General features: G+C 41.9%; 1 protein-coding gene and 2 long non-coding RNA genes across 3 annotated transcripts in view; 2 read left to right on the top strand and 1 right to left on the bottom strand.

The window, feature by feature from the left end:
- Window positions 1-46,236: 46,236 nt before the first annotated feature.
- LOC143261982 (uncharacterized) lies at window positions 46,237-51,614 on the top strand. The gene is made up of 6 exons (XM_076528008.1): window positions 46,237-46,936; window positions 47,113-47,875; window positions 48,392-48,633; window positions 49,356-49,889; window positions 50,144-50,212; window positions 51,424-51,614. Exons 1-6 carry the CDS (start codon window positions 46,237-46,239, stop codon window positions 51,612-51,614), a joined length of 2,499 nt encoding a protein of 832 aa, XP_076384123.1.
- A 5,414-nt stretch (window positions 51,615-57,028) lies between these two features.
- LOC143261988 (uncharacterized) lies at window positions 57,029-58,706 on the top strand. Its single transcript, XR_013035968.1, has 2 exons — window positions 57,029-57,420; window positions 57,868-58,706. It is a non-coding gene; the product is annotated as an uncharacterized LOC143261988 (long non-coding RNA).
- Window positions 58,707-66,750: 8,044 nt separating this feature from the next.
- Window positions 66,751-72,089, bottom strand: part of LOC143261989 (uncharacterized) — a 14,316-nt gene continuing 8,977 nt past the window's right edge. The window contains exon 2 of the long non-coding RNA XR_013035969.1: window positions 66,751-72,089. This exon is cut by the window's right edge and continues 3,624 nt beyond it. This is a non-coding gene — a long non-coding RNA (uncharacterized LOC143261989).

Consider the following 72,089-nt stretch of genomic DNA (forward strand, 5'->3'; position numbering starts at 1 on the left):
AAGACCAAAAATGGTCCCAATGAATTGTCGTTGAGTGCGATTACAAAAGTCGCGGTACCGTGGCGTATGATTCATATTGACGCGACTATTAAATTAACGGGTACAAGTGGTTTGAAAGAATATGCTTTTGTAACAGTTGATGTATTTATAAATTTACGTTGTTGTCTAGAGCTTCTAATCTCACAGCTGCAGCAGTTGTTAGTTTCCTTAAGACAACTATTTTTTTTTTTTTTTTGGTATGCCTAATCGTATTATTTCTGATCAGGGAACCTCTTTTTCGACCAGCGTATTCCGTGATCTTTGTGAGGGAAATCACATTGAATTACTCTTTATATCAGCGGGCAATAGTAGGGCGAATGGTCAAGTGGAAAGAACAATGGGCTTGTTAAAAAATTCATTAGTTGTAACGGTAGTTGGTTATAATGAATGTTGGCAGAATAGACTAGCTGATAGACAATTAATAATAAACAGTACATATCATAAAACTACCCAGTATTCTCCAGCTGAATTATTATTCGATCATCAAATAAATTTGTCACCAATAAAAAAAACCGTAAATGATTTACAACGTTTAGATTTAGATATTGTTCGTGATAAAGCGGATTGCAATATTAAAAAGAAAGCTATATATGAAAAAAATATATTTGACAGAAAATGCATGGTTAAGATTGGTGACAAATACTCAACAAAGAAAGATAAAAAATATAAAGGTCCGTATAAAATAATAAACGATTTAGGAGGACACATGGTTCATATGAACTGCAGAGCTTGACAAATAGGCATAAATTACAACAAAAAAGGCCAAAGTTGGACGATATTGTTTTGTCAGATGTTTTGTCGTACGACATTGCATCGTGCATACGAATGGTGCATTTCGTGAAGAATGAAAGTGCAAATGTTGGAGACCGCCTCTATAAAATAAAATCTATTATTGATAAACTAAGAGAAAATTATGCAAAATATTATAATCCACCAGAAACGGTATGTATCGATGAATCCATAGTAAGATTTCGCGGCCGTGTCCTTTTTAGACAATATATGAAAAACAAACGGCACATATATGGTGTAGAGTTATTCAAATTATGCTTTTAACTAGGATACAAAGTAAAGAGCATAACTGAACTAACAACCACAAGTTTTGTATAAATCATTATTTATTGCTAGGAATGTACAAGAATAACGAAAAATAAACATTGTAGTTATTTTCATCACAGTTAGGAGTAACATAAGAAATTTTTGCAATAATTAACGTCTTGTTGTTTATTGACAACAACAATAAACTGGATCGGTTTTGCACCACGTCTAATATTTGACAATATTTAATATATTCTTTATTTTTAATATTTCGTCCACAACTCTTTCACTTGCACAACTGCACTAATTCGTTTTGGTATACTTTCTACCAATTTTCTGCGATAAACCGCAGATATTTGTTCCCACTGTTCTTGAATTCTATTATACAAATCTGTAATAGAAGTTGGTTGGGAGTCATATGAATCCCGAAGTTGTGTTTTTAGTAAACCCCATAGATTCTCTCACTGCGCAGTCCAATCCAGAACAGAAAATTTTTTAGTACTGAGCCAATTTTTTACTCTTTTAGCAGTGTGCTTAGGGTCTCGGTCATGCATGAAAATTACATTTTCTTCTTCAAAAGGCATATTTTCAACAGCCTCTATGAGACGATCTTGTAAAATATCCTTGTACATGTAGTGATTCATGATACCATTAATTCGGTACAATGATCCAACACCAAATGCTATTTAGGCACTTCCAAAACATTAGGGATCCGTCTCCATGCTTTACCGTTTGCTTTACATGTCGCGGTTTAAGCCTTTCATTTTTACGAATCCAGCACAAAGGCATGCCATGTGAACAAATTCTGTTAATTTTGGTCTCATCTGACCAAATAACCCGCTCCCATTCAATAGTTGTACTATTTTGGTATTTTTTAGCAAATTCCAAACGAAGTTTAATATTCTTCTTCGATAACATTGGCTTTTCTTTTTTTTAAGGCTTCTAAACTCAAATCCTTTGAGGGTTCGTCGTACTGTCCACTTGCTTAATTGTATATTTGTATCTCCTTTCAATAATTTTGCAGTCATAGTGGCACTTGAAGTTTCATCAGACGTGACAAACCGTATAATTCTTCGTTCATCCTGCAGTGATCATTTTTTTTATCTTCTTCCAACATTTAATAATATACTATTACAGTATTTTTTTCTTATTCTCTGTGCACCGTCGATTGACTCATACTATACTTTCTCGCCGTCTGGCGCATTCACACGCCGTTAGTCAAAAGAGAAATTACTTTTTTTAAACAATGTAGTGCAATTGACTTGACAGAAACTGAGTGCTACGATGTGTAATAACATTTTGTAAACATACAAAACTGCTACATATAAACCCACTACTAGGACATTTCACGTAAATATTCCTTTTATGAACCGGTGCAAAACCGTGTCAATCTATTTTTATTGTCATTGCCGAACGAGGAGATGTTTATTATTGAAAAAATTTCTTGTGTTACTTCTGGCTATTACAAGAATGACTATAATGATTAGTTTTTAAAACTCTCCTATCTTCTTAGCAATAAATAATAATTTATAAAAAAACTTGTAGTTATTAATTCAGTTATGCTCCTTACTGTACGTACAATTTTGAAATTTACTGCGGTTTATAATCTGGCAACGAGAAAACTGCACCTAAACCGGTTACTATGTCGCTTTGCCAAAATATTTTTGATAAAGGGCGTACTCTTTGTATTGATAACTGATATTCTAGCATAGATTTAACCGAAAAATTTATTGCGAGGAACACTCATGTAATAGGAACGATTAGTTCAAATCGTCGTAAAATTTCGAAAGAAGTGATGCAAAAAAATTACAGCGAGGAGAAGTATTTGCAAAAGAAAATGAAAATGGAATAACATTGATGAAATGGAACGATATACGAGATGTCCTACTATTGTCTACCAAACATTCTGTAGAGACGGCTATTGTTAGAAAAAAAAGGATATATCGAAACTTGTGATTGATTACAATGAAGCCAAGAGTTTCGTTAACGTTTCTGACCAAATGACAGCATACAAAACTCTCAAATGTTATAAAAAAGGTAGCATTTGAGCTTCTCGTAAACACATCAGTTGTAAATACTTGGATATTATACAACACTCAGCAATAAAGACCTATATCAATAGTAGAATGTAGAAAACGATTAGTTAACTATTTATGCTACTGTGAGGATGAAAACAACAACTCGTCTTCTGAAACTGCGATAAACTCTAGAAAACGACAAATTAAAAAGAAAGAGGGCAAAGCAGGGACAGCTAGACAACGTTGCATTTCTTGCTATAAACAAAATGTCAACAAATTCGGTGGTAAAGTAGCAAGAGAAAAAACTAAAAGAGTAACGACGTTCTACAGCAATTGACCGAAGAAGCCGTCTTTATGCCTCCCTTGCTTTAACAAAATCCACCATTAAATATAATTATTAATTATTGTATATACAACAACTAATAAACTTATGTGTTTTGTTCTATACTGCATTATGTATAATGCCTCATTTTTTTGGTAGAAATATATTTTACAGAATTACATTTGTCATAAAATATATGTTTTCAGCGCATTAAACAAATATGACTGCGTGTATCACCGATGGTACATATGGTCTGAAGATCAAGTTTGACGTGTACCACCGGTGGTACACGTGGCCTGAAGATCAAGTTTGACGTGTACCACCGGTGGTACACGTGGCCTGAAGATCAAGTTGACGTGTACCATCGGTGGTACACATGGCACGGAACGTGTTAACATATATAACACTGAATTTAACACTTACTACATAAATATTAATTTATTTACCTTATACCGCTCCCAGTTTCTAATGATTGTCACCAAAACCGCACCTAGAAATAAGCAGCATGTTAATTGTCATATGCTCTGATCATCCAATCATTGTTAAACTACATACATTGTTATTATACCTAAGAATGTTATTAACAATCAAGGTTCTCACATGACTCGCATTCACTTGAAATTTATACGTACACACTACTAATGCACAGGAATAATTCATGGCTTCGGGAACACCCAAGATCTCGCGCAAGATATATAAAAAATCGGTTAACCATCAGAAACCATTAGCTATACCGCTCCGCGAACATTGCACACGCAGGCAGCATATCATAGAATAGGTCTCGTCGTCACCGAAAAGCAATATGTGAACAATATTTACTCACTGCTTACATACATACTCAGGCACACGGAGACGCAGGAGACAAGTCTTGATAAAAAGTACTCATACATTCGGAAAAACTCTTGCCATCGTCAACTCACAAAACTCCCACAAAATTTGTGGGATTTTATTCAACAAACCATAAAATTATTGGAATATTATATTTCATTTTCGCTATAAGATCAGTAACACTAGGTGCTTCATTAAGTATAAATATTCGTATGCAGGGTGTTCCACAATTATTTTAACAGCCGAAAATGAGGGGTAACCTGAGGTCATTTGAAGTAACCTTTTCCTTTGCGAAAATGTAATCCGCGGTAATAATCGTGTTAAAGAACATACAGGATATGTTTGTTTAAGAATTGTAAAGAATATCATTAATAGTAAACTCACCCATTTAGTGAGGATGCATTTGCCGTTCGAAATCGTGAGTCACGATGTCAGTGCACTGACCACGTACAATGCACAGCTGATCCCAGGTCGACGACCGTAGGGTTGAAAATAAGGACTTCGGAAGACTATCGGAGGAACGTCAGGTATGGCTAACGCAAAGTTCACTTTCACTGCACTGTCACTAAACACGGATCACTTAATCAGTCACTGATAATCCAAAATGGTAAAAGTATCCTGTGGATGGAGGGGAGAGTGACGAATTACTTGAATCTGTGTTAAAATAGGGTGACCCTGAAAAGGGAAGATAAAATCAAAAATGTTACGCTTTTAAGAACTGTTCAAAGTTACTGTCGTTCACGCGGATACACCAGTCGGCACGGATCGGAATTTCTTCTTGGACGCGCCGCAGCGTGTCCACTGAAATATTTTCAACGGCGCCATGGATTCTCGCCAACAATGTTTCCACGCTGTCCACCGGTTCGCGGTACATCTCATTCTGGAACAATGTTTATAAAACATATACATAATTTGAGTAAAAAAAAATCAGCGTTATTGATGAAAAATATCAGCATTATTATAATTACCTTCAAGTAGCCCAGAAATAAAAATCCACCGGGTTCATAGCCGGTGGCCGTGGGGACCAGGCAACAGATCCGAGACGGTCGATCCACCTGTCTCGGAAGGTTACACTCAAATTAGCGCGTACATTTGCGGTGTAGTGTGGCAGAGCACCAACCATTTGAAACCACATGTTCTGCCGAATCTCCAAAGGAACATCATCCAAAAGTTCCGGCAGAACATTTTGCAAAAAAGATGTAAATGCTATACCATTCAGCCTGTTGGGCAGGATGTATGGTCCAATGATAACTTTGCCACAAATGCCGTCCCATATGTTAACCGAGAATCGAACCTGCACCTGGCGTGGACGAAGCGCACGCGGGTTCTCATCGCACCACACGTGCAAATTGTGACTCATTTCTCCACAAAATATACTTACAGAACGACAGATTCCGCGCCACTTCTCTCAGCAGCTACCTTGAATATTGAACCCGTTTTTCCAGGTCCACTGGATACAACTCATGCACCCCCACGAACTTGAACGGGTGCATCAAATTTTCTTGTAGAATGCGGTGTACCGACGAACGACTAACGCTTGAAAAAGATATAAAAATGCATTTTTTTTGCATTTCTTACCCCGTGCGACGAATCACACTGTGCACTTTCGGTGCCGTCCTCTTCAAATGCGGCGCGGACGATACCTTCAGTGGCCATTGTTCTTCCAGATTGTAGCCTCCTCACCTCGCTGCCAACTCCACAAGACACCCCGATCGAGTAGAATCTTTTTACAATACCTTCTATAACGCGATGCCGTAAGAATGTGCGGATATTCCGCGCACAATCTTTCAATTGTTTGAATAATGTTCCACTCGCACTGGGTGTACACCCACATTATATGAAATTCGTTTTGAACGGTGTCAATGTTTCGTTCTCCTACGAGCGAGTTTCAACTATTTTCCATCGAACGCGAACATTGTCGGCCATTCTGCACTTCGTCCCGAGCATTAATAGGAAAAAGACATCGCGAGAGAATTTTCTTAATTATTCTTGTACGGTGCGATCAACTTGTTTACTCCAAGGATGCTGCAAAGGGTTCAGGAGAACATTACGAAATGTGTCAACGCGGTGCGTGTTGTTAACGGTGCGAACTTTGAACGTGTCGCATTAAAAAATCGGCTCTTTTCAGGGCCATACATATTAATCCAGGAAAGTTCGTCCGTAGATATTATTATTGAAGCAAGAAGTAAAAAAAAAAATTTCTTGAATCTTGGAAAGCCTCCACATCCTAAAGTGCGGGGTTTCCATATACTTGAGGAGAGTACACATGTATAAAAACATGCGTTGTCGCCCAGGCCTCTCAGGTTCTTCAGTACTCTCATACTGTGCGCTTCTACACACAGTGTTTCCTTCACTTCTTTCTTAAATATAGTTATTTACGTGTGTCTCATTCTACACTCTTTTATTTCAAATAACCCCCTCAACAGGTTATGGCCCCAGGTTATTACAAAGTATCAGTATAAATAACTCGATTATTAAAAGGAAGTGAATTGTGCATAATTTAAAAAGAAATGGAGTCAATGAGTTTAAAAGTAGAAAAGCTTCGTGACAGTGATAATTGGTTGCAATGGCGCTTCGTTATCCGTACATTGCTCGAGGATGACGATGAAGGCTACAGCGTCCGATTGAGAATTCGCCGGATTATGAAGCAAAATTACAAAGGTTTTTAAAGGCTGATAAAGTAGCTCGTAAGTTGATAGTTACTTCAGCAGAGAAGAAACCTCTTAATTTACTCCTGAGTTCTACAACTGCTCAAGAAATGTGGAGGAAACTCAATACAGTTTATGATATATGAAGTCTGACGAAAATCTTTCTATAGTGCAAAAACAATTTTTCGATTTGAAATGGGACTCGGGTGAAAATGTAAATCACAATTTAGCTAAAATTGAACAGCTAACGACGAAGATGAAGAACCTCGGGGGTGCAGTTCCTGATTCCATGGTATTGACACGCATATTGTCAATATTACATATGAGATTTAATCACTTTCATAGTGCGTGGGACTCAGTGGAAGATAAAAAGAAAACCCTTGAAAACTTAACGGCGCGATTGATGACTGAGGAAGTCAGAATTCAAGAACAGGATAACGACGAGGATGTGGCTGTGGCATTAGTAACGAAACGAAAGTCGACAAATATATCAAATCAGAAAAATCGTTATCAACACAAATCGAATTATGACGAGCCTCAAAAGAATGATTTTTCTGGTTGTGTTAAATGACACGACCCTCAAAGATGTTGTTGAGCCTACCTGCCTAAGAGTCTCGTTTTAGATCCGGTGGAGAGTACATCGGAGCCGCTCACGTACCGAATTCTATCTTTTATACAGTGTCTATCGTTGTTTAGTAAGTAAGATATACTTGTTCGTCAATAAATTCAGTTTAGGTCATTTCAGTTATACACTTTATCATCCCAGTCATTATCCTAAAATAACAGGTTGCTATACGTGTGGTAGAATGGACCACATACGGAAAAATTGTGTTGGTTGCCACGTGTGTGGCTCTAAAGGACATTTAAGCACAAATTGTTTCAAGAGGAAGGGAAATTTCCGGCCACGCAACAACGGTGGAGTGCAGCAATCCTCAACTTCGACTTCGACTTCGACTTCGACTTCGACTTCGGGCCAGAAGCAGGCTTTTGTAGGAAGCAGCAGTGATTTTAGATGTGACGGAATCTGGGTGGTTGATTCGGGTGCAACCGATCACATGACGCACCGACGAGACTTTTTCCACGACTTTGAAGAGTTTGAAGAACCGGTGATCGTTCAACTAGTTAATGGAGATCCTACTCCAGCATACGGAAAGGGTAATATAGAAATTGAAACGTATGTAGACGGGAAATGGATAGCAGGTATTATGTACGATGTCTTATTTGTACCAAAATTAAAACAAAATCTTTTTTCAATAATTACCGCCATGAGAAAAGGAATCGATCACGCGATTACCGAATATGGCGAAAAATGTATATTTTCACGCGACGGAATAGTCATAGCGACTGGTTCGATTTGGGGCGATTTGTTTAAAGTGAATTTACGCGTTACAACAGCAAAAAGATGTAATTTAGTTGATAATGTTAGTAAAGAAAAGGTATGTGTTAAATCTTGCAGCGAAAGCTTACAGCTATGGCACGAAAGACTATGTCATCAAAACTTTAAACATGTAAAATATTTTTTGAAAACTAAGGGGATTCATGTAAAGGATGATAGTGTTTTTTGCGAAGGTTGTACGTATGGAAAACACCATAAGCTTAATTTTCATAATAGAAGCGATCGTGCTAAGAAATGTCGCGAAATTATACATGCCGACGTGTGTGGGCCGATGGGACACGAATCAATAGGAAAAAAACGGTATTTTTTCATTCTTAAAGATGATTACTCTGGATTTAGGCAAATTTACTTTATGCGGCAAAAATCAGAAGTGTCCGATATGTTACAACTATTTTGTAATGAGGTTGAGAATCTGTTCGGGGAGAACATAAAAACACTTCACAGCGATGGCGGAAAAGAATTTAAAAATAGATACGTCGAACGCTATTTGAGCAATAAAGGTATAAAACATACCTGGAGTGTCCCGTATACACCTCAGCAGAATGGTGTCGCAGAACGGGTAAATCGAACTATAGTCGAGGCTGCAAGGTCAATGTTATATTCGAAATCGGAATTACCTTTGTTGTTATGGGCTGAAGCGATGAACACAGCTGCGTATGTCATAAACAGAACGGGACCTTCAAAACAGGTGGGTCAGAATCCCTACGATTTATGGTACGGCAAAGAGACAAGTATAGAAAATTTGAAAGTTTTTGGGACGGAATGCTTTGTACATGTACCGTTTCAAAAAAGGAGAAAGCTCGACAGGAAAGCAGTAAAAGGGTACCTAGTTGGGTATATTGAAAATTGCAAAGGATATCGGGTATTTGTGCCAAGTTTAGCAGACGTTGTTTTGAGTCGCGATGTACTATTTAAACCCGAGAGATTAACAGCAAACAAAATTGATATAGATACATTTAAAAAAGGTGTGAAGATTGCAGAAGATCCAGTTGTACATGACAATGAAGTTAGTTTTAGAAATACAGAACTCCAAGTCAATATTAATAATAGTACAGATGAAGCACAACAGCCTCTGCAATCTTCGATCGAAAATGATAATGTAATGCAACTTCGTGATAGGAAAACGATTAAACGGACAGAATTTTACGGTTCTCCGACCACTTTTCGTGCAGAGAAATTACCTGTCGATTATAATGAAGCAATTACTTGTAAGGAGACGGAATTTTGGATTAATGCTATGGAAGAAGAAATAAATGCCTTACGCGAAAATGAAACGTGGATTTTAGTCGAGAAGCCTGTAAATCGCAAAATATTTAATAACCGCTGGGTTTACACAAAAAAGACCTCTCCTGATAATATGGAACGATTTAAAGCGTGATTGGTAACAAAAGGATGCTCACAGATACAAGGGCTCGACTATAAAGAAACTTTCAGTCCGGTAGTCCGTTATGATACCGTGAGATTTTTATTAAGTATCGCTGCGCGTAACGGATGGAGCTTAGGTCAATTTGACATAAAGACTGCATTCTTGTATGGAAATTTAAACGAAGATATATACATGAAACAACCGGAAGGATTTCGTGACGGGACAACAAAAGTTTGTAAAATACTGAAAAGTTTGTATGGGCTGAAACAGGCTCCGAGATGTTGGACCGAACATTTTAGCAATTTTATTAAAGAATTCGGATTTATATATATACTGAAAGCTCAGCAAACACGTGTTTCTACATTTATGATAGGAATGAAGAAAAAATGTTTCTAGCGATTTATGTTGATGACGGGCTTGCAGCAGCGTCGCACGAGCATTTAGTAGATAAACTCTTTCTTGATCTAAGTAAGAATTTCAAAATAACAAGCACGAAAGATGTAAACATCACGGGAATAACGGACGGAGCCGTCACTACGTTGGGCACGACATCAATTTTAATCGCGGACGCCGAAGTCGAGTTCCATGTGGTGTCCGAGGCTTTCCCTATTTCCGCGGACGGTATTCTAGGATCTGCATTCTTATCACAGGGAGCGGAGATCTCGTATAAAAAAGAAAGCGTGTTGTGGCAAGGGAATGAGTTCCTCTTCACAACGCAATCTAAGGTCAGTATTGAACCACGAACCACAGCACCGATCAAAATAAAAGTAACCGGACCGGAATTCGGTTATCTCAGCCGTCGAGAGATTTCTAAAGGGATTTTCCTCCCTCATTGTTCCGTTAAGAACTCCGACCGACAGGCGGTTGTACGTTGCGTAAATACAAGCAGCGAACAGATAACTTTTACCACGCCGAAAATGGAGCTGGTAGAGGTGGAGGAGCTGTCGAACGTCGCCAACCCGCAAAAATTTTTTTCAAGTTCCAAAATCAAACCAATAATTTCTAATTCCACATCCATATTCAATCTCAACACGATAAATTCCCGCTACGAGGAGATCAAGGGCATGACAAGCACCGATCACCTCGGCGAGGAAAAAAATTACACGTGGAAAACTTATTGGAAGACAATCAAGACCTCTTCCACCTCTCCGAGGAGCGCCTCGGTAAAGCCAACGCGGTACAACATCGCATCATAACGACGGACCATTCACCAATACATGTTAAACAATACACATATCCACCTATCCACAAAGATGAGATTAATAAGCAGATGAAAGAGCTTTTGGAGCAAAACATTGTCGCTCCCTCGAAATCGCCGTATAATAGTCCACTCTGGATCGTCCCGAAAAAGGCCGATGCAGAGAGGAATAAAAAGTGGAGAATGGTCATCGATTTCCGCGCATTGAACGAGAAGTCGATGCCCGATGCGTATCCGTTGCCAAGCATTCTCGAGATTCTAGATCAGTTAGGCAGTGCTAAGTACTTCAGTGTCTTCGACCTCGCGAGCGGGTTTCATCAAATCGAGATGCACCCCGACGTCGCGGAAAAATCGGCTTTCTCAACTCCATACGGCCATTATGAATACAAAAGAATGCCCTTCGGCCTTAGAAACGCGCCCGCGACGTTCCAGAGGCTCATGGACAATATCTTGACAGGCCTTCAGGGCACCGAGCTATTTGTGTACCTCGATGATATTGTAATCTACGCGCGGAGCCTTTCGAAACACGCCGCAAAATTTAATAAACTGGCCGGGAAGCTTAGACAAGCTAATTTAAAACTTCAACCATCGAAATGCTCATTCCTGCATACAGAAGTAGCATACTTGGGCCACATAATCGGCGAAAATGGCGTGAAACCGTGCCCCAAGGAAATCGAAGCCGTACAGCAATTTCCGCGACCAAAGACGTTGAAGAATCTAAGAGAGTTTCTACGGTTATCAGGTTATTATAGACGATTTATACCAAAATTCTCACAAATTTCAAAACCCTTGACAATACTTTTAAAGAAAGACACCAAATTCGTGTGGAAACCAGAGCAGGAAAAGGCATTCAACACCCTCCGCGAGATACTGACCACTGAGCCACTCCTCCAATATACTGATTTTGAAAAAGATTTCAAAATTACCACGGACGCGTCTGGATTCGCAATAGGCGGTGTATTAAGTCAGGGCGAAATAGGAAAGGACCGCCCAATAGCGTACGCGTCCCGATTATTGCATGATGCGGAGCTGAATTACTCCACCATAGAAAAGGAATACCTCGCAATCATATATTGCACACAATACCTCAGGCCTTACATTTACGGTAGAAAGTTTAATCTAATCACAGACCATCGTCCGCTGGTCTGGATGAACTCTGTGAAAGACCCGACGTCGCGACTATTGAGATGGAGATTGAAACTAGCAGAGTTCGACTACACAATCACTTATAAAGCAGGCAAAACGAATCTCAACGCGGACACGTTGTCCAGAAACCCCGCGACAGCACTCCCATTATCTACCGATTCCTCAAATTTATTCCACGACGTTAGAAAACCTACACCAAACCGCTCCCCGATTCTGGGATCAAGATCCACGATAGTAAACTCCCCTACCACATCCGAGTCTACTCAACCGCGTTCTCGTTCCACATCTCCACAACCCTCCACATCGCGAGAAACTTCCCCCCCCCCCCCAACAGAAAACACACTTATATCTTCCCCTTCAAACAAAAAACAGACCTCAAGCCCCGACACGGACGAAGACGAAAACATATTTGAGAGCTACAACACCCCAGCTTCCCCGAGGGGAAAGACCATAACAAATTCAAGAGACAGACTAATAATGAGAAGTGACAACTTGGCTATATTTGTAACAACTAGCGGCCACCCGTTCGACCCGGGCGCCGTCGATTTACTTAAAGCAGGGAAAGTCCCGAAATCATTAGATTTAACATTATGCCGAACTAAAGTAGTAAAAATTGGCAACAAAAAACTGCTCTTATTTCCAATAAAGACGTCACAACACCACACAGCGACGCACGAAGACTTACTCGAACTTTTCGCTTCAATACTCGATGTAACAACCGAGCTACAATTAGATTCCGTTAGCCTATCAAAAACAAACTTAGACAGAAAACGAGCGACTCCCCATTATAATGGAAAATCATCTCTCTCTGCCTTTGCCGGACATAAAGGCATACAGACGAATTCGGGAAAAATACTATTGGAACACACTTAAGAAAGACGTAACAGAATTTGTGAATAATTGTGAAACCTGTCAGAGAAAAAAAAATTAGTAAGAATAAAAACACGACAACCGATGACAATTACAGACACACACGGTAAAGCTTTCGAGAAAATATCCATGGACATTGTAGGCCCCCTTCCAACCTCTTCAAAAAATTACACATACATTCTAATAATACAAGATCTTCTAACTAAATATTCCCTCGCCCTTCCACTACACAACGCGAACGCAATCGAGATCGCGGACGCCTTTATTAAGAACTTCATCTGCCGATTCGGGGCTCCCAAAGGAGTCTTGACAGACCAGGGGACGAACTTCCTAAGCTCGCTAATGAAAAACGTAGCAAAAAGATTCAAAATTACCCAGTTTAAAACAACGGCATTCCGACCCCAAAGCAACGGCTCTATAGAAAGATCTCGCCACGTATTAACAGAATACTTAAAACAATACATATCCAGAGGCGACTGGGACGAGTGGCTCCCATATGTGATGTTCTCTTATAACACAAGCGTTCATGAGGGCACCCTCATATGTGGTAGACAATTTGTTTTAATTTTTAGAACGTATTATAAAAAAAACGGCTATATAGATTGCGAAAGTTATGAAATTACGGTCGTATATTACTGAAATAAAGGATTTTTAGGTAAAGTAACATATAAGTGTGTATCTTTTTTCTTGTTGTAAAATTCCAAGGTATATAATATTATAACGGCATTACTCCTTTTTCATTTATTTTAGTTTAAGTATAATGAAAAAGATATTTTTGAGTATGTACCAAAATGTGTTTGCACAGGATAGCGTCAAATTATAAGATCACTTTTGGAGTTTAAAAACTTAAAAACTTTTTAAAACAGAATTTGCTTTTATTTAGGCAGATAACAGTTTTTTGTATCTTTAAATTAAAAGCTTTCTTTGTTTAAAATTTTTATATTGAATTTTTTTGAATGAAATATTTAGGCTTCAAATATCAAATAATTATTTTAGAATTAAATTTAGCAATGAAATAAAGGTAAATATGATTTAATCGTATTAAATGACAATCTATTATAAATTTTCATCATTTTTACTTATTCATAATTCTCCACTATGGCAATTTTTTTATTACATATTCATTTTGTTGATAAAAAAATGAAGCTAATTTGCTTTAAATATTTCTACATTTATAATAAATAAGAAAAATATGTAAAATATTAATCATACTCTATTTGTCAATTATGGAATTAAAAGCAAATTATAAAGTGTCTCTCAAGTGGCTGTAAATGATATATTAAAAACATATTATAAATTTAACATATTGTATGAAAGTTAGATCTTGTAAAAAGTTTTATTATGGAATACATGTATTGACATTATTAAGTTGTGTAATAATACATAATTTATATCTTTGTTTGTAAAAAATATATTTGCATCTTCTAAAAAAATGTAAAAATTTTTTTATTATATTAAAGAAATAAAAATTACATTATAACACGCACGTTTATAGCGCAATTTGAATTGAATTGTGGCATTTTGCGTATTTATTTAATTGTTTAACAATTATTATATAACAACGTATTAAATATTAGATGTAATAAAAAGCTTGTTTACTAGAACAAAAATAAAAAACATTCAATTATGACAAATTATAACAAATTATATAATTTGACAATTATTATAAATAGATGCAGGGGTAACTCTTTTTTTTCACTTGTAAACAATCTGATCTAAATTTAAAAATATTTTATTTAACATGCAAGCAGTAAACCACTTCACAAATTGGATATTAAAATGCGATACAATTTTTTTATTTAATTTAAAAATTCATTGAAATAATAAAATTTATTAACAGCACCATTTTCTACGTGACTTAATCCTAACTCTACTAGAAACGTTTTCAACTGGCTCTTTACGAGTAGTCTTAGTTAACTTTACAGCCATATCCTCAAAAATAGCACTAACACCCACATTTTCTTTTGCACTAGTGGCATGAAATTCCGTTCCCATTTGATGTGTTTTTTCAACATATACATTTCGTATATCATCAATATTTGGTATTTGATCAGATTTGTTTCCCACAAGAAAGAGAGGTGTATTAGGAGATTCTTCTTGTAAGCTGTTGTACCATTTATCGATACAAGTAAATGTGCGCTCATCAGTAAGATAAAAAGCTAACAAAACACCGTCAATGTTACTATAATAATTTTTTGTTATAGATCTGAACCTTTCTTATCCAGCTGTATCCCACATATTTAGCATAATAACCTTAGAATCAATAACCAGCTTCTTGGACATAGTATTGTAGAAATTGTTCAATATTTAAACAATATAGAATATGTATTGATTAGGAAAGAACTAAACGTGATGAAAACAGGAAATATCGCGTACTGTATCTACAACTAGGATTACAACTATTTTCACTTAATTCTACAACTCGCAACGCTCCTCACTCGACGACTCTCGAACACATTCTATCCACTCCCAACACACTCCTTTGACACACTGTCTGCCTTTTCCAAAAACGTGACAATCGCATCCGCCGGCTCTCCGTCGCCAAGGGTTTTTTTCATCTGACCCGGCTTTCACCAACGTTTCTCTTTCAATACAATGTCTGAAAACTACGGTCTCCTAAGCCTAACACTCCTCGTCCCAAACGCGTACCCACTAAATTACGTACTACAGTATCCACACCAATTGTATTCATTACATCTGTGTGAAACTCGTCTAGTTTATATCTGCGTAAAAGAGATGTTTTTCCTACGTTACTTTCTCCTATCACTATCAATTTGTATCTGTAGTCTATTTTTTGATTTGACATTTTTAGGGGATGGGTAGAAATGATGTTAAGAAAAGAAGGATTTATAATCGTCGCAGAGAATTGTTTATAAGAAATATATTACTTGATAGATGATTTGATCATGAATTTTGATGAAATAAGTAGAAAATAATGAATGTATTGATAGTTTTGAAATATTTTGATTGTTTTTGTTTATAAAATTTTATTACAAAATATTTGGCATAAATTTAAAAAAATTAAATATCAGAGAATGTGCTGTTTTATGAATATACTATATTAATTTATATAAAAGAAAAAAATTTGATTTATTTGTTACAAAGAATTTTAAGAGATTATTTTAGTAGTAAAAAGGGAGGAAAAATATCATCTTTTTGTCTCAATACTACCTTAACTCTTGTACTCAAGTGCAATTATAATCAATAATAATAAATAATTATTTATTATTAATGAAGTACTCTTTATTTAAATAAACCATGATTATATATGATTTATAAGCTTTAAAAACCACTGTATAATTAATTATACTGCGCTTTTAAAGACTTTTATTTACAATTTTAAACAAAATAGCATTTAATATTGTATGAATTATTTAAAACATAAAAAAATGAGTAGCATCTAACATGAATATGCTTTATATCGTTAAAATCAATATCCAACTCGTCATTTACATTCTCTTTTAATTAAAGGAAACAAAAGTTCATAGAAGTAATCTTAAAGCAAAAACAATCCAAGAAAAATAAATTAAGTGCTTCATTTTTTAATATTTATAGTGTGATATAATATAGAAGCAATTTTTTAAAAATTATTTGGATTAGAATTATATCTACAATTCGGAAAAAAAGCATCGTCTTACATGTATATTTTTTCATGTAAAAAAAATTTATTGTTAAAATTTTGAATACTTTAGTCGATATATTTCAAAACAGATTGTTTAACAGTTTAATGCCATGATAAAACATAAAAACAGACAAGTTAAGATACGTTTTTTTCAGTATAGATAAAAATGATTTACAAATTTAGTACTCTGATTAAAGGCTTAAAGATCTTTAAATAGATGCAGATTTATTATAATTGGCTTTTTCAACATTAACATCTTGTACAGGATCTTACTTTCAATTGTATGCGTCTTGTGACAGTTTATAATCTTTCTAATCAGAAACTTTATAAGAATTCTTTATTTTTTTGCTTTCCTCAATTTGGCCATCATTCAGAGCCTCAATTTTATACCGCTGTATTTTAAAATAAAATTGTTTTTATTTTCAAGTTAAATAACTCAATACAATATCATCTTCTTTTTTAAAAAATAAAAATTCCATTGAGATACTATGTTGATTTTATAAATAGAGACTGTGTAATTCGTGTGTAATTTATTTTATCAAGCAATTTTTAAAAAATCCAAAGAGGTATAGGAGCTTGTATATTGAGTATTATATGCAGAGTCCATCTTCGTAATAAAGACACGTTTAGTGCCATATTTTAATCAACATTCCTCCTTATAATACAATTTTTAATTGACCTATGAGTGTTTAATATTTTTTAAAAATGGAACATTTTTTTTGAGTAAAATTTTTAGAATTCGAAATGGATTACATAAACTATATTTATAGGGATAGTTATATAAATATTTTTTGGTTTTACAGTCTCAATACATCATATCGCATGGGTTAATTTATAGTATTATCTTATCAACCTTTTATGATATCGATTTAACTCATTAAACTTTAAACTCTATGTTGACGTATATTTTAGACTTAGATATAACAAACTATCTTAATTATAATTGTAGCGACCAGTCGGCGCACATAAAAAAGATTTATTTCTCGTGCAAACGACTAGCGTATTTTATAACTCTCCTTCGAAAAGGCTAGTTTTGAGTGAGCTGTTTTCTGTCCAGATGGCAATAAGTCAGTAGAGTTTTTTACCTAATTCTCGATAGTCAACGAGACCGTCATAAATAACCGGAAATTCCGAAGGGCACGCAAAACGGACCCGAACGCCGGACGTCCGAGCGCAACAGCCCTGAGGAAAACCCCGGCCGTTATATCACAAAAAACGCACCCACTCCGATCACCACGCGGTCCCAAAACAAGACGCGTTCAGGGCGTAAGGGACAAGGCGGTGAGAAGGAAATGGACAACGCTGATTGGGAAAACCCATTCGCGGGTCAACCAATCAGGAGGTGTCCAGAGCCCTTGCCTGGAGCAAACATACTAGTATAAAAAGAGCGGTAGTTAGACGCTCGCCCTGATATATCTCGGACGGAAAAAGACTTGTAAGCTTGTGGTACACGCAACGCCGTTACTCTTACTACGACGATACGCTGCCCGAAGTGACTCTGCACGATTTGTCTAATGAAGTTAGTAGTTACACCGCACGCAACAATTATTTATCCGAACACCCCCAATGACCAAACGTCGGACCATTTTGTCACGTCCCACGCGAGGAAGAGCACGATATGTCGACCCGCGATAAAAGGACTAGACTCTTTGTCAAATTTGATCCACGCGTTGCCTGCGTCCGCGTCTGATCGGGAACTCGCGTACAATTTGAATAGGCGTGCAATATATGAAAGGACACACCGTTCGGAGAGAATTGGCTTAGTTGGTACGAATGTTCGGTACAGTGGTTGCCGCTGCGACTGCACGGCGTTGATTGGCAGGAACTGGGCTGCTCGATTCGGGTAGATTGGCAGGAACTGGCTGTTCTGCTGTTTGGGTCGTCAGGAACCGGCTGCTCGTTGCTTTATTCACTGACTTTAGGTTTAATAAAGATTTGACTCGAGAATACTGATAATTCAAATACGTATATATTCTTTAAACTTCCTAAGTACAATAACTAATTAAACTAACGCGGGTTTAATATTACTTATATAGATCTAGAATGTGACTCGCTTGACTTAATGGAATTGGAATTGAAACGGAACTCGGCGAAATAGTAACAATGAACTGGTAAGGAGAGAGACGAGCCGAGTTAGTAAAGTACGTCTGGTAAAGTCAAGTGCTGGAACGCGAGTGAAGAGTCGAGGAGCGCTCTGAGGCTCCTTCGGCGACTGTGGATGCTGCGAGGAGTGGGGGTACGCTGGAGTGGGGCGCAGTGTGCTCCGCAGCGCACGCGGTAGATCGGTGAACATGGTAATGGTGTGACATAGTGTGTCGGTAACGTTGCAGCTGTCAGAAATTGTGTGACTGTTGGTAATGATGCGACTGTCGGTAACATATCGGCGATAGTGCGGTTGTCGGTAACATATCGGCGATAGTGCGGCTGTCGGTAACATATCGGCGATAGTGCGGCTGTCGGTAACATATCGGCGATAGTGCGGCTGTCGGTAACATATCGGCGATAGTGCGGCTGTCGGTAACATATCGGCGATAGTGCGGCTGTCGGTAACATATCGGCGATAGTGCGGCTGTCGGTAACATATCGGCGATAGTGCGGCTGTCGGTAACATATCGGCGATAGTGCGGCTGTCGGTAACATGTATAGTGTAGTTGAGTTAAGCAAGTGTGTATGGATTTAAGTGTGCGAATGGGTTATAGATATAGTGTTTCCTTATTCTACGCGATTATAGTACTTAGCCTACGCAAAACGTCGGGAGTCGACCGACGTAACGATTTACTGTAATCTGTAGCGACCAGTCGTGCGCACAATAAGATCTTCAGTCTTCGTGCAAACGGCCAACGTAATTTATGACTCTCCTTCGAAGAAGCTATTTTTGAGAAGACAAGCTCACCACTTGATAGCACAGTAGAGTCTTTTACAGTAGATGTTTGCACAGTAGAGTCTTTCTAAGAAATTCCTCAATAGCTAAAGAGACCGTCATAGATTAGGAGAGTTTCCGAAGGGTACTCGAAGCGGGCCCAGCGACCCAAAGGCCATGTGGTCCGACGTGGGTGACCCGGAGGAAAGTTTCCACACGTGTCACGTATGACTCATCATCCCCTCCGATTACCGAGCCGTCCCGAAAATACACAAAGAGCGTAAGGGGCGGGCGGTAAGAAGGACAAAAAGAGCAACGCTGATTGGAAGGGCCCAACGCGTGGAGTTGACCAATCAGGGTTGTTCAAGAATTTTACCAGGGCAAACGGCGAAACGAAAGATAAAACTCGAGCACTGTATCGCGACTCGTCCGCAGACATAGTCCGCGAAATAAAAAGAACTTTCTACCACCGCACGCGAGAGTACTATTAATTACGAACAGATCCTATCCGAAAAATCGAATGCATGGGCGATAAGAACGTTAAAATAAGAACAAAGAAAGGCACAAAAATCGTACATACAGATAAGCTCAAACACGCTCCACGTCAAAGTGTAAACACAGTGACTCGTACACCCCCACCAACCCTTATCGCGAGAAATGACAAACAAACTCCCGTGTATAAAACCGCCGGAGAGCTTCGTAGCAACCACCAGTCGACGACAAACACAGCCACAATGAAGACCGCGACAGTATTCGCAATATTTTCTCTTTTCCAATCAACTAACGCGCTAATAGGGTACGATTGCAATAGCCCTACGTTAAACACGACCACAATTTCGACTATAGATACACCAAAATGTGAATACGCTCATTCAAAGCTGACTACTCCAACTAGTTGAATTCAAAGACGTCCCAGCATTCCAGTGTAAGATAGAAATCGATAGAACACGATTATTATTTATTAAATTAGCTTTGCGAATCATTCGTTGAACTGTGTTCGGACACGGAATTATTTAAATAAAATATCATTAACGAGGTGTCATTCACACTAGAAAATTAAAACGGCCGTCACGGTTAAACTACATATTATTTCGGGTCCGAAAAATTAGTAAATATTCTTCAGACGTTCTAAAGTAAAGGTGAACAGCGTTTTTCTTAAAAATATCACTGTTACGTAGTAAAAAAAAAATCCGGAAAGTTCTCGCTTCGTGATTTGTTCAATACTTCGAACGCGGCTCGAGTCCGTCCCGACCATCTGTCAAAGCCTCGTGCTGCGTACTCTCTCGCGGACTCTCACTCTCGCACCGTCACCTCTCATTGGCCACTGTTTTTCGTTAATAACTCGTAAACAAAGCCGCGGATTGAATTTTCGCAAAGGAAAAAGTTACTTGAAATGACCTCAGCTACCCCTCATTTTCGGCTGTTAAAGTAATTGTGGAACACCCTGTATATATTTTTCGGGAAACAGCGTCGCGGGACGTAACAATTTGGTGGCAGCGGTGGGATCGCTAAACCGCTCATGATGCCCGCGAATCCTCCGGCGGTTACTATGCGCTCGCAAACATTCGACCTCAAATCCAAACAATTAACACAAGACGAATTAATCTCGATCCAGAAGAGCCTTGCTAATAAGGAATCCCGCCTTCTAGAACAAGCCAATAGCTTAGAGAGGGAAAAGGAAAATATTTTCAGTCTCAGGTATCCCGGGCTCAATCGGAAATAGATTTAGACCGCGAAGCTATCCACAACGAGATTCGATGCTCGAATCAGAAAATTCCGGCTTAACCTTGAAAGCCGCGGCCGAATCCATACCCACGTTCGACGGATCTCAACCGCCGATCCTTCAATTCACTCGCACGTGCCTCCGGGCCCGAACCTTGATTCCACCACACGCAGAAGGTACTCTCGCGAAGCTAATAGTCAGCAAATTACGCGGACGCGCATATATTGCAATAGAAGATTGGCCTATAGGAACAGTTTCGGGAGTTTGCGACAGATTAAAAAACATTTTCGGATCATGCCACACTGTCGACCACTATCGTGGAGAATTGTCGAATATCTTCATGCGTCCGAACGAACATATATTAGACTACATTAGCCGTGTCAAAGACTTGCGCGATGCAATAATCGATTGCAATAGAAGCCGCACCGATATACTCGAAATAGACGATTTCACAAAGGACTGCCTCATCCGAGGGTCCGTTCCCACAATCCGGTCGCAGCTCAGGCCCCTTAGAGATAAACCTCTTCACCGTGTGTATGACGAAGCGATAAGCGTCTTCAAAGAATGAGAGCTCGATAAAGTAAGATATGAGAAACATAACATCTGCGAGGTTCGGTTCTCCGATAACCGAGACGAAACTCAACGCGACGCCAGACCAACATCCGCGCCGAGATAAGCAGATATCGTGCCAACTTCATTCTCCCGAAACCTTTCCGCGTAGCGTATGCGTACTTTACTTAAAGTTCGGCGCAAGGACTAATTATCAGAATATCACGATCGTGTACTCTTCAGTATAGTAATAAGCAGTCAGTGAAAGCTTAGAGTTCCGCGTTAGCTCATTTTTACGTGTCGCGTCCCGTGACATAATTTGGCGATCCTGCCTGTTTCACCAAATCGCCATGAACCCAGCCGATGCAGCAAAAACCGCGTTCTCGACGCCTTACGGACACTATCAGTTCAATCGAATGCCGTTTGGGCTCCGAAATGCACCGGCCACCTTCTAACGGTTAATGGACTCTATCCTCTCGGGTCTGCAGGGCTCCGAGCTCTTCGTTTATCTTGACGATATCGTAATATATTCTAGAAGCCTCTCTGAACACCGGGCGAAATTCCGGAAACTAGCGGAGCGATTACGGGCCGCGAATCTAAAATTACAACCCGCAAAATGCGGATTCCTACACAAAGAAGTGGCCTACCTTGGCCACGTAATAACCAAGGATGGTGTAAAACCATCTTCGGACAAAACCCGGGCGGTAGCGGATTTTCCACGTCCTAAAACCGCGAAGAACGCCCGCGAATTCCTCGGTCTTGCGGGCTATTACCGACGATTCATAGACAAGTTTTCAAAAATCTCCAAACCGCTAACCTCACTGCTAAAAAGAGACTCTAGATTCGAATGGGGCGCGTCACAAGATCTCGCATTCACGACCCTAAAGGAGATTTTGACAACCGAACCCCTTCTACAATACCCGGATTTCGACCGGGAATTCAATGTCACAACGGACGCTTCCGGATTCGCGATTGGGGGCGTTTTGAGCCAGGGTGAGCCTGGTAAAGACAAATCGATCGCGTACGCGTCGCGTCTGCTTCAAGGAGCAGAGCTTAATTATTCAACAATTGAGAAAGAGTGTTTGGCTATCGTCTACTGTGTTCAGCATTTCCGTTCTTACATCTACGGCCGGCGTTTCAAACTAATTACAGACCACCGTCCTCTCGTCTGGGTCAATTCAGTAAAAGACCCTACCTCCAGACTCCTGCGGTGACGACTCAAGCTCGAATTCGAACGCAGACGCTCTTTCACGCAACCCCGTCCCGCTCCATCCCCTCTCTTCCGATTCCTCGGATTCCACTCTATTCGACGCCGTACGCCGAAAACCCCTGACTGACGGAACAGACACCAACCAAATCAAAAATCACAGTACGCAACCATCCACCTCCTCCCTCCCCCCTTCGATACCATCGCCACTTTCGCCCAACCAACACATATCCTTCTCCGACGAAGACGCACGGTTACCTTTGGAAACCACCCATCCTCCCGAAACTACCTCGTCCGACGAAGAGGAGATCGTCGAAAATCCGAACACACCCTTTTCATCGCGACGTCGGACACTTATACATACTCGAGATCGACTAACGAAGCGAAACGACAATTTAGTTGGTTTCGTTACGCTCGACGGACAGCCACTCGACATAGGAACCGCAGAATTAAAAGCGGCCGACAAACTACCGACAATAAACGACGGAACAATAGGACGCGGACGAATTTCATATCTGGGTCAGAAACGACTAATTCTACTCCCTCTCAAACCAACTCTTAACCACACGACAACCAGCGACGATCTAATAGAATGTCTACGTTCATTACTCGACATAACGACAGAACTCCAACTCGACACATTCAGCATTTCCAAGACAGATCTTGACCACGTTCAGTGGAGCGCGATACAAAGGACCATTCTAGAATTATTCAGTCAAACGCAAACTCAAATCTTCATTTGTTCAAACGAAATTATAACACCAGACAACGCTTCGCGACAGGACTTAATAATAGAAAATCACAGGTCGGCTTTTGCCGGACACAAAGGAGTCACCAAAACATATCGCCGAATTAGGGAAAAATATTTTTGGCCTACCTTGAAACGCGAAGTCGAAGAATACGTAAGGAATTGTCTGGAATGCCAAACTAAGAAACTGACACGCGTAAAAACTAGACAGCCAATGACGCTGACAGACACACCTGGACAGGCTTTCGATAAAGTGTCCCTCGACATCGTCGGTCCTCTTCCTACCACACCCTCCGGTCATACATATATCCTTACGGGACAGGACCTCTTAACAAAATATTCCATCGCCGTCCCACTAAAAAACGCCACAGCAATCGATACAGCCAATGCTCTTATAGAACATCTTATTTGCCGTTTCGGGGCCCCTAAGGCCATTCTCACCGACCAAGGCTCTAACTTCATGAGTAAGCTAATGAAAGCAATTGCCAAAAGATTTAAAATATCACAATTTCACACGACTGCGTTCCGACCGCAGAGTAACGGCTCCTTGGAGAGATCGCATCACGTGTTAACCGAATATCTAAAGCAATTCATCAGCAAAAATAATTGGGATGAGTGGCTCGCCTGCGCCATGCTCAGCTATAACACGAGCGTTCACGAGGGCACGTTATTTACACCCCACGAGCTGGTTTTCGGTAAATTAGCCAGGCTCCCCTCGGCCGATTCGCGTTTCACGACTTCCGACGAATCATATTCCAACTATCTGCAGGACCTCCAGGAAAAGTTATCGGGTACAATTAATCAGGCGCGCCAGAATCTCGACGGAGCGAAGGCGCGTTCTAAGAAGTATTACGACCGTAAGATAAACGCGCAGACATTCGCCACCGGGGATCGAGTATACATTCTCAAGGAGCCCCGGAAAGGGAAATTCGACTCCGAATACCACGGTCCATACGAGGTGGTCGGGGTGTTATCAGAAACCAACGTTCAACTTAAGATAAAGGGTAGGATAAAAACCGTCCATATCAACAAATTAAAACACGCACCACCGTCAGCTCATATCGCGCTCACATCCGCAATCCCCTCCAATCGACCCTCCCCGCCAAAGAGATTTATATCCGTAGCCGAGGCTAGAGATCAGTCAAGCTCAGACAACCCCAGAGAAATGTACGCTGCGCAAGCTTTCGCGTTAGTCGCGGTTATACGTGTTGCGTCCGCCATTATCGGCTACGATTGCGGGGGCAGCTCTGCCAATGTAACCACATTTTCCACCGTCGACCCACCAACCTGTGCTATGGAGAGCGTCAACCCGTCCAACGAGGAGGCACATATCCAGCTTCTGCAGCTAGCGGACTTTGACGCGGCGTCCGTCGTTCAGTGCCGGATCGAGATTGATCGAACAGTGTTTTACTGCGGTATGAGTTCACACGTATCAATAGTTCAGAACGGTCGCCAACAATATTTGCAATATATATCCCGCGATGCGTGCGAAGTTCTTCTCACCACCGGAATTATGTCAATTCCACCTACGATTCAAATTTCCGGCCTTCAACCAAATTCCACCTCAACCCGCAGCCTGACCCTCGCTGGCACCGTGGGGCCTGATGGTTCGTGCCAGGGTTCCATGTATAGCGACCCTTTCGGCGCCTGGTCTCAGGTGGTAGTGCAAGCAATAGCTAAGATCACACTGAAAACCTTTAGTGCACCTGTCAAAATTAACACTCAGGAAATCCTCCTTCCATCTGGCCAAAGGTGTCCTTTAAACAAAGAGTTTTGTTTAGATACAGAGGACGGCCACACGTACTGGCGAAGCCTTCCCTCGGATCAGTGCGGAGTAAATCAATACGATGTATTTTACGAAGGAAAAGCCACCCGAACCTTTAACCCAGGTTCCTCCCCCGTCATGTACACCGTTGCCACGCAAGACATAGCGTTTGCACTCACTAGCACGGCCAAAACAAATATTTGCGGGCACACACTTATCCGTACGGAACACCCGAAATTGTTCATTTTGGATACAAATAAGGAAGGAAAATTCAAATCAAAATCTCCCACTCCCACCAACAACTTAGACATTTTTACCTACGTTAACGCAAAGTTCGTGTACGTAGAGAAACACCTAAAGTCACAGATAGTATCACTCTATCGAAATATCGTTACACAACGCTGCAGGCTCGACCAACAGGTTCTTCGGAACGCACTAACGCTCGCGCGAGTTGCGCCAGCCGAGGTAGCTTACGCGATCACGCAAGAGGCCGGCTATATCGCCACCCAGGCCGGAGAAGCCATTCACATCGTGAAGTGCATCCCAGTTTCTGTCAGCCTCCGCAAGACGGAGGATTGCTTTAACGACCTCCCCGTAACATACAATAATCAATCTTACTTCTTATCTCCACGCACGCACGTCTTAATTAAAACCAGTACCCAAAGGGACTGTAGTGAACTCATCCCTGCACTCTTCAAGCTGCAAGGGTCATGGTACCAAATAAACCCACGACCCACAGAAGTCCGCAGCATTCCACCACTAAAAGCCATTACACAAGTCACATTGAAGTACGTGAGCCCTTCAAACCTCGCGAACGAGGGAATATATTCCCAGGAGGATTTAAATCAGCTAAAAGAACACATCATGTTCCCAATAGAAAGGTCCTCAATTATCGATTAGAGGGTTTACTAGAATTCACTACACCCCAGGAAGACTCAAGCATGTCGTATGCCGACCAGCCGACGACGGAAGACCACGAAGATTTCTCTTGGATACCGGAGCAGGAGTAAATCTTGTAAAGGAACGAGACGCTCCTAGCAAAATCAAACTTAGCGAAACGAAATTTATCACAAGCTAGGAAACGACCACACGCTATACAATTCATGACCTACATACCTTTCCTCAAAATTAAACACCTTTTCCTCATTGTTCCTAACGATTTTCCCTTAATCGAAAATGGAATATTTGGCCTACCATTCCTAGAAAAATACCAATACCAAATAACCAACGATCATTTGACACTCAATAACACCACGTTAACATCAAAATTATTGACGGTCAGCCTTATCGTGTTTTCTTCATCAACAATGGTAAGCAGACTTTGACTACAACCGACCAAATTTCATTCGAACAAGATAAACCAATTAATAGAGCTCTAGAGCTGATAAACAAATTACGCCTAAATCACATTGATCCTTTATACAGAGATACAATTGAAAAGATGGTTTCCAGTTATAACGATATTTTTACCCTGGAAACTGACCCTCTACCCTGTACACAACTTACCGATCACAAGATAACCCTTAAAGATCCCAAACCCATTAACATCAAATCCTACCGACCACCCGAATGCCACCGTAAAGAAATCGACCGACAAATCAAAGAAATGCTCGACAAAAAAATCATTGAACCGTCAGACTCCAGTTTCAATTCTCCGATATGGGTAGTACCCAAGAAAACCGACGCATCGGGGAAAAGAAAATGGCGAATCGTAATTGACTTCAGAAGACTTAACGAACAGACCGAACAAGACGCTTACCCCCTTCCCAACGCTGACGAGATCTTACAACACTTAGGCAACGCAAAATTCTTTACCGCACTTGACTTATCAGCCGGGTTCCATCAAATCCCCATGCATCCCGATAGTAAAAAATACACCGCGTTCTCGACCAACGAGGGACACTTTCATTATAATCGAATGCCTTTCGGACTGAAGAACGCACCCGCAACGTTCCAAAGAATGATGGATACTGCCCTTCGCGGATTAATTGACAAGCATTGTTCTGTGTATATGGATGACATAATTATATTCGGACAAACAATTGAAGAACACAACAAAAATCTTGCAATCATTTTCCATAGACTTAGAGACACCGGACTGAAATTACAAATGGACAAATGCGAATTCCTTAAGCCCGAATTAGAGTATCTTGGCCACGTAGTGACAGCTGAAGGAGTTAAACCTAACCCAAAAAAGATCCAAGCCATCAAAGATTTCCCCGTACCAAAGACCCCTACCCAGATAAAAGCCTTCCTAGGACTGAGCGGATACTATAGAAAATTTATATGTAATTTCGCAAAAATTTCAGAACCATTAACGTCATTGGCCAAGAAAAACGAACCGTACCGATGGACAAATGATCAACAAGTCGCCTTCCAAACCCTCAAAGACAGACTTTGCTCCGCCCCCATTCTCAAATACCCCGATTTTAACGAAACTTTCACGCTGACCATTGACGCGAGCAACGAAGGTATCGGTGCCGTACTATCCCAAGATGATCACCTCTGTAACTTCATTTCCAGAACTCTTAACCAAGCCGAACAAAACTATTCCACTACCGAGAAAGAACTCTTAGCAATAGTATGGGCCGTCAAACGACTCAGACAATATTTACTGGGCAGGAAATTTATAATACAAACCGATCACCAAGCACTTGTATGGCTTAAGAATGTTAAAGATCCCTCTTCAAGACTCATGAGATGGCGTCTGAGGCTTGAAGAGTACGATTTCGAAATAGAATATAAAAAAGGAAAAGAAAACGTTGTTGCTGATGCCCTCTCTCGATATCCTATCTATCCCCTCCGAATCCGAGAAGATAAACCGGTAAAACTCAACATTAGAGTTCAAACCCCTGATAAAACACCCTCGAGGCCATCGAAAACGCACTCCCTGACATTAAAGAAATTGAAGGCACCACTCCTAACCTCCTCTACGAACTCTACGAAAAATGGAAATCTGACCCTACTCCATCTCCTATAAAAAATCGACCAAACCGACCTACCTGGACGCAAATATCTCCTGGTACATTAGGACCGTATAACGAACAAACCTGATTAGACAAATTACATTCACTTTTCGTCTCGGAAGACAGAATTGAAGCAGGCGTAACAGGAGGCTTCACTAGTTACGAAATAGTCTCCATTCAGTTAATGATACGCGATTCCTCTCACAACATCTTGACAAAGAAGCAACCTTCGCACACACTCCCGTCAAAGAATATACAAAGGACGAAAAGCTTAAAATCATACAAGAAACCCATAACAACCTAAAACATCTAGGGGAAAACAAAACAATCGACACGATTAAACTCGACCACTTTTGGCCCAAACTAAACTCAGACGTACAAGAATACATAAAACACTGCGACACGTGCCAACGCAACAAACTAACACGTGTACGACCGAGAGAAGAAGCCGTACTCACCGACACCCCGCTCCATCCCAATGTGCATCCAAAGCATTATTCGGAACCCTCGATGAAGATGACCTAAAACTAGTAAATGAAAACCTTGATAAACTCTTTGACGAAAACACCAAAATCTCAAAAATTATGCAAAACCAAGCGATTATGTTTAGAACCCTACTTAACAGTAAAACATTACCCCAAGTCATGGAACAACACAAAATTTTCACGCAGAAGGTTAACGACAAATTCGCACACCTAGAAATGCTAATGCTAATCGAAATGATTACCAGCGATATTAGGGAAAACATCGATAGCCTGCAAAGAACCATTACCTTAGGGAAGAAAGGCATAATACGACTAGATATCATCGAATCTAACCAGTTTTTAAACGCCTATGAACACATTCTAAAGAAGCACTCGCTTATATCGCACATCGCACATCAAGCTAAAAATTTTCAAACACTGCTCGATATTAGCTTACTCAAATTAGTTTTAGTAAATAACAAACTTATCTACAGCATTAACATACCCATCTTAGAAAGCGACGAATGGACAGACATTAAACTGTATGCGATTCCCTATAAAAGAGGACCCACTTTCCTGGCGCCCATACTCAAGCACGACCATGTATTACAAACCAAGGGACAATTCATACCCATCGACACATTATATCTAGACCACTTCTGCCGTAGCACAAGTCTATGCAAGATTTGTAAAAGAACACAACCCTCCCAACACCACAATTTTATGGAATGTAAAGAATCAGATTGTCTAATGTCCGCTTTCAAGATACAAGACCTAACCTTCATACCCATGTTTGCGCCCAACACCTACATTGTAATCCCAGAAAAACCGATAATCGTCAACACCCTTTGTAAAGAAGAATCCCAAGTACTTATAGACAAACCCGTTAAAATTAGCAGCAATTCCGATTGTACATTTCTATACAATAACAATGTAATGAAGCTTGGAGGTATCACTCACAAAGTCAATATAACAACTTACGCCTATTCTCTTCCGAATTCTACTCTCCATTTAGACCTAGAAAAACTCCGTGACAAACTATCAGTAGTACCGAAGATAACTCCAAACTTCAATCAATACGTTACCAGCCTATCCGACATGGAAGGATCTCTAATAGGATTAAAGCATCAACACAGAATTAAAATGACACGAGAAATTACTACGTCTATTATAACATACCTAGGGTACGCCGCATTAGTACTCGTCACATTGTATGGACTGCATAAAATAGGGCTTTCATCATGTATCTCCAGATGTATACCGAACGCACTATGCATTAAAATCTGTTGCCAAGAGAACACACAAACTGTAGCCCCACAGCAGTACGAGACCGTACGATACACTTCGCCACCAAGGGTACATGAACTCCAAGAGCTACCTGGAATACTGGAACCACCAAAGGCACCGCCCTCACAAGATGTCGCCATATCTTGGACAACAAGCCTACCTATGGATTCCCCATCCGCCAACAAAAGAAAATTTGTCAAGACCAACCGGTTTCCGGAGTAAACCGAATCTACAAAGAGGGGTGTAAAGCAAGACACTACCCTTAAACCTAAACATAAGATAAGAACTTCTAAACACTCACCCCCTAAAAACTCTATATATAAGCCAGCCGAACCCGAATAAACCAGTTATTCTGCCGGAACCTCTCTGCGTGCCAACTTCATTCTCCCGAAACTTTTTCGCGTAGCGTATGCGTACTTTACTTAAAGTTCGGCGCAAGGACTAATTATCAGAATATCACGATCGTGTACTCTTCAGTATAGTAATAAGCAGTCAGTGAAAGCTTAGAGTTCCGCGTTAGCTCATTTTTACGTGTCGCGTCCCGTGGCACCCGCACCGTTCCGCGAGGCGCGTTCCCACGAACCGCCGCGCTCGCCTTATCGCGATACGCGACCACAACCCGATCGTCGAGTTCCCACCAACGACTCTTACGAACAATCACGCAACAATTATCATGATTCGAGACGACAGGACTACGCCGCACCAAACCGCGACATATGCGTACCTCCGGCCAGACGCGAAGATAGCCCATCTTCATACCCGCGAAACCAACAAAAATTTTGCAATTACTGCAAAACGCCGGGACACGACATCCATGAATGCCGCAAGAGGGAGTACAATAACCGCATGTGCGAACAGCAGGGAAACGGGACACCCCTCCCGTCTCACTCAAACCCGCGACGGGAGGTAACCGAGAACTCGTGCCCACAATCAATCCGGACATTATCGAGCGAACACAGTGTACCAGAGGAAGAGTGTCGCGAGTCACATTAAACCCCGATACTAAAGTACCACATGTAATGGTTTCGTCCCCTGACTTTCCTTCCACCGCGAAATTTATGGTCGATACGGGAGCTGAACCGAACGTAATCAAAGCATCGCTCCTTAATCCAAACATAGTCGTGGACACCGCGAATAATATTAATATATCGGGGAACACCGACGAAAGCGTTGCAACCTTGGGTTCTACCACCGTCACTATAGCGAATGCAGTGGTGGAATTCCACGTAGTGCCCGATACGTTCCCAATTCCTACGGACGGAATTTTGGGAGCAGCATCCCTCTCGGGAGGAGCAGAGCTATCGTTCAAAACCAAAAGTCTGGTCTGGAACGGAAACAAATTCTCGTTTATATCGGCGGAAGGTTGTATTATCGGACCACGCGCGAGCGCGTGTATTGCGGTGAACGCCACCGGCCCGGAAATAGGCTATATTAAAAGATGCGAACTAGCACCGGGCGTGATGGTGCCGCATTGTTTCGTTAAAATCTCCAACGGAAGAACATTCGTTAATTGCGTAAATACCTCGGACAAGACTATCGACCTCCCCATGCCGACCATGGAGCTGGAGGAGGTGGAAGACATCGCGGACACCGTAGAGTCACGCAAAAATAATTCGATTCCAATCCATTCTGTCGCTCAAAATTTCGAAATCAGCTCTCCTGACTCGCGACGTAAACAGATCACCGACATAATAAGTCTGGATCACCTCGGCGAGGAAGAACAATTGCATGTCAGACAACTAATCCGAGAGCATCACCTCTTTCACTTTCCAGAGAAGCGCCTGGGGAAAACCAACGCGGTTCAACATAAAATCATTACGACTGACGACATTCCGGTGCACGTCAAGCAATACCGCTATCCTCCTATTCACCGCGCGATACAGGTTCGGAAATAAATTTAATAAAAGTATCGAGTCTTAAACCCGGTGTACTAGTAAACAGACAGGGCATCATCCTGATTCAGGGGATCACTAGCGGCAGCGTTGCTACCTTAGGGAGCACGAACATAGAGATCGTAGGAAAAAATGTCGAGTTCCAGGTTCTTCCTGCGGATTTCCCACTGAATGTGGACGGTATCCTGGGCTCCCCTTTCTTCGGTACCGGGGCCGAAATTTCTTACAAAAAGGGCTGCGTCGTATTCAACGACGTAAGCATTCCATTCGCGCGTAACACCGAAAAGGAAACGCACAAAATCGAGGCACGTACGAGCGCGTGCATCAAAGTCAGGGTCAGCGGACCTCCAGTCGGTTATATCCGACGTATGAGGGTAGAACCGAACGTATTCTTGGGTGACTGCGTGGTCACCAACACTAACGGAGAGGCATACCTGCGGTGCGTAAACGCATCGACCGACGTGGCGTCCTTCTGCCTGCCAACGCTGGAGGTGGAAGAGATCGAGGGAAACCTTTCATACAGCAAACCCAGTTCCGTTTTACCAATCTCAAATTCAGATCCTGCGGTTCGCATTAATGAGCTATGTGAATCGATTCGCATGGATCATCTTAATCAGGAGGAGATTAATCACGTAAAATCACTAATCCAAGAAAACCACGATCTCTTCCATCTCGCTGGCGATCGTCTGGGGAAAACAGACGCGGTCACGCACAAAATCCCCACCACGGATAACGTCCCAGTACATACGAAACAATATCGCTATCCGCCGATCCACAAAGAGGAAATCGATAAACAAATGCGCGAGCTTTTACAGAACGACATCGTCGTCCCTTCGAATTCTCCATACAATTCCCCTTTGTGGATCGGGCCTAAAAAGCCGGACGAAAACGGCAACAAGAAATGGCGCATGGTTATCGACTATCGCGCGCTTAATGAAAAATCGATATCAGACGCGTATCCGCTACCCAGCATAAATGAAATCCTTGACCAGCTTGGTAGTTCGAAGTACTTCAGTGTCTTCGATTTGGCAAGCGGGTTTCACCAAATTGGCATGGAGAAGGACGACGCGGCCAAAACCGCGTTCTCAACCCCGTTCGGTCACTACGAGTACAGTAGGATGCCGTTCGGGTTGAAAAACGCACCAGCTACATTTCAACGCCTAATGGACAATATCTTGAGTGGCCTGCAGGGAAATGAATTGTTCGTGTATTTAGACGACATTGTTATATATGCCAGGACAATAGAGGAACACGCTGCCAAGTTCCGGAAACTCGCGCTCAGATTGCGCAGCGCAAACTTGAAACTCCAACCGTCGAAATGCGGATTTTTGTTTCGAGAAGTGGCATACCTTGGCCATCTAATCAGCGAACACGGCGTTAGACCATGTCCAAATAAAATACGCGCAGTGCGTGATTATCCGCGGCCCAAGAACGCTAAAAATGTCAGAGAATTTCTGGGACTTGCGGGTTATTATCGTAGGTTCATAGATAAATTCGCGCAAATATCAAAACCCCTCACGAAGCTCTTAACGAAAGACGCAAAGTTTTTGTGGCAAGCTGAACAGGAGCAAGCCTTCGCCACCCTCCGTGAAAAATTGTGCCAGGAACCGGTCCTACAATATCCAGATTTCACGAAACCGTTCCACGTAACTTGTGATGCATCAGGGTACGCCATAGGGGCCGTGCTCAGCCAGGGCGAAATAGGCAAAGACAAACCCATCGCGTACGCCTCAAGAAATTTACACGGGCCGGAACTCAATTACGCGACCATAGAAAAGGAATGTCTGGCCATAATTTTTGGGGTACACTACTTTAGACCATACATTTACGGTCGGCAATTTGACCTCGTTACCGACCATAGACCGTTGGTTTGGATGAACTCCGTAAAGGATCCGACGTCGCGCCTCCTCCGTTGGCGATTGAAATTGGCCGAATTCGAATACAAGGTAATCTATAAACCGGGTAAGGCCAACGGAAACGCGGATGCTCTCTCTAGAAATCCAGTGGTGCTTCCATGTCTGGACTCCTCTAATGAGGAGATATTTGATGCCAACCGAAAAATTCCGCCGCCATCCGTAAACTTACCGGGCCCTTCTACCCCTAACAGTGAAAATCTAGATTCCTTCAATAAGGAAAACACAAGCCCGCCATCTCCACCCCAACTTTTCACGCCAGATTCCGGGTCATCTTCTATCCCCCACTCCCCTCTTCCCATGCGAGAAACATCACCACCAAGCACGCAAGAATCATCCAGTTCGGACGAAGCAATGATAGAAAACAATAACCCCCCGGCACGCCTCCATAATAAAACCATTATATACACCCGGGATAGATTAATTATGCGTAACGACAACCTCGTTTGTTTCGTTTCCCAAGATGGACAACCTGCAGAAACGGGTGCTCTGGATCTTTTCAGACAAGATAAATTAACAATAGATCGCCTGACCTTACATAGAGCCAAAGTTAGTAGTATCGGTCAACATAAATTAATACAGCTCCCAGTCAAGGAAACCGCTCTGCATCAAGCTACGATCGATGACATACGAGAATGCCTTAGATCCCTCTATAATGTCGTTACGGAACTTCAACTATCCTCGATTTCAATCTCAAGAACGTACATAGATCACGTCTCCTGGCACACAATTCGAGACGTATTAATCGAAATTTTTACTGACACTAATCTCCAAATATTCTACTGCACAAACGAAACCCAACTCCCGGCAGAAGACCGCAGAATGTCGATTGTATCAGAAAACCATGTATCGGCTTTCGCGGGACACAAGGGCATTTCCAAAACGTATAAGAGGATACGCGAAAAATACTATTGGCCCACCTTAAAGGCAGACGTTACTAAGTTTATAAACAGTTGTCCGGATTGTCAAATCAATAAATTAACAAGGGTAAAAACGCGACTGCCAATGACCCTAACAGACACACCAGGACGGGCGTTCGACAAGGTTTCAATGGACGTGGTCGGTCCCCTACCAACCACCCCTGAAGGATACGAGTACATTTTAACAATGCAGGACCTCTTAACGAAGTATTCGCTCGCTACACCCCTTCGAACCGTCGGTGCAATCGAAACAGCAGACGCGTTAGTAGAAAACCTTATTTGTAGGTTTGGCATACCAAAAGCGATGCTTACCGATCAAGGGTCTAACTTCACTAGCTCGCTCCTAAAGGCAGTTGCCAAACGTTTTAAAATTTCGCAAGTACAAACAACAGCTTTTCACCCTCAGAGCAATGGCTCCATTGAACGTTCCCACATGGTGCTCACAGAATATTTGAAACAATTCACGAAAAAGAACGACTGGCATAAATGGTTAAACCTTGCTATGTTCAGTTATAATACAAGTACCCATGAGGGAACAAATTTTACACCACACGAATTGGTATTCGGTAGTTTGGCCCGAGTTCCTTCATCTAACCAAGAGAATTTAGACATCGGAAACGAAACCTACGATAGCTACTACCGCGAGCTCCAAAGAAAAATCTCATTAACACAAGAAAGGGCTCGCGAAAACCTAATCATGGCTAAAGGTAGATCAAAACGATACTATGATAAGAAATTAAATCTAGCAAAATTCGCTTCAGGGGACAAGGTGTTCCTCCTCAAGGAACCCCGGAAGGGCAAATTTGACCAGCAGTACACCGGGCCATATGAAATCTTACAGACCATAGGGGAAACGAATGCAAAAATCAAAATAGGAAATCGAATTAAAATCGTTCATATGAATAAGTTAAAGCGAGCGAGAACAATACAGAAAATCCGAACGACAGTCGTAGCGCCCCCACGAGAAGAAACCACCCCCACGAACCCCTCCCCAGAACGAGAAGAAGACCAACCAACAACCACGAGCCCTCCCACTGCCCTTACCACGCCCCCCACCTCAACAGCCAACACCTATATAACAGTACAGGAGCTCCAAGATCATCAGTCACACCTCGACATCGACACCAACAGCAACATGAACTTCAAACCGTTCCTAGTACTTACACTCTTGCGTTCAACATCAGCTCTTATCGGATACGATTGTAACAGTCCAACGTTGAATGTTACTACTTTCTCAATAATGGACAAACCCGAATGCGAACACGGGATCAGCAAAACAATCTCGCAAACCTCAAACGTGCAACTTCTCCAATTAATAGACTTCGAAGAAACCACAGTCCGTCAGTGCAGAGTTGAAATCGATCGTACGATTTATTACTGTGGCATGCATTCGCATATATCTGTTGTAAATAATGGAAGACAACAGTACATCCTGAGTACGCCGCGAGATATTTGTAACACACTTCACGAATCCGGCTACCTGTTCTTACCACCGTCTGTGCAAATCACCGGTATATTGGGAAACAGTTCAACATCACGCAGCGTTACTTTAGCAGGACAAATACAACAGGATGGTGCTTGCAAGGGAACAACGTACAGCGACCCCTACGGAACATGGGACGGCGTCGTAGTACAAGCAGTAATCAAGATCACTTTGAAAAATTTCCATGCCCCAATTAAACTATCATCGAACGAAATCATTTTACCCTCGGGTCAGCGGTGTTCCCTGGATACGGATCATTGTATGGACTCCGAGGAGGGATTCTCGTACTGGACAAGCATTCCCATCGACCAGCATTGCCACTTTAATAAATATGAGGTGCTCTACGAAGGAAAAGCGATTAAAACCTCCACGACCAACAACAATTTAACAGCCCTCTTCACGGTGGCAAACGAAGAAACGGCTTTTGCCCTGACCACAACAGGAAGAACATCCGTATGTGGATACACACTGTTGAGAACGGAACATCCGAAATTACTCATATTGGAAATAACGCACGAGGGAAAATTCAAGAACGCCGGAGCCAGGAAAGTCGACAACCTGGACATATTCACTTACGTGAACGCCAAGTTCATATACATAGAAAAGCACATAAGTTCCCAAGTTATCGCCCTGTACAACGATATAATGCGCCAAAAATGCGACATCGAGCAGCAAGTCCAAAGAAACGCAGTCATGATGATACATTCCGCACCAGCAGAAGTGGCTACTGCAATTACAAAAGAACCAGGTCATATGGCATTGCAGTCAGGAGAAGTAATACACGTCGTCAAATGTGTACCAGTACTCTGCACAATCAGGAAGGTGCAAGAGTGCTACGATGAGCTGCCGGTGACCTATAAGAACGAGTCATTCTTCCTCACGCCGAGGACGCGTATTCTAGTTAAAACAGGGACCAGGAAGGAATGTAGCGAACTAATCCCCACCTGCTATAAGCTTCACGGAACCTGGTATCAAATGCTGCCGAAACCCATGGAAAGTGTACCACCTCCGCCACTCCAAAGTATTAGCAGATCCACCTGGAAGTACATGAACCCAGCCAATCTAGCGAACGGAGGAATATATTCCAAGGAGGACATCCGGAGATTAAGCGAGCACATCCTCTTCCCGATAGAAAAGATCTCCGTAATCAACTCACTGGCACAAGGAGCATCGGGCCGCCAATACGCAACAGATTCAGTGCAAATATCAAACCTGTTCGACGAACAATCACTCAAACGGATCGCCGAATCAACGGTAGAAAGACTGTGGTCCGGGTTCACAACGTTCGGTTCAGTGAGTGCGGGAATAATTGGACTCTATGTGTTAATAAAAGTGCTAAAAACTATAATAAACACAGTAATGAATGGCATAGCCCTCCATAGACTTTACGGATGGAGCATCCACATAATAGGAGCCATATGGAGTTCTTTAACTAGATTCTTTATATTCCTAAAACAAAACAATCTGAACAATGTGCGCGACAGGGAGAACCCTGGACCCGAAATATCCCAAGAAGACACAGACAACAACAGCCAGACCACAACCCGATCGTCGAGTTCCCACCAACGACTCTTACGAACAATCACGCAACAATTATCATGATTCGAGACGACAGGACTACGCCGCACCAAACCGCGACATATGCGTACCTCCGGCCAGACGCGAAGATAGCCCATCTTCATACCCGCGAAACCAACAAAAATTTTGCAATTACTGCAAAACGCCGGGACACGACATCCATGAATGCCGCAAGAGGGAGTACAATAACCGCATGTGCGAACAGCAGGGAAACGGGACACCCCTCCCGTCTCACTCAAACCCGCGACGGGAGGTAACCGAGAACTCGTGCCCACAATCAATCCGGACATTATCGAGCGAACACAGTGTACCAGAGGAAGAGTGTCGCGAGTCACATTAAACCCCGATACTAAAGTACCACATGTAATGGTTTCGTCCCCTGACTTTCCTTCCACCGCGAAATTTATGGTCGATACGGGAGCTGAACCGAACGTAATCAAAGCATCGCTCCTTAATCCAAACATAGTCGTGGACACCGCGAATAATATTAATATATCGGGGAACACCGACGAAAGCGTTGCAACCTTGGGTTCTACCACCGTCACTATAGCGAATGCAGTGGTGGAATTCCACGTAGTGCCCGATACGTTCCCAATTCCTACGGACGGAATTTTGGGAGCAGCATCCCTCTCGGGAGGAGCAGAGCTATCGTTCAAAACCAAAAGTCTGGTCTGGAACGGAAACAAATTCTCGTTTATATCGGCGGAAGGTTGTATTATCGGACCACGCGCGAGCGCGTGTATTGCGGTGAACGCCACCGGCCCGGAAATAGGCTATATTAAAAGATGCGAACTAGCACCGGGCGTGATGGTGCCGCATTGTTTCGTTAAAATCTCCAACGGAAGAACATTCGTTAATTGCGTAAATACCTCGGACAAGACTATCGACCTCCCCATGCCGACCATGGAGCTGGAGGAGGTGGAAGACATCGCGGACACCGTAGAGTCACGCAAAAATAATTCGATTCCAATCCATTCTGTCGCTCAAAATTTCGAAATCAGCTCTCCTGACTCGCGACGTAAACAGATCACCGACATAATAAGTCTGGATCACCTCGGCGAGGAAGAACAATTGCATGTCAGACAACTAATCCGAGAGCATCACCTCTTTCACTTTCCAGAGAAGCGCCTGGGGAAAACCAACGCGGTTCAACATAAAATCATTACGACTGACGACATTCCGGTGCACGTCAAGCAATACCGCTATCCTCCTATTCACCGCGCGGAAATCGATAGACAAATGAAAGAATTGCTCGAACAGGACATTGTCGCGCCGTCCAAATCCCCTTACAATAGTCCGTTATGGATCATCCCCAAAAAGGCGGACTCAGACGGAAACAAACGTTGGCGGATGGTCGTCGATTTCAGAGCGTTAAACGAGAAATCTGTCCCAGACGCGTACCCGCTGCCAAGTATCCTGGAGATCTTGGACCAGCTCGGGAGCGCGAAGTATTTCAGCGTCTTTGATCTTGCCAGCGGGTTCCATCAGATTGGAATGCATCCGGAGGGCGCAGAAAAAACTGTCTTCTCCACACCGTACGGCCATTATGAATTTAAGCGCATGCCTTTCGGCCTTCGCAACGCCCCCGCGACCTTCCAAAGACTCATGGACAACATTTTGTCGGGCCTCCAGGGAACTGAATTATTCGTGTACCTCAATGACATTGTCATTTACGCACGAAGCCTTTCAGAACATAAATCAAAATTTAACAAATTAGCTCGGAGGCTCCGCGAAACAAATCTAAAACTACAACCTTCAAAATGCTCTTTCCTACATCGGGAAGTTGCATACCTGAGTCATGTCATCGGCGAAGAAGGCGTCAAGCCTTGTCCCAAGAAAATCGCGGCAGTTAAAGAATTTCCAACCCCCAAGAATATAAAATCGCTCAGAGAATTCCTGGGACTCTCCGGATACTATCGCCGGTTCATTCCGAAATATTCTCAGATCGCGAAGCCGTTGACAACACTATTGAAAAAGGATACAAAATTCGTGTGGAAGTATGAGCAGGAACGGGCTTTTTCAACACTCCGTGAGATTCTGACCACGGGGCAACTACTACAGTACCCTGACTTCGACCGTGAATTTAATATTACCACAGACGTTTCAGGGTTTGCAATTGGCGGCATACTCAGTCAGGGCGAGCCAGGGCAAGATCGTCCCATTGCCTATGCTTCGAGGCTGTTACACGGTGCGGAGCTTAACTATTCGACTATCGAGAGAGAGTGTCTAGCAATCATTTATTGTACACAGTATTTTAGGCCCTACATATATGGACACCGTTTTAATTTGATTACTGACCACCAGCCTCTCGTATGGATGAATTCGGTCAAAGATCCCACATCCAGGCTACTCAGGTGGCGTCTCAAGTTAGCGGAATTTGATTATAAAATCACATACAAAACGGGCCAAACCAATCTCAACGCGGATGCGTTATCGCGAAACCCAATGTCCGCTCTCCCGCTCTCCACCGATTCCACAGCTCGTCCGGCATATTCGACGCCGTCAAGAAACCACCCGTCCCCGCCGCGCGACGGTCCTCCCCAATTATTGGCCGCCGTCGGCCATTACCAAGTTCTCCCTCCACCTCCCATTCCTCTCCGCCGGCATCACCACAGTCCCCTCCAATGACGCCGCAGCGACCGCCATTTTCTAATAGGCCACTCCTTCCGTCCACATCACGATCTCCGACTCCTGCACGCGATTCGTCCCCCTCACCAATCCCAGCGATTCAACAATCCTCCGAAGTCGCGAAAACATCAAGCCCCAACTCAGAATCCGAAACCGACGGAGACCTCTTCGAGCACTACGACGACCCCGCAACACCCACTAGGAGGACACTTACAAATACACGCGACCGTCTCATCATAAGGAACGACAACTTAATTGCATTTATTACGATGGACGGACAACCGATCGACGAAGGCGCCACAGACCTATACAATTCCGGGAAAATCCCCAAATTAAAAGACCTCACTTTAGCACGTGCAAGAGTCCTAAACATCGGCAATAAAAAGCTAATCCTACTCCCAATAAAACTGACGCAACACCACACGGCATCGCACAACGACATTATAGACTCTCTCAGATCTATCTTAGACGTGACTACGGAACTCCAATTAGACTCTTTCAGTATATCGAAAACGACAGTCGACGACACAATCTGGACGACAGTTTACAAATCCCTAATCGAACTTTTCTCCAACACCAATGTCCAAATTTTCGCCTGCGAACACAAAGTTACCATACCTCCTTCGAACGAACGCCCGGACATCATATATGAAAACCATTGCTCCGCTTACGCCGGTCATAAAGGCATTACAAAAACCTACAGACGAATCCGGGAGAAACATTACTGGCCAACCTTAAAGAAGGAAGTGCAGGACTTCGTTAACTCATGTACCACGTGCCAACGAAAGAAATTAATTAGAATAAAAACTCGGCAGCCGGTGATCATTACCGATACGACGGGTGCCGCGTTCGAAAATATTTCTATGGACATCGTCGATCCACTACCTGTGTCCCCAAAAGGGTTCTCTTACATCCTTACAATACAAGACCTTTTGACTAAATATTCCCTGGCCATCCCACTACGTAATGCAAACGCGATTGAGATTGCGGACGCTTTCATAAAAGAGTTTATATGTAGATTCGGCGCACCCAAAGGCATTCTGACCGATCAAGGTACAAATTTCTTAAGTTCATTAATAAAAAACATAGCTAAACGTTTCAAAATCTCGCAGTTCCGCACCACCGCGTTTAGGCCTCAGAGCAACGGGTCGATCGAGCGATCGCACCACGTCCTGGCAGAATATTTAAAACAATATATTTCAAAGGGTAACTGGGACGAGTGGCTCCCGTACGCTATGTTTTCCTATAACACAAGTGTCCACGAAGGCACCTCATTTACGCCACACGAATTAGTATTCAGCGTAATAGCAAGAACCCCCTCGGCAAATACAGCTGTATATGATACATCCGACGTGTCATATACCAAATACCTTGAGAACCTACAAACTAAGATATCGCAAACAATAACAAAGACTAAGGAAAACCTAACCACCGCAAAGCAAAGATCAAAGGCGTATTATGATAGGAAGGTTAACGCGCAGAAGTTTTCCGTCGGAGATTACGTGTTCCTCCTCAAGGAACCCAAAAGGGGAAAGTTCGACGACGAGTATTCGGGCCCTTATTGTATTGTAGAGCGCATGAATGAATGTAACGTACGATTAAGAACTAAGAACGGCTCGCGAGTGGTGCACACAAACAAACTTAAACACGCCTCTAAACCAGTAACTCGAATGCAGTGCGCGGTAGTGACATGTACCCCCCTCGCCCACGAACAATGACAGTGCAAACTCTAGACGATACATAACCGCGAGCGAGCTCCGGGAGGTCCATCATTCAGCATCCAGCTCCGCCAAGATGTACACATCAGCACCATTCTTCGTGTTCGCCATCCTGCGATCAGCCACAGCCCTGATAGGCTACAATTGTGGGGGCTCAACGTTGAACACAACCACCTTCACCACCGTAGACCGATCCCTCTGCGTACTCTCCGACAATAAGCCAACGGTCCAGAACACAAGCGTGCAGCTCCTCCAATTGGTCGACTTCGAGGAAACCACAGCATTCCAGTGTAAAGTCGAGATAGATCGAACGATCTATTACTGCGGGATGCACTCATACATGTCCGTGGTGTATAACGGCCGCCAGCAATACCTCCTCAACACCCCGCGGGACATCTGTAAAACAATACACAGTTCAGGAATATATCGTACGTTATCGAATATATCCCGCCGGACAATTGGTTGGACTAATGAGCACCCTGGCCGGATCCATCCTGCAGAACGGAACGTGCGGCGGCACGACCTATAGCGATCCTTTTGGCACCTGGAACAAAGTCGTAGTCCAGGCAATAGTAAGAATAACTCTTAATAATTTCAACACTCTAATCAAGATCTCCTCTAATCAAGTACACTTACCCACTGGACATCGTTGCTCTCTCGACAAAGAATATTGTATGGATCCAGAGGATGGTTTCACGTTCTGGAACAGCCTGCCCTTGGACCAGTGCCACTTCAATAAATACGAGGTCCTCTTCGAAGGCAGGGCGACAAAGGTATTCTCGGCAGAACACCGTGTAACTCCAATATACACGGTGACCTCAGGCTACACAGCGGATACACGCTCATTAAATCTGCGGATACACGCTCATTAAAACAGAACACCCAAAAATCCTTCTACTAGAAAGCGAGAAGGAAGGGAAATTCAAATCCATCTCTAGAATCAAAGTCAACAACTTGGATATTTTCACATACGTAAATACAAAATTCGTATACATTGAGAAACATCTCAAATCCCAGATAATTGCACTCTACAAGGACATCATGAAACAGAAGTGCATACTGGAGCAACAAGTCCTCAGGAACGCGATCTCATTAATTCACACTTCTCCAGCCGCAGTAGCCATCACGATTACCAAGGAACCCGGATACATGACTATACCAGCCGGCAAAGTAATACACGTGATCAAATGCACCCCAGTTCAGTATACACTGAGGAAAACAGACGAGTGTTTCGACAAGCTCCCCGTCACATACAGAAACAACTCATTCTTCTTAACTCCAAGAACACATATTTTAACAAGAACTGGAACCAAAAAGATATGCAACGAACTAATTCCGTCAACATACACAATCCACGGAACTTGGTACAGAATGATGCCACGCCCCGTGGAAAGTATTCCACCTCCACCACTCCAACCACTGACGGCATCTGCATGGAGATATACGAACCCGGCAAACCTAGCTACCGGCGGAGTGTATACGCAAGAAGATGTTTAGAAACTCAGCGATCATATCGTTTCCCATAGAAAAGATAGCTGTAGTGAACGCCTTGGCCCAAGGAACATCAGGAAGATCCTATGCAGACGGTTCTGTAAAGATGTTCAACTTGATGGATGAGGAAACGTTGGAGAAAATCGCGGAGTCATCCGGGAAAAGGATATGGAATGGGTTCGTCGAGTTCGGCTCAGTGATGGCAGGACTCATGGGCATATACCTCGTCTTCCGCATAATCAAATTATGCATCAACACTATCCTCAACGGAATCGCCTTACACGCAGCCTACGGATGCAGTCTCCAGCTCCTCGCGGCATCGTGGAGCGCGCTGACACACTTCTGCCTATACCTGAAAAACAAACAAAGTGCTAGTAAAGTGACTCCTCAGTGCACCACCGCAGAGTGTATTCCCGTAGACAGTGTTTTAGTCAATAAGCCAGAGCCAATGGACTCAAAAACTAAAGACTCTATCAAGCGTACAGATAAGTTCGTATCATGTAAGAAAGCGTCTCTTTTCACCGACACAGACGACGAAGAAAAATAACCTTCGTCATTTTTCTTTTTCCAAGGGGGGAGGTGTTACGTCCCCCGACGTATTGATTTAGCTACATAAGAATATACATGTTCCGTCTTGCAACGGAATTTTATTTTTCTTTGGCAAACGGTTTTCCATTAGTACGTTGTTAGATACCAACCCGCCTATCTCTAACTCCAACACTCATCCTGATTAGTCACAACAAATTACTCATCAAACCAGACTGGCCCTTAAACGTTCCAGCCCTTGTCGTGTCACTTTTCCGTCATCCACCCCCCCCCCCCATGTCACAGCCAAAAGTCCCACTGTATATACACCCACATCTCAAGAATCCTCAGACCTTTTTCTTACTCCAACACTAGACGATCCCGAGTACGAGACGCATTTGTACCGTCGATAGAAAAATAGATTTCGAAGATTTTGCATAAAACGCGTTGAATTGGTTCCACCGACCCGGAATCCAACAACGTTCAGGGGACAGCGAGACCCCATCAATAAACTAAATTAAGGTGCGTAGTCACAATCACACCAAGTCCGCTGTTGAAGCAATCATAAACGGAAATTTGGAAACACCGTCAGGCACACCATCTGCATCCGTCTTTATTTTGATGATAGGGTCACCCCATTGTGCCGCGTCGTCCACGTCCTCGGGTTTTTCCCGCCATCTGCGTTGTTGTGCGATATGGACTTCTAAGTTCCCTTTCCACATCGCTACTGACCAATGGTCTTCAAGTTTGCTCTCGGCTAGAAGTATATAAGAACAAGAAACTCTTGACCAGCTCACTACGTTTTATTCTGGCTTAACCTCGTTGTCCATATCGTTCAACGTCGCGGTCGCTCGTCACTCTGATTTACGTTTCGTTCAGTCTCGTGGTCCATGTTCTCAAGTCGCGGTTACTAGTCACTCCGGTCTATCGTTCGCACATAGTCTTGATACGATTGTCTCTGTTAAGTCAGCCTTATCAATCTCCACAATTCGATCGATCACAACATCTTCGCTAATCGATCATCCTTGTACGATAACTAACCGTACGAAATACTAATAACGTCGTGAACGAAACGCCCGTTCGACATCTCGTAGATAGAATGATTCCCAATTTCGATATCGACTCGCGAGAAGCAAGCATCACCATGCACACCGCGTGCAACAACGTACCAAATTTCAACGGAGTAAATTTACCCGTGTGGGAGTTCACGCGAGTGTGAAACGAGGACTTCAACATCCAATCTCCGAACGGCTACATCATATCCCTCTGACTCATCCGATAACTTGTGAACAACAACATCGTATAACCTGACTCACCTATGACTCCAAACTTCAGACGACCACATCTCATCCCCTTGACTCAGCTTCCGACCTTTGCACCCAAACCCCTGTATAAAAGCCCTAGGAAACTAAATAAAGATACTCATTTTCACCCAGAAGCTCGTTGCGTTAACTTCGCTCGTCGAACTTATTAACGTACGCGTACCATATAAGTATCGTTTTTTAGTGTTGTGTTAATTTATGTTGTGTCCCATGACAAAAATTGGCGATCCTGCCAGGATCCAGCTGTAGCGGCACACGGTCGGCGACCGTAATAACCATAAAACTGTCCGCTTGCAGATATCAAGGGTTCGACGGAGAGAAAACGTCCTTGACGTTTGCAAGAACCGGAAATTCCTTTGTCTCTTTATTTTTTATCACTGCCAGGTGTACTGCATGCCTGGTCGCGGAGAAAGCCGCCGGCCGCGTACCGCTACCTGGCCGAACGGCCAGCGCGCCCCTACAGCGAGGGTTCATCGATGGCTGTCTCCCCCGCCAAAACTAAACGGGAGTAAAAGAAGACAGCGAGTCCCCCAAAACAGGCGTGGCCTTTTTGGGGGACGTAATATAAATAAGAGACCCGAGTCAGTCAAGAGGACAGTCGATATTTTTCAGTTTAGTTTTTCTGAGCCCTCAACTGGTGACCCCGACGTGATCGCGCGAATAACGGTGTACAAGTGTACTTTGATAAACAGATACAGTAAAGTTAGTAATGGCTACCCCTAACGAGGGTGCGTCGTACCCGCGAGGCGCGTCCGCGGAAGCATCTGTGTCGCGAGTGGCCGTTCGGATGCCCGAATTCTGTGCGTCGGACCCAGAAATGTGGTTTGGAATGGTCGAACGCAGTTTCGAGGCATCGGGTATTACGACCGAAGCCACAAAATTCGGGTATGTGTTAGGAGCATTGAATCCTGTGTACGCCGCGGAAGTCCGCGACATTATAATGAACCCGCCAAATACTGGACAGTACCAGAGATTAAAAACGGAACTCATTCGAAGGCTCAGTTCGTCGCAAGAGCAAAAAACGCGACGTTTGCTGGAATCAGAGGAAATTGGAGACAGGAAGCCGTCTCAATTTCTGCGACACTTGCGCGGACTGGCTGGCAACAACGTGTCAGATAGTGTTTTGCGTACGCTGTGGATGGGTAGGTTGCCTAGTAGTATGCAGGTAATCTTAGCGACCCAGAAGGACGCGGAGATGGATAAGGTGGCTGACCTGGCAGATGCGATAGCCGAGACGATGGGCCCCCGAACTCAGGTAGCGGAGGCGTCGGCATTTACTGCAGCAGCCGCGGCACCGAGCAACGCGCCTCAAGACCTTGAGGCACTCATAAATTTAAAAATGGCGCAAATCAGCCTGTCGTTCCAACAGGAGATTGCGGCGATCCGACACGAGTTGATTGGGAATGAACGTTCTTCGCGTTTCGATCGCCGGTATCGCCCCCGATCGCCTGCCCGTCGGGAGCCCCGTCAACGCTCCGTGTCGCAAAGACGCACGGAACAGAGGCAGGGTAAATGTTTTTACCATTGGCGTTGGGGAGCGAGTGCGAATCGGTGTATTCCACCGTGCAAATGGAACTCGATGCAGGGAAACGAACCGGGCAGTCGTTGATGGCGGCAGATGACTTGAGCCCGATGCCGCGCCGTCTATTTGTGACCGACAAGACGACTAGAACGCAATTCCTGGTCGATACAGGAGCCGACCTTTGCGTGTACCCACGATCCATGATTCGTGGCCCCGGGAAGAAATCGGATTATGTGTTGTTCGCGGCAAATGGGTCCGAAATTACAACGTTTGGTACAACCACGTTGACGTTGGACTTTGGTTTACGTCGCGAGTTTACGTGGAGATTTGTGGTAGCCAGTGTATCTAAGCCAATTATCGGCGTAGACTTTTTGTACCATTATGGTTTACTGGTAGACATTCGGAATCGCCGGTTGATAGACAATATAACTTCATTGTCAGTGCCCGGGCAACCGGCAGGTAGAAGTGCTAGCGACATTCCCAGCGTGAAAACGGTTTCGGGGGATTCCATATACTTGGAGCTGTTGCAGAAATTTCCCGAAATCACGAGACCAGAGGGAATCCCGACTGTTAGAAAAAAGCATACAACGGTACATTATATCCGGACATCGCCAGGTCAATCGGTTAATTGCAGACCAAGGAGGTTGGCACCGGATCGACTCAGGGCAGCGAAGAAGGAGTTCGACGAAATGGTGAAGCTGGGGATTGCGAGGCTGTCCGAAATCAGCTGGTCATCTCCTTTACATGTGGTGCCAAAGAAGGAATCAGGAGAGTGGAGACCGTGCGGAGATTACCGGGCACTCAATGACCGCACAGTACCGGATAGGTACCCGGTAAAGCATATTGAAGACTTTGCGCAAAATTTATTCGGAAAAAAGGTGTTTTCAACAATAGACTTAGTGCGTGCGTACAATCAGATTCCGGTTGCACCCGAAGATGTGTATAAGACGGCGGTTACGACGCCATTCGGGCTGTTCGAATTTCCGGGGATGCCATTCGGGTTACGCAACGCGGCACAGACTTTTCAAAGATTTATCGATGAGGTGCTTCGAGGACTAGATTTCGTGTACGCGTATATAGACGATATCATCGTAGCGTCGGAATCCGAAGCGCAACACCTCGAACATTTGAACATTTTATTTAATAGGCTTTAGTCGTACGGTATAGTAATTAACTCGGGCAAGTGCACGTTCGGAAAACCCGAGGTAGAATTTTTAGGTTATTAAGTATCACATAAGGGCACAAAACCTCTAGAATGTAAGGTGCGCGCGATCGTAGAATATCCCCAACCGGTTACAGCCAAACAGCTGAGGCAGTTTTTAGGTATGATGAACTTTTACAGACGATTCATACCTAGGGCTGCACAGGTGCAGGCAGCGATGAATAATTTGCTGTCAGGTAACGCGAAGGGTCGCACACCGATTCTTTGGAATGCAGAGGCGGTAGTAGCGTTTGAGGAGTCGAAAAGAGCCTTGGCACAGGCCACCTTGCTGGTGCACCCGCAGATTGGCGCCCCCCTTGCGCTTACCTGCGATGCCTCAGACTTCGCGGTTGGCGCGGTTTTACAGCAGGACACCGGGAACGGTTGGGAACCGATAGGTTTTTTTCAAAAAAACTCAGCGCGGCGGAGACGAATTACGGGGCCTACGATCGCGAGCTATTAGCTATATATTTAGCAATTAAGCAATTCCGATATATGGTGGAAGGACGTGCGTTTGTTATATTCACCGATCACAAACCGATAACGTTTGCGTTTCGCCAAAAACCGGAAAAGTGCTCGCCGAGGCAATTCCGGTACCTAGATTTTATAGGTCAATTTTCTACCGACATCCGTCACGTTGCCGAAAAAGACAATATTATTGCCGACGCGTTATCCAGGATCGAGGAAGTGGAAGAACTTCTCGATTACGAAGAATTGGCGAAGGCACAAGACACCGATAGCGAACTCTCGGCCTATGTGCGAGGCGAGTGTGCGAGTGCTCTAGTGCTAAGAAAAATGCGAATTCCTGGGTCAAACAGTTTTGTATGGTGTGATGTGTCGACGAGCATTGCGAGGCCATTTGTGACGGGAACATTCCGCCGCGCGGCGTTCGATACGGTGCACAGACTTGCACGTCCCGGAATTAAGGCGACGGCGAAATTAATGACGGAACGATATGTATGGCCGTCAATAAAAACGGACAGTAAGCGTTGGGCGCGAGCGTGCGTCTCTTGCCAGCGTTCAAAAGTGTCCAGGCATGTACATTCGCCGCTCGGAAAGTTTGCGCCGTCGGAAAGGTTCGAACATGTGCATATTGACATTGTAGTGTTGCCGATGTCGGAAGGTCATAGGTATTGTTTGACCTGCGTGGACCGGTATACCCGGTGGCCGGAGGCGTTCCCGATGATAAATCAGGAAGCACAAACGGTGGCACGAGCGTTCTACGAGGGATGGATTGCTCGATTTGGGACCCCTCTTAGAGTAACAACCGACCAAGGAAGACAATTTGAATCGTCCTTGTTCAAGCATTTGAACGAGTTAACAGGGACAACACATTTAAGGACAACAGCATACCACCCAGCGGCGAACGGCATGGTGGAGCGTTTCCATCGACAGTTGAAGGCTGCCATTCGTTGCCACCAAGACGTTCAATGGACGAGGGTCCTTCCTACCATATTGCTGGGTTTACGCGCAGCCTGGAAGGAGGATACCAAATCAACGGCAGCAGAACTTGTGTATGGGGAGACGTTGCGTCTACCTGGTGAGTTCCTAGCACCGCGTCAAATAGAAGGCGAGTATGACGTTTCCAATTTTGCCGAGGAACTACGTCAGCATTTCCGGGGGATCACCCCAGCCTCAGGTAGTCATCACAATACGCAGCGGATTTTTGTATATAAAGACTTAACAGTGTGTGAAAAAGTGTTTATCCGGAATGATAAAGTACGAACTTTATTGGAGCCACCGTACGATGGACCATTCGAGGTCATATCCCGGGGCCCAAAAAACTTTATGATAAATATTAAGGGTAAACCTGTTAATGTTAGTATTGATAGATTAAAGCCGGCGTACGTTGTTAATGATGCCGTTGATAATGAAGCGACTCAAACAATGCAGGTACCGCGGTCAGAACCGACAGTGTCTGCTCCGGAACAAGAGGTGCGAACTACACGGTCGGGAAGACGAGTGAGGTTTCCGGATAGATTGCAGATTGCAAAAATAAGATACTATTATGAATGAGTGAGAGAGTGGGATGTAGCGAGTATCGCATATACCGTCGTATGGCATGTCGCAGGGCAAGTTTTTGTTTTTGTTTTTGTTGTAGAAATAAGAATTGTATCGCGATTGGTCAATCACTGGCAAGGGGGTGATGTAGCGGCACACGGTCGGCGACCGTAATAACCATAAAACTGTCCGCTTGCAGATGTCAAGGGGTCGACTGAGAGAAAACGTCCTTGACGTTTGCAAGAACCGGAAATTCCTTTGTCTCTTTATTTTTTATCACTGCCAGGTGTACTGCATGCCTGGTCGCGGAGAAAGCCGCCGGCCGCGTACCGCTACCTGGCCGAACGGCCAGCGCGCCCCTACAGCGAGGGTTCATCGATGGCTGTCTCCCCCGCCAAAACTAAACGGGAGTAAAAGAAGACAGCGAGTCCCCCAAAACAGGCGTGGCCTTTTTGGGGGACGTAATATAAATAAGAGACCCGAGTCAGTCAAGAGGACAGTCGATATTTTTCAGTTTAGTTTTTCTGAGCCCTCAAGCTATTGTATTACAAAGGCTTAGAGAATTTGGACTTAAAATCCAACCTGACAAATGCGAGTTCCTGAAGCCAGAACTCGAGTACTTAGGACACGTAGTAACGTCAGATGGCGTAAAACCAAATCCTAAGAAAATAGAGGCAGTAAAAAATTTTAGAATTCCTAAGAACACTACCGACGTCAAATCATTCCTAGGACTATCAGGCTACTACAGAAAATTTATAAGAAACTTTTCCAAAATCGCAAAACCCCTTACGGAATTAACAAAAAAAAGACGTAAATTTCCACTGGACAGATAAACAGCAAACTAGCTTTGATACCTTAAAAGATAAACTATGCGAATCACCGATTTTGAAATATCCAGACTTCAATAAACGATTCACATTAACGACTGACGCTAGCAATGAAGGCTTAGGAGCCATTCTATCGCAAGACGGACATCCATGTTGCTATATCTCTAGAACTTTAAACCCCCCTGAGAAAAATTACTCAACAACAGAAAAAGAATTATTAGCAATAGTATGGGCAGTTAAAAGATTACGACAATATTTACTAGGAAGAAAATTCCTCATTAGGACTGATCATCAAGCTCTTAAATGGTTAAATAATTGTAAAGACCCCTCATCTCGATTAATTAGATGGAGACTCAGACTGGAGGAATATGAGTATGAAATCGAATATACTAGAGGAAAAGACAATACAGCAGCTGACGCACTATCACGGGTACACGCAATTATTAAGACGGAAGACTTCAAAGGCACAGTACACATTAGCCATGAACTTAAATTCAACGAATGGGAAAAAAGTGACGAACTACCAAAAAGATTAACAATCAAACCTAACCATAGTTCATTCTTTCAACTCACAAAAGAATATTTAGGGCCTTACGACAAAACTCAATGGTTGATAAAATTGCTTAAAGTAATCCAAGATCATAATAAGATAGGACTTGTAGCATAACAATTCAAACCTATGGAAAAGAACACAATTAGACGTATGTTAATGTACTATAATGACCAAGTCAAAGAAATCACTTTTGCAGACGAATCAATTCGAGAATTTACAGAAGAAGATATAGAAAAAATTTTAAACGAAAATCATGATTTAATAGGACATCCGGGAATTCAAAAAACTTACGAAAGGATCAAAATAAAATACAAAATTCCTAAACTACTAGAGAGAATAGAGAATAGAATACGCGAATGTAGAATCTGTCAAACCGAAAAATTAACACGAATTAGAAGCAAGGAGGAACCCGTTATCACAGATACACCTGAAAAACCTAACGACAAAATTTCTATGGATTTATTAGGACCACTTCCTAAGACGAAGAAAGGAAACCAATATATTTTATCAATTCACGATGAATTAACCAAATATCTTATCCTTATTCCCTTAAAAACCCAACAAACCGAAGTCATATGGAATGCCCTCCTAAACCACTACATTTACATCTTCTCCGCACCTAAGAAAATCCTTACTGACCAAGGACAGAATTTCATAAGCAAATTGATGCAACAATGTGAGGACGCGTTCAAAATAAAGCATATTAGGACCACTAGTTTTCATCCCCAAAGCAATGGGTCGCTTGAAAGAACACACGCGGTAATCAAAGATATGCTACGTACTACACAAAAGGAAAAGAGAGAAGAATGGGATGAAATCCTTAACTTCTGTTGTTTAGCTTACTGTTCCGCGCAGAAACACATAAATCAGGCAATCGGTCCTATCTGTCCTTGGGCCCAGGCGAAAAACCACCCGTAGCAGGCAGTTTCCCGAAAAGCCGTTCCTTACTCAAATTTCATCCCTTGTTTCGTTATGTCCGACAGTTGCGCACCAGATGTTAGACAATCACCGCATCCTCAGATTGTTCCTCTGCATACACCATTCAAGTCGAAGCACTTCCGGGGTTTATTGCCTGCTACGGTCAACGTCTAAAATGCGCGAAACCCCCATGTGCGCCGCTCCTAGGTACGGTCCGTGCCTGCATGTGGCCATTATTCGGAGCGGTCACTTTCCCTTCCGTCCTCCTCCTTCTAACTCTCGATCTTGTCCATTATTTTTTAAACCAATCAGACAGGACAACCGTTCCCACTCTCGACTCAAAAGGAAGGAAGCACGAAGGGTCGACTGGGACACCGAGTTGACTTCGGGAAAAGTATCCCGAGCCCAGGCAGTCTTTCAACCACTTTCAAACCAAACACACTCTACGATTATCTAGCAATCAGTACCGCTTAGTATTAAGTGTTAGAAATAAAGATTTTATAGTGATTACCATACAAGACAATTCATTATATCATCCTTATCATCGTAAAGGGTAATAGGGAACCGCGTCACATTGAGAAATTCATCTGTACGCGGAAACACTTACAATACCATGATACATGAATCCACGGGATTTACACCTTTTGAACTGACATTTGGACATATTGCAAACCTCCCCTTCATCCCTATCACTAGACTCGCAACGTACTTACGTAGACGAAGTACAATTCAGAAAACGCGAATGGGATTCGGCATTATGTAAAGCGCGCGAAACTCTACAAAAAAGCAAGCAGCGTTATAAAAAAGACCAGGAACGACGGATAGTTCGAAGCCAAACCATATTCAGAATAGGAGACAATGTTCTAATACATAATGACCATAAGCAAAACAAGCTAGATACGGAATGGCTAGGACCCTATACAATCAAGAAAATTAACACACCCCATTATGAACTATTAGTTGACGGAATAACTAAAAAGATCCATGGCAATAGATTAAAACTTTACTTTCCAGGACGATCACCCTCATCATCATTACCCGGCAACTCACACACGGCATAGAATTTATACCTTTAAAGGAAAACTCCATATTTTACGAGAAAATAGAAAAAGCATATTTGTACTCCACTGATGTGGACGTATATATAGGATTAAACGTAGAGGAAATATTTACTAAAGTAAGCGATTTAACTAAATTTATACGTATCATTCACGAACACTGTAAGGATCTATGTAACTTCCAAGACGAATTAGATGTTATAGACGAAAGACACAAGAAATTAGAAAACCTAAGCCTACACTTGAAGATCATGACTCATAGTCGATACCGACGTGGATTGTTAAACGCAATAGGGTCCATTTCTAAGTCACTTTTTGGAACATTAGACGAAAACGATTTAGCAATAGTGAACACTAATTTAGATAAATTGTTTGACGACAACAATAAGCTAAAGACAATAATCAAACCGCTTTAATTAAGAAAATTATAGACTCAAATAGTTTAAGACAGTTAAACCAATTAAATATAGAAGCACAAAGCATTGATCAACGTGTCAGTAAAGACGAATTAATAACCAAACTTGTCATCAAAACAGAAGGAGCAATATACGACCTACACTTTTCATTAGATGAACTCTTGAACACGATCAGCCTAGCGAAACAAGGCATTATCAGTACTCAGATCATAGACCAAGATACGTTTATAAAAGCATATGGAAACGCCATTAAAAACGAAATCCTAAATACCGCAAGTGCACCACGTAAAGAAAATTTTCAGTTTATTCTAGATATTGCCAATCTCAAAGTATTTGCAGTTCACAATAAAATATTTTTCAAAATCTCAATATCAATAATCCCAGATTTGGAATGGGATATCAACCGCCTATATCCAATTCCAAGCAAGAAAAACAGAGTATTTATGATTCCGTTGATAGAACATCAAACGTATTTTCTCTCCGGATTAAAATACATGAATGTCGATGATGAATATGTAAACCAATATTGTAAAAGGAGATCAGGCATCACTATGTGTAGGCAAACACAACCAATTCATGGTAGACACACCAGAAAAGACTGTATTTCGGAACTGATAAATTTTGATAAAGAAATTAAAGTATGCCAAGTAGTAGTCCTAAAAATAGAAGAAATAACATTTATTCCATTAAAAAGCTCGAACCAATTCATAGCTATACCTGAGAACCCTATAAGAATAGATACAATCTGCGGCACCAAGCATGAAGCCATAACACTTAGCGTACCTACATTGCTTAAATCAAATATTAGCTGCGACATAATTTATAATAACAATTACATGCGAATAGGAGAAACACAATTTAACGTATCTTATGAAGTTCATTTTAAAGAAATTAGCACACCTAATGATACGAATTACGGTATCTTACTCACACAATTAAAAGAAACACCCAAAATTATGAACAAAATCGATGGTTATAAAAATACAATAGATCAACTTACGGATCAAACTAATTCTTTGCAATTTTCTCACAGAATCTCTACTGTAAAATCATTGGGATTAACCACTCTACAAATATTAGGATATATGGCATTGATTACAGTAACGGTATGGATTATGGACAAACTAGGACTAACCGGTTGCGTTAAAAATTGCCTACCGTCAAAATTGTGTTTCCACCTACTATGCTGTAAAATTAAGAATAACACAAGAGACAATAGGATTAACAACAACCCACCACCCACTGCCCCGGCGACAATCAATATTTGTGCAGAACCACCACTCTTGACTATCAATGACGACGAAGAAGAAACCATCATCTTCGAGCCAAGACACGTCAAATTCCACAAATCAATCCTCAAACGGAAATAACCAAATTTGGAGGACCAAATTTATTCTAAGAAGAGGGGAGTGTAACGGGCCCAATTCCCATAACACGATCCAGTAGTTCTCATTTCATTCATAAACTATAACATCCGCTATGATAAGATAAATACGTGTATATAAGCCGCTGTACTTCGCCCAAAGGACAGTCTTGATTTTAACTACCGAACCCGCCGGATACTTTACCAAGTGCCATTGTAATCTGTGTGTAATAATTTGAAATAAAAGCAAGTAGTAAGTTGGGCTACGGCTCAACTACCTTTTTTTTTTATATTCTTGCTCACGGTTTTACGTGACACTGTCGCAACTTTAGGTACGACATCGATCTCGATCGCGACATCGCAAATCGAATTTCACGGAGTCGCAGATACGTTCCCTATTATCGCGGACGAAATACTCGGTTTCGCATTTCTGACTCACGGAGCAGAAATCTCTTATAAAAAGCAATCTGTAACCTGGCGAGGGAATGAATTTCCCTTCACATCGCGAAACGAATGTAAAATCGAGCCACGAGCAGCCGCTTGCATAGCCGTTAATGTAACAGGCCCGAAAATGGGTTATCTCAGCTGTCGAGAGCTAACGCCCGGTGTATTAATCCCGAATTACGTTGTAGCGAATTCCGACGGACGCGCGATTGCCCGGTGTGTAAACACCATCGATAAGCAAATCAACCTCCCCATACCGACCATGGAGCTGGAGGAGGTGGAAGAGTTATCGATCACCGGAAATCAGAAAAATATTTTTTCAAGTCCAATCAATTCAAAATCGCGAAAATCAATTCTAAATCTCAATTCCAAATCTATCGCCTCCCGATGCAAGGAGATTGTGACAGCCTACACGCCCCGTTACACCATCATATGTCACGTCCCGCGACTAATAAACACCCGAATTCGGTAGACACACGCCTTGCCGGGTCGAGCGCCGGGCGCTCGAAAAATTTTGAGAAATGGTGTCAAATTACATCGCAATTTGACATCATTTGAGCGCTCGGCCCTTCAATTTAAAATTCCGAAAATGTACACTAAAACTAAAAGAATTTAAACTAAAAGTGTCAAAAACGTGACATTTCCCGAATATACCATATCACTTTAAAAAATAGAACTGTAGACTCACCACGAACGAGAATCACAGCTCGCCGAATAGAAGCTCAATTGAAAAAACACTCGTAGACACGGAAAATCAAATACTAATACTAAAAAAGTAATGAACGAACTGTGATTGCACTCGCGACTGGTCTTAGTCAATACTATTGTACCGCACTGTCTAGAACCTAAGACTCAACTGACGCGATGGCCCAGCGAACGTAGCCATCCCCGCCAGCGAGTGTCCCCACTCAGTCGTTGTGGCGATGTCAATACTCTGATGGGAAACGCGAAGCAGAAGTTGGCACACGGACCGTACGTGACTGCGATAAGGACCAGCGCGCCAGCGGATGCAGATAGGAAAGGTATGCGTCGAGACAGGCCGCGAAGACTCGGTCCCATGCAAAGTACGTAACTGCGATAAGGGCCGGCGCGCCAGCGGATGCAGATAGGAAAGGTATGCGTCGAGACAGGCCGCGAAGACTCGGTCCCATGCAAAGTACGTGACTGCGATAAGGGCCGGCGCGCCAGCGGATGCAGATAGGAAAGGTATGCGGCGAGACAGGCCGCGAAGACTCGGTCCCATGCAGAGTACGTGACTGCGATAAGGACCGGCTCGCCAGCGGGTGCAGATAGGAAAGGCACGCAGCGAGAAGAGGCACGTAGACTCGGTCTCGCCGAGGCGTACGTGACTGCGATAACAGTCGGCACACCTGCAAAATGCAGATGGGAATGGAATGCAGCGGGACAGCCCGCGAAGACACACTCACACGGGAACCCCCACCTGTCCGACCACTGGCTGCGCCCTATAAAAACACAGGCGAGGTCCACAGAAGCCAGTCTACAAAACACAGTGGCCGAAGAGTATCAAACGTAATAATTCGAATAGTAATACGACTAACTACGACAACGTAATTCAAATATTTCGCTAAGGTACTTATATAAATATTGTAAAACTCAGTGCATGGTTTATTGTTCTAACGACGAGTTTGTATTATTATTATTATTATTTTTAAATTAGTTCACTAGTCAAAATTTGTTAAAGCTGTATTCGAACTTTCAATTTTACTACTTTGCTAAATATCAATCAAGCGTGATTCTTATCATTATTTACCTCTCTGGGCTGGCATTTACTCAGCGTCTAACAGACGCTTATGCGAGGCACTTATTCTGCGTCCAAACGACGCTTATACTTTCCGACCTCTCTGCGTCCAAGTGACGCTTACACGCGCCGACCTAGCTGCGTCCAAGTGACGCTTACACGCGCCGACCTAGCTGCGTCCAAGTGACGCTTAAGCTTAATAATACTGAGAGGATAATAATAATAGGAATCCAAAAATACATATATATATTTAATGAATCTAAAAAATTAATCTTTAGATGAATGGTTCGAAGAAGCGATCAAATAATAAACGTCGAGGGGGGGCGCAAAACGAGAGCAATCCGAAAAATCCGCGCACTCCAACGGGAGTTTACCGTGAAATTTGAACAGAGGCTCCGAGATATAGGGAGGGAGTTGGCCGAGGAAGCATTGAAGCCAGATCCGTTCCCTGATTCTCCTCCGTCCGTGGAGGTCTATGACCCGGTAACAGAGAAAGACCGGTATCACGACGACGATTTAGAGCGCCTCTTCCAAGAGGAAGATTTTCGCGACCCCGATTGGGACCCGCAATATTTCAACATAAACATGTTAAACATTTAATTTTAATAAACCATACACTAGTATCTTGAATGAGTGGTAAAACAATTTCATTTATTTCCCTTCAATTTCCCGAACTGCAACCGGTGTATGCAGGCAGGTTCGAAACTGCGAACAATCCATTTAATCTCTCATTTAATACCAACGATCGTAACAATAACAACATCCGGTTAGCAACAGCCATATTGAAAAAGAACCGCCGCTGAATTTGGAGGACCAACTTCAATCTAAGACGGGGGGAGTGTGACAGCCTACACGCCCCGTTACACCATCATAACAACATCCGGTTAGCAACAGCCAGGGTACAAGGTCCAGCCGACTACGATCCACGTGGAGCGAGATAAGAGCCTGTATAAAATCACCGCACATCGAAGACAGACCATTGAGTTGGAATCAGGGTTTTGACCCATACACATCAAATTGCTGTCCGTCGTTACTATTAAAATTTGTACTGTGTTCATTTATTGTATTGTACATTCAGGCGTAACCCGCTTGAATGAAATAAAGTTTTTTTTATATATCTAAGTGTGAAAATTTACATCACAAGATCATCGGCATATGATCAGCACGGATCACCTCGGGGAACTAGAGCGAAAACATGTAGAAAATCTAATTCACGATCACAATGATCTCTTCCATCTCCCCGACGAGCGCCTCGGGAAAACAAACGCCGTTCAGCACCGCATTTCGACCACTGACGACGTCCCGGTACATGTGAAGCAGTACAATTACCCCCCGATCCATCGCGACGAAATAAACAGACAGATGAAAGAACTGTTAGAACAAGATATCGTCGCACCTTCGAAATAACCGTACAATAGTCCGCTGTGGATCGTTCCGAAAAAGGCCGACGCCGAAGGGAAGAAACGGTGGCGAATGGTCATCGACATCCGCGCGTTAAACAAAAAATCAGTACCCGATGCGTACCCGCTTCCGAGTATTCTGGAAATCTTAGACCAATTAGGAAGCGCGAAATATTTCAGCGTGTTCGACCTCGCGAGTGGTTTTCACCAAATAGGCATGCATCCCGACGATGCACCGAAAATCGCATTCTCAACTCCGTACGGTCATTACGAGTTTCGTCGAATGCCCTTTGGCCTCAGAAACGCCCCAGCGGCATTCCAACGCTTGATGGACAGCGTCCTGTCCGGCCTCCAAGGCACGGAATTATTCGTTTATTTGGATGACATCGTTATCTACACGCGAAGCCTCTCAGAACACAATCATAAATTTAACAAGTTAGCCGATCGTTTGAGGGAAGCAAATTTAAAACTCCAACCCTCGAAATGCTCGTTTTTAAATAGAGAAGTCGCGTATCTCGGACACGTCATCGGAGAAGATGGCGTGAGACCGTGTCCCGATAAAATTCGAGGCGTTAAAGAATTTCCTCTTCAGAAGAACGTTAAAACGCTCCACGAATTCCTGGGATTGTCCGGATACTATTGCCGTTTCATCCCAAAGTTCTCACAAATTTCTCGAAGCCACTAACCATACTACTAAAAAAAGATTGCCAATTCGCGTGAAAACAAGAACAAGAGAATGCTTTCTGCACGCTCCGCAACATCCTAACTACGGAACCCTTGTTACAATGTCCTGATTTCACGAAAGATTTTAACCCGAGAAAGATAACCTACGTCGCAGAGGCGCCTGCGAAATAAACAACTGACTGCACCGTGGATGACGCAAAGACTGGAAGCACCCACTTTGCTAAGGCATGTGCGAAGCAACATTGAAAATATTCTTCCAAAATCTGCTGTACAGGCTTCCACAGATGATGAAGAAGAACCCTCAGCCAAAAAAAGGCGTTATTGCAGTCTTTGCACGTCTAAAAAGAAAAGAATGTCAAAGATGACCTGTGCCAAATGCAAAAAGACAGTTTGTGGTGAACGCAAGAAAGACGTTTGTCATGACTGTCTCTAAAGAAATTTTTTATAATATTATAGTTTTTTTTACACTGATTATATTATAGTCTACTAGTTTGTAAGAATAAAACACTATTTTTTGTGATATTTTACGGGATTTGTTCCCATAAACCGAAGACTGTTGATTTTTGTTAATTTTTCATAGAGGTCTAGTGATTTAAGTTTAAAATTACTTAAAATATAAAAAAATATAATATAAATGCATTTTATTTTTACAATAATGCCAAACCTTTAAAATGACTAGATTAACTTAAATAAATATCCATTGTTAGTATAAAATTGACGCCTTAGAAAAGCATGCGCCTCTGAAGCGTATGGTTATCTTTTACGTACGTTGTCATATGGTTATCTTTCTAGGGTTAAGCGACAATGAGGAAATAGCAGTCAATACGGGAGATAGTAATACCTAGCAAGTAGTGAAATCAGCGAAAAGGAAAAGAACGCAAGCCGACACAATACGTGAGGCTCAAAGCATAAAAATCAACAATAGATTTGACCCGCTAATACAAATAGAGAATAAAGAACCAAATACAAGCCCAAATCAAACAATAATCCCAAAACCTCCTCCCATATACATATATGGGGTAGTCAATTTTGAACAAATGATTGCCAGTCTATGCGAAGCAGTGGAGAAAGAGAAATTCCTCACCAAAAGCCTAGCAAATAATAACATCAAAATCAACTGCGTTGATGCTGACACATACAGAAATCTAGTTAAGTACTTGAAGGAAAAGCAAATAGTTTTCCAGACTTACCAACTAAAAAACGAAAGATCATACAGAATTGTGATCAAATATCTTCACCACTCCATGAAAACAAGCGATATCGCGGAGGAGCTTTTAACCTTGGGTCATAAAGTTAGAAACATCATTAACGCTAGACACAAGCAAACAAAAGAACCTTTAAACCTATTCTTTGTCGATCTGGATCCCGCTAGCAACAACCTAGAGGTATTTAAAATACAGAAGCTACAAAACTGCATTATTGCCATAGAAACACCTATAAAAGCAAAAAACATAGTTCAATGCACCCGATGCCAAATGTACGGTCATACAAAAACATACTGCAATAGACCTTTCACTTGTGTCAAATGTGGAGGATCCCACACTTCCGCAGCCTGCAAAAAAAGCACTAATACGCCTGCACTTTGTGCTCTGTGTGGAGGCCCCCATCCGGCCAACTACAAAGGTTGCGAACATTATCATCGACTCTACAAAATCGACCGAAACAATCACAGCAACAACACATACAGCAACACTATGACACAACCTAATCCTACGGTAAACCCTACCCCTACCCCTCAAGAGACGCCAAAAAGACATCATGGTCAAAAACACAGCTACGCAGATATAACAAGGGGCCCCAACCATTCCTCCACTAACACTCAAACACCCATACACCACAAGAGCGAAGAGAACCTTAGCAACACCCTAAACAAGTTCCTGGAGGACTTCAAAGCAATGTTCTCTCAACTAATCCAACAAAACAGCATGGTTCTAAACATGCTTACAATACTTATGGGCAAACTCAATGGCTAATTTTCTTCGTATCGGACTCTGGAACGCAAACGGCTTAGCCCAACATAAAGAAGAACTAAAAATTTTTCTCAGCACATATCTAATAGACATTTTATTAGTCAGCGAAACACATTTTACCGATAAAACATTCTTTAAAATACCCCACTTCAGTACTTATCATTCCAATCACCCAGACAATACAGCCCATGCTGGATCAGCTATTTTAATCAAGAATTCAATCGACCATTTTCAGCTATCAAACTACTCCAAAGACCACCTTCAAGCTACTAACATAACGGTAGTAACCAAACGAGGTAATATAACTGTGTCAGCTGTTTACTGTCCACCAAAGCACAATCTAAAAAAAGAAGACTTCAGGAAATTCTTCGATACCCTTGGCTCCAGATTCATAGCGGGCGGAGACTTTAATAGCAAGAATACCCTTTGGGGCTCTCGACTATCCACTACCAAAGGAAAAGAACTAGCCAAGCTAATACAGGACAATAACTATTCCTTCCTCTCTACCAGATCCTCAACATACTGGCCAACAGACCCCATGAAGACTCCTGACCTACTCGATTTCTTTATCACCAATGGTATTGCCCAACACTACATGGACATAGAAGCTAGCAATGAATTGTCTTCTGACCATTCTCCTGTAATAGCAACACTATACAACCACAAAACCGACTGGGACACATTTAGGAACTTCATCGCCACAAACACCAACCTGAAGATAAGGCTAAAGAACCCAGATGATCTTGAAGAAGCGACTAGTGGGTTCATCGCCTTGATTCATCAAGCAGCAAAAATCGCCACCCCGCAGATTGATCAGATAAATGCTCCCCAATACATTCCACTAGAAATAAAGAAACTAATAGTCGCCAAAAGAAGAACCAAGGCGAAATGGCAGAGATACCGCTATCCTTCTCACAAAACAACCTACAACCAGCTCACCAACAAACTTAAAAAAAAACTGAAGGAATTACGCGACAGCTCGTTTCAGAACTATATTCTTAACCTCAACCGACGTGATAATTCAATATGGCGCGCAGTCAAAACAGCATTAAAACCGGTCCAATCTAATCCTCCTATCCGAAAAAAATCAACTCCCCCTGGCCCGTGGGCTAAGAGCAGTAAAGAAAAGGCGAACCTCTTCGCAGAACATCTCAAGGCAGTATTCACACCCAACAATTCTGACCCTGATCAAGACGTCGAAGACTACTTGGCTGCCGAATCTACGAACTCTGTGTCACATGAAATCATTGAGCTCACATCTCCCAATGAAATCAGAAGTGAAATACAAAAACTACACAACAAGAAATCACCTGGCTCGGATCGTATTACATCTAAAATTCTCAAAGAACTACCAAAGAAAAGCATAGTAATGCTAACCTACATCTTTAATGCAGTCATCAGACTAAACTATTGGCCCAAACCACTTAAAACAGCTGAAATTATTTTATTCTTAAAGCCAGGAAAAGATCCCAAAGACGTCACCTCCTACAGACCAATAAGCCTGCTACCAGTCATTTCTAAAGTACTGGAGAGACTTATACTGCACAGAATATCACGCAACCTAAATACCATCCCTGACCATCAATTCGGTTTTCGCCATCACCATTCCACGGTACAACAATGCCACAGAATTGTACATACAATAAACAAAACTCTTAAAGAAAAAAAGTATTGCACCGCAGTTTTCCTGGATGTCAAGCAAGCATTCGATAAGGTTTGGCACGCTGGGCTACTGTACAAAATTAAGTCCCTTCTTCCTACATTTTACCACCTACTTACTTCATACCTCCAAGACCGTGAATTCAATACAAAAGTGGACGGTGAAAAATCGGATACTTATACAATAAGTGCTGGAGTACCGCAAGGCAGTGTTTTGGGCCCTCTATTGTACCTAATCCACACATCTGATCTACTAACAACCGCCAATACCTCGTTAGGAACGTTCGCAGATGACACTGCGATATTTGCCAGCCATGAAGATCCCGTCATCGCATCGGCCTATCTACAAAATCATCTAAACATTATACAAGACTGGACCTCCAAATGGAAAATTAAAATCAATGAAGCCAAATACAGTCGTATAACCTTCACTCTCAAAAAGGGTCTTTGCCCCCCCCCCCGCCCATATTATTCAACAAAATTCCTATTCCCGAAGCTACAACGGTGCGATACTTGGGCCTTCACCTAGACAACAAATTAACCTGGAAAAAGCATATTACAAATATAAGAAAACAAGTAAACCTCAAACTCAAAAACATGCACTGGCTTCTTGGATACAAATCAAAACTTTCACTAGAAAACAAAATTTTACTTTACAAAGCTATTATCATACCGATATGGACCTACGGACTAGAACTCTGGGGAAGTGCCAGCAAAACCAACATAGCCATCATCCAAAGAACACAATCCAAGGCACTTCGCACAATTATTAACGCCCCTTGGTACGTTACCAATGAAACAATTCATAATGATCTTGGTATTCCCTTCGTCATTGACACCATCCATGAAAGAAGTAGGAAGCACTTCACTAAATTAAACGAACACACAAATCCACTAATTATGCCACTCATACAACAACAATACAGCAGGAGACTAAAAAGAAGATGGCCAATCGACCTTAAATGAGGTTCAGGAGGACTTTTCATTGGGAAAACCCTCATCATGCTATTAACGGACTACACATCAAGTCCCCAGCAATCACATCGGCCCATAGAATTTGTATTCTGATTGCTGATTTCTAATAATAAAAAAAAAAAAAAAATTTCATTAGACGGCCGACCCCTCGACACCGGCGCCGTCGATCTTTTCAATTCAGGCAGAATCCCTACGATAAAAAACTTAACCGCCGCACGGGCGAAAATCATAAATTCTGGCAACAAGAAATTGATTCTATTACCAGTCAAAGAAACCGCGTTCAACTCCACTAAATACGAAGACGTGTTAGAATCGCTACGATCCTTACTATATAGATGTGACTAACGAACTTCAATTAAATTCGTTCAGTATCTCAAAAAACCTCTTTGGACGATATTAAATGGATTAATATTTATAAAATCCTAATGGACTTATTCTCGACTACAAACGTCAAAATCTCCGCATGTTCAAATGATGTAATTATTCCACCGGTCGAAGAGCGACAGAAAATCATATCAGAAAATCACTGCTCAGCCTTTGCAGGTCACAAAGGTATTACCAAAACGTATCGCCGTATTCGCGAAAAGTATTATTGAACCACACTAAAGAAAGAAGTACAAGCATTCGTAAACTCATGCACAGCGTGCCAAAAGAAAAAGTTAGTTCGCGTAAAGACCAGGCAACCGATGACAATAACGGATACACCTGGCAAAGCTTTCGAGAAAATTTCAATGGACATTGTCGGTCCTCTCCTACATCATGCTTCTCAGGTCGAACCCTTTTGTCGGTCGGACCTGTCTGCCACCGGACAACCCCCTCGACCTTCTCATCGTGTATCATACGCTCAGATAACATCCGCCACTCGGCAATAACATCTCGCCACTCTTGCATTACCTCAGCTCTACCTACTATTTCCAATATTCCCAACAATTCCGCAGATTTAAACGATCTCTCTAACTTAGTCCTCGCCGTTCAATGCAACTCCAACGCGGTAAATCTCCAAGACTATCTTCAAGTTCTCTCCACACTAGACTTTTTCTTTTCTTTTCAACAACCACTGCAGGAGCTACAAGTTCGACAAAGTACAACAAACATAACAACGAACTCGTTTTACTCACCCCCCCCCCCCCACCCCACAATCAAAGCCGTTATCTGTATCCGATGGAAGACAACTCGACAACTTCCGTGATGGTAGCAGATAGTTGCTGAGTGTCATGGAAACATCAGGACCACATTTCGAAACGTACCAGTAGAAAAGAGCATCCTATATAGCAGCGATAAAAATAGCATCTATAGAATACGATATAATACAGAAGTAAAATTCGCCCCAGGAGTTCATTCGCATTAACTTGATTAATTATATCAAAAATAATTTATTATTTCTGATTATAGAGAAATAAGATTTTTGAATATTCTAACTATTTAAATTACTGTCCTAAATAAATTATGCAAATAACTTCATTTCACATAAAAACAATGTTAGCGAGAAGGATTTTTTGAAATTGGAATGTTATGACCCAAAATATTGCGAGAAATGTATTGCACTGTTATATGTATAAACAATAAATATTTACCATTGCTGTCTTTTTTAAAAACGTTTACAAAACCTCCAATAAGAATGAAAAATTTCTTTCCTGACCGAGTCTTTTAGTACTAACTTGCAGGTTCGAAATACACAACGTTCGTACTCAAGCACATAATATACAACACGATTCAATTTCACAAGAATAACTGCGATAAATACTGTCCCATATAAATCATAGACCTGTTTAAGCCAATAAAACCTCAGAAATAAGTTTATTAATTGCATTAACTCTGCAATACTATAAATGCTTGAGTTTGCTCGAAAAGATTCGACATACCTATTTTTTAACTTTGCAGCTTACTTAATAGACAACAACAAGGTTATATCCTCGCAAAAGTTGCTACAACTAGAAAATCTGCATTATCAATTTCATCGAATGAATGTTCCAAATTGATCATATAAACATGGATTTTTATAAATCTAGAGTATTTGATTTAATCGTGTCAGAATCGAACAGTAAATTGATCAACGTACTCAAGAAAGCAATATCTCTAGTAGCAGTAGGATTTGAATGTAGAAATAAGTAGCAAGGCAATCAATCCTCTGAAGCTGTATTGCTTGTTATCCAAATATGGTTGCAAGCTTTTAATTAATGGAAGGCAACAGCAAATAATGACGAGTAAATAAAAATTACCGATTCAGATTTCAAGTTTGCTTCTCCATGACTTTTGGTGTCATTACTGCACAATTTGATTCATAGATAATATACACGACTTCGCACAAACACTTCCGATCCCGTTCACCCCGAGAAGTAAATGTTTCAGACTGTTAACCAAATTCAGGAAAGTTCGGTATGAAAGATACAAAATCAATCCTCAAATCCTCGCATACAAAGTCTCAAGCAGAAGAACTAGTCTTCTAGATATCTGCTGAACACTGGCGTGAATCTTGACATGAAAACTGCATCACTCAATCTCCATATTAATCCAATCGGTTTTTGTTGACGATAAAGACGTAAATCTTCAAGCAAGCAAATTCCTGCTTTCTATATTTCCTCTTGAATGTTTACTAGGAATCGTGCAATCTTGGTATTTTTCATTATGTGATTAATATTTGTTGCCCGTTTATTGAAAATGTATCCACTGCAGGTTACATTTCTTGTTATGTACATCACACTATTTGAAATTTTGTAACCTAGAATTAATCAGCAATTATTCCCAAATACTTTGAAAATTGAGATTGATAGTTGTGAAGTTAACTTATCATTCTTTGAAAATGGCTATATTTGCCTATAATTAATACTTAGAGAAGCATCGCTCCAATATCAAAAGATATGAGATAATTAATAGCCCAGCCATAATTGTCTTCGACTACTGAAACCAAGCTGTAGTACTATCATTAATGCATTTCGAATAATTTGGTTTCTATGAATAACATAACTGCTTTCTTCATTCCATATTATAACCATTACAGAAACTTTTAGCTATTTTGTGCGCGTCTAGTACAAGAAATGTTCCGCACACTACCAAGAATGCACACAGCTCTGTAGTAATCAAAAATAGAGTATTCACAATCAGTTCCATTTAATGCAACTCTTCATTTGTGGTGAAATTAGATGTTGGCGATTCCGTTGCTGATTCCGAATATTGGAAATTTGTCAAGCAACAACCCGACCCAACTATAAATTTTCCAATACAGATCCAGTACACTGAAGAAAATAGCCCCGTGTGTCTAAAATCAAATCGATCAATTTTAGATCGCCAGTCGAGTACCGCCTCTTTACTGGTATCACTTGGATCGATGCATAAGAACTCTAGCGCGACGTTAGCTCTTTTACATTAAGTCGAGCTCAAATGTTCGAGCTCGACGCCGGTCGAGGTAGACAACCCGTACTAAACACGTCAAGCAGTCTTCTGTTTGTATCGTTGCAATGTATTGTATCGTTGCTATCCTTCCAATAATCCCAATATCAAATCCATTATCTATTTTCCGTCGTTTCCCATGCAGCGCTGTTCGTTAGGGCATTGCCCTGGTGCACTGTAACGAACGTTCAGTGCTGCTTAGTTTTCAATATTCACAACGAAATAAATAGGCGTTCACACCGCGACCGTGGCTAGTTTTCATTTGTCATCAGTTATCAGCTACTGTTACGTAGATACATGTAGTTACGCTTGTAATTCTTCTCTGCTCTTGTGCACGCAATTCACGTTACGCTTGTAATACTTTTGCGCTTGCAGCCTAGCTTCGCTAACAATCAACTGCGCTTGCAAATTTCGATACAGCTTTGTAGCCATAAATTGATCGCTTAATCGTATCATTCATGACCTTCACGACACATCATCACATTTCATCATTCTATTGTACATTAACCTCCTCTGTACAAATCTTATTGGTTAAAATATATTTAGTGTTATTACACCAGCGTTGTTTACCATACAGTCCACTATCCAATCCATCCTTCCAATCCTTCCTCCAATTCATCCTTCCCAACGAAAAGATACATTTGCAACATATTTGGAAATTTTGAGAAGAATAACAAACTAGTAATTTTGGAAATTGTCGAACATTTAACTTATTTCTGCACTTTATAAACCTTCCCGGGTACTACATATTTCCAAAACTTCATCCTCCGGTTACGTAAATACAGATGTAGATGGTTCATTCTATTATATAATATTTCACATAAAACATTATTATGATTCAGATTCTGATAACACTCTACATTGATGTTTAAACCCACGATTTAAGAAAATGATGACAGAAGTGATGTCAATTTTGCAGATTGTCTTCGCTATAGCATGCATGAAAGTAGTATAGTAATACTTTACTATCCACACTTTAATTATGCATGATTCGTACTCAAGCTGCTATATGCATTATTCAGATTTGACGAGAAGGCGACTATACACAGTGCGGACACGTTCGTCGCAAAAGTCTTCTCGTTAGCTTTAAACTATACGATAGTAGGAGTTATGAATAGTACATTAAGCTTAATATAACAATTTGCGTTCAAATTTTTTCGAGCAAACTAATTATAATACATACAAATACACTTTATGTTACCGTGTTCGTTAACAGTTCAAACAGATATATGTATAATTCTTATAGTTCAATACTGTGCATAGTACAAACAGAATTAAGTCTCATTACGAATAATTTCTTTCACGAACCATCACTGAACGATGGCTACATTCTGCGACATATGTCCAAAAGGATCTATTGAAATCAAAAAATACTCCATAAATACTGCAGAATTCATTTGAATTAATAGAATTAAGAATTAACTTTCCTACCTCGAGTATAATGATAGAAAAAAATGATCACGTTTACAGCTGGCATTTATGCATTGCTATCCTACAAATGTAAGTTTTATAAATGGCGCTAAATATTTATTAATAAAGATAAGATCAGATTAAATGAAACTAATTAAAACAAACACTATGTGGTACTACAATATAGTATAATATAAAGAGTATTTTCCCGAAACTACAGAGATTTTAATTATTATATTATCATTAAAAAGAATTATTTCAGCTACTTTTAAAGTACACCTATGAGATTTATTATGTGTACAACATTATTTAACCAGTTAAGTGCGCTCGACGTGTATACACGTCGGACCAAACCTCTACTGCGGTGCGGTTGACGTGTATACTCGTCGTGTAAAATAAAAAATTACCATTCACTATGAAAACTCGAAATCTCAATAAAATGTAATACGAATATTATTTCGTGATATGTTCCCTTTATATTACCAATACGACCGCTATGTATTTCATATGGAGGGGGGCTCGCGTAACAAAACTAATTACACACGTAACCCGCGATTTGGACGGGCAGCGTTGATTTGCGGAGAAACCGCGTCAGCAGTTAGCAGTGCTCTGCGACGTAAAATCTTATACATTTTTTACACAAGACAGGGAATTCGAAAAACAGTACGAACGAAACAATCCGAACTATTCGAACAAAAGCTCTCCCTTTCTTGCTTCCGAAGCGTCTCAAGTAAAGGGTTTATTTTCATAGTTATTACCAAATAAAGTATAAGACAAAGTAAGTATGAAAAATACTAAATATGTATAAATAATTATCAACTGCTTTATTATTCAAAACCATGGGCGGTAAAATTATTGTATTTTTATGCAGTCGAGACTATGACTTCCATAACTTTATGCAGGTATGAAGTTATGTCTGCGACAATAATAATAATAATAATACAATAAACGGCTAAATTTTACCCTCCAGATGGGTGATTCAGATAGTGATAGTGGCGAAATTTTACACATCAGAAAGCGAAGAAGTGTGCCTTGTCTTATTTCGTCTTCTGACGAAAACAAGAGTGATGACACCGAAGAGGATTGCTCTAGCGAAAATGAGTCAGAAGAGGATTCTTCTTCCAGTGCATCCAAATTGGATGACGAACCTTCCGGTGACAGTCAATCAGAAGAAGAGAACCAAACCAAACATTCTGAATGGAAAACAGAAGAAAATAATAGGGCGCCATTTGGTTTTTCTGGAAACTCCGGACAACAGTTTGATGTGCCTAGATCATCAAGAAACAAGTGTTTATTTTATTTGGATAAATTATTAGATAATGAATTCATATCCATTATTGTGGAACAAACGAATTTGTATGCACAACATTATGTTGAAAATCGCACTTTGAAGCCACGATCAAGAATGAAGAATTGGTATTCGACAAATTATAATGAAATGAGATGTTTTATCGCAATGTTGATATTGCAGGGTATCATAAGAAAGCCAACACTACAAATGTATTTTTCGAGAAGAGAAAGTGTATCAACACCTTTTTTTACGAAAGTGTTGACTGCAGAAAGGTTTTTACTCCTTTGCAAATTTTTGCATTTTGCAGATAATAGAAATTTGATCAGTGCGAGCAAAATTTCTAAAATTGAATGTGTTGTGAAAAATATCCAACACAAATGCAAGAGTTTATATATTCCAACTCAAGATATTTGTGTTGATGAGTGCCTCTTATTATGGAAAGGACGTTTGTCATGGAGACAATATATTCCTTCTAAAAGGAGCCGTTTTGGCATAAAGTTTTTTGTTCTATGTGAAAGTCAGTCCGGATATATTTGAAATTTTTGCATATACACCGGAAAAGACACAGATTATGGCCAAAATTATCCTGAATATAAAACCGGTACTCGCATCGTTCTTGAACTGTGCCACAACCTATTACACCAGGGATATAAGGTATATGTGGATAACTGGTATATGAGCATCGATCTAGCAAATATACTAAGTACCTGTGTAAAACAGATATTGTCGGTACTATGCGACAAAACAGACTTGGGGTCCCGCCAGACATAAAAAGAACTCCACTAAATAGGGGTCAGTGTGTCACACGGTATAATAACAAGATAATGCTATTGAAGTGGCGGGATAAAAGAGACGTACTGTTTCTTAGTACATTTCATGCCGCTGGTATGGTAGAAAAAGAAAAACGTGACGCGATAGTAAGAAAACCAGAAGTAGTATTTGATTATTCTACAAAAAAATGGGCGCCGTGGACAGAAGCGATGGAATCATAGCATCGTATACACTTGCGAGGAAAAGAATGAAAAAATACTATAAGAAAATATTTCTCCACCTCATCGATATTATGTTTCAACTCGTATGTATTATACCAAAAAAAATGGCGGAAAACTAGGTCGACTAAACTTTTTACTACAATGTGTGGAAGAAATTGTCGAAGAATATGCAATTCAAGAAAAACAAGTTTTCTCAGATTGGTCGGCCATCAAAATCCGCAAAACCAACACGGCTCATCGGTAAACATTTCCCAAATTTTCTGCCAGCTACTCCATCAAAACCAAATCCTCTCCGAAGATGTGTCGTTTGCTCAAAAAATGGAAAACACAAGGAAACAAGGTTTTGTTGTACGACCTGTGAAATCGTAGTACCGTGTTTTGAAACATATCACACATACATAACTTGAAATTTTGTAAACTCTCTCTCTCTCTCTCTCTCTCTCTCTCTCTCTCTCTATTTCCTTATTTTTTTTGTTTATTCTTGCTATCTTTAATTTTTCTTGCTTATGTATTTTATTATTTTTTGACAATTTTCAAGCTCTTAGTAAGAATAACGTATTTAGAAACAAATTGTTAGTTTATTTGACAAATAAAAATGTAATCCTTCCTCGTTTTTCGTAAAATGTGTAACAGTACCATTTGCTCTGCGTTCGACGTGTATACACGTCGCGTTGCTTGTTTCTAATTCCGCACCCTGTGGTGATCTTTTGAAACTAAATTCCACAGATAACT

Source organism: Megalopta genalis, unplaced genomic scaffold, assembly GCF_051020955.1.
Source record: "Megalopta genalis isolate 19385.01 unplaced genomic scaffold, iyMegGena1_principal scaffold0077, whole genome shotgun sequence".
NCBI classification, from domain to species: Eukaryota; Metazoa; Arthropoda; class Insecta; order Hymenoptera; family Halictidae; genus Megalopta; species Megalopta genalis.

What these genes read in the sequence shown, in the direction of transcription:
- LOC143261982 (XM_076528008.1), top strand. Translation starts at nt 46,237, where the DNA reads ATGGCTACCCCTAACGAGGGTGCGTCGTACCCGCGAGGCGCGTCCGCG. An exon ending in GACCGCACAGTACCGGATAG is followed by an intron (nt 47,876 to 48,391) that starts GTACCCGGTAAA and finishes GAACTTTTACAG; the next exon opens with ACGATTCATACCTAGGGCTG. An exon ending in GGGGATCACCCCAGCCTCAG is followed by an intron (nt 49,890 to 50,143) that starts GTAGTCATCACA and finishes CAAACAATGCAG; the next exon opens with GTACCGCGGTCAGAACCGAC.